The sequence below is a fragment of the Elephas maximus genome, chromosome 17, assembly GCF_024166365.1.
Source record: "Elephas maximus indicus isolate mEleMax1 chromosome 17, mEleMax1 primary haplotype, whole genome shotgun sequence".
Classification (NCBI taxonomy): Eukaryota; Metazoa; Chordata; class Mammalia; order Proboscidea; family Elephantidae; genus Elephas; species Elephas maximus.
The window spans coordinates 77,444,209-77,516,297 of NC_064835.1; the positions used below are offsets into that span (position 1 = coordinate 77,444,209).

Consider the following 72,089-nt stretch of genomic DNA (forward strand, 5'->3'; position numbering starts at 1 on the left):
AGTTCCTGGAGACAGACAGCTTTAGGAGGAGATCATTCCCCCCTGTCTCCATATACCGGTATATATAATAAAGCTCTTGCTACCTGCCTCCCCTGTCCCAAGAATTGGCTGTTTGTGGCAGGTGTCTCTAATTCGTGAAATTGCAGTGACACAGTGAACATGGGTGTGCATATGTCTATTTGTGTGACAGCTCTTATTTCTCTAGGATATATTCATAAGAGTGGGACTGCTGGATCGTATGGTGTCTCTAGCCTTTTAAGTAAGGGTCATATCGTTTTCCAAAATGGCTGTACCCACCAGGAGTGCATAAGAGTTCCAGTCTCCCTGCATGCTCTCCAACATTTGTTATTTTCTGGGTTTTTTTTTTTTTTTTTTGGTTTGTGCCAGTAATGTCAGGCGAGATGGTATCTCATTGTAGCTTTGATTTGCATTTTTCTAATGGCTGGTGATCCGGGCATTTCCTCATGTGTTTGTTAGCCCCCTGAATGGCTTCCTTGGTGAAATGTCTATTCATATCCTTTGCCCATTTTTAAATTGGATTCCTTGTCTTTTTCTTGTAGAGATGTTGGATTTTCCTATAGATTTTAGAGATTAGACCTGTGTCAGATATGTCATAGCCAAATTCTCTTTTTACTCTTTTGGCGAAGGCTTTTCATGAGCATAAACATTTAATTTTTAGAAGATCCCAGTTATCTAGCTTATCTTCTGGTGTTTGTGTATTGTTAGTTATGGTTTGTGTCCTGTTTAAGCTGTATATTAGGGCCTCTAGTGCTGGCTCTATTTTTTCTTCTGTGATCTTTATAGTTTTTGGTTTTATATTTAGGTCTTTGAGCCATTTTGAATTAGTTTTTGCGTATGGTGTTAGGCATGGGTCCTGTATCACTTTTTTTGCAGCTGGACATCCAGTTTTGCCAGCACCATTTGTTAAACAGACTGTCTTTTCACCATTTAATGGACTTTGGGCCTTTGTCGAAGATCAGGTGACCATAGGTGGATGGATTTACATCTGGGTTCTTGATTCTGTTCCATTGGTCAGTGTGTCTGTCATTGTACCAGGAGCAGGCTGTTGTGACTACCTCATCTGTATGGTCGGTTCTGAGGTCAGGTAATGCGAGGCCTTCTACTTCGTTCTTTTTCTTCAATTAGGCTTTACTTATCCAGGCCTCTTTCTTTTCCATATTAAGTTAATGTAAATCTGTTGCTGCTGATTGCTTTCCAATACTCCATAATGTATTAGAAAGCAGTTTACCTGCCTACTCTCCCAGCAATGGGAACCCAGTTAACCTTTCACTCCCAGCCAGCACAAATAGGGCTGCAAGGAACACAGGCATGAATATTGTTATGTCTTTCCCCTTATTTGGGATATATACCCACAAGTGGAGTTTCTGGGTCAAAGAATGCTCACTTATTCTCTGACTAACTATTGCGGGATTGCTCTCTTGAATAGCTGTACTTGTCCATACTTCACCAGCAGTGTATTATCTAGCTGTTTAATTTTTGCTTTTCTAATAGGTTTTAATTTGTACTTACTCTCAGTTACTAATGATTTGGAGCATCTCTTCAAATGTTTGCTAATTTTTTAGGTTTTCTCTTCTAAAAGTTACCTTCTTTTGGGCCCTATTTAACCATTTTTCTACTTGGGTTGTTATCTTTTCCTTACCGATTTGAGAGTTTTTTGTATATTATGAGTATTGGTCCGTTTTGGTTTTAGACAGTGCAAATAACTTTTCCCATTCTGTCCTGTTTGTATTAACCTTTTTATGGTACTTTTTGTTGAACAAAAACTTCAATTTTGGTGTATCAAATTCATTAAATAGTTTTGCGTTACATTGTGTGCTTTTGAAGTTTTCTTTTTAAAAAATCCTTCTTGTGCTTAGGTCACAAAGATAGGTTTATTTTGTAAACCTTGTAATTTTACCTTTCACGTTTAGTCTTTAGTACTCCTTTGTGTAAGTTGTTAGATAGGGATTTAGTTTTATTTTTTGCATATGTTAAGCCATTCTCCCTAATATCTTTTATAAACTACCAGTCCTTTCCCCATTGATTGTAATGTCTCCTTTATAACATACTAAGTTTCCACATTTTCAACTATTACTCTCTGAGCTTTCTGTTCCATCAGCTGTTTGTCCACTCTGGTAGTAATACCATACAATGTTAGAATACAATGCTATTACTTTGACTCTGCGGTTGTCCTACTATCTGGTGGGGCAATTTCCCATTCTACATCTCCTTCTTTCTAGGGTGCCATAGCTATTTGTGAGCCTTTTATTCTTGCATGTACATTTTAGATTAACATTTTTCAAGTTTGACTGTGTCTGTGCTGAGTTTGGAAATCGTAGTGGTGTAGTAGTTAAGCATTGGGCTGCTAACCAAAAGGTCCACTGTTGGAACCCACCGGGTGGTCCTTGGAAACCCTATGAGGCAGTTCAACTCTATCTCATAGGGTTGCTATGAGTCGGACTTGACAGCAAGGGGTTTGGTTTTGGAGTTTGTAAATTAACTTGGGAACTGTACTAGTAGTACAGTTCTTTTTCTACAATACTTAAAGAAATAATTATTTAGAATTTTCTCTTTGGCTTTGTTTTTAAACATCGAGATTTGTCTCCATCTGTGCATTTGTCCATTTCTAGCCTGTTATCACTCTGTGAGCGCTTTCAGTCTGATGCCTTTTTCTTTAATTTTGGTAAAGCTATCTTCATTGTTTTACCGAATAATTCCTCCTTTCCATTTTCACTTTTCTCATTGTCTAGGTGTTAGTCCTTTCTCCTTCTCTCCTTATCTCACTTTTTCTTTTATAATTTCTGTCTCTTTATCATTTCCTGGTATCATCTGGGAAACTTCCACATCGTTAATAATTGTTCTTCAGATACATTTATTCTACTCTTTATTCCATCTATTGTGTTTTGTATTTCAACGAATCTTTTTGAAAACAAAACCTAATTTTGTTTTCCATGGGATTTTTTATTCCATGTGTTTGCATATTTTGGTAAGTGGTGTCCAGTTATCTTTCTTTTGAGGCGGATGTATTGTTCAAGTGTCTGGATATTTTGGACTGTGAGCTCCAGTTCCTTGGGGACCTCAGCTACAGTTGTCTATAACTGGTAACATATGTTGAGTAGGGCTGAAGGCTAGACCTTAGATTGTCAGTCCCCAGCGAGTTTAAGAAGAGGAAGGAGGGAACGAGCCTCAGGTCAGAGGATCCCAGTTACTTCTGAACGGTTGATTCCTACTGTTTACTGATTCTCTTACCAGTGAATTCTATTGATCACAGCTTCCCTTTTATAAAAAATATTTTATTGTGTTTTCGGTGAAGGTTTACACAGCAGTTTATGTTCCCATTTAACAATTTCTACACAAATTGTTTAGTGACATTGGTTACATTCTTCACAATGCGTGAACATTCTCATTATTTCTCTTCTGGTTTTTCTATCCATAGCTTCATCTTTTTAAAAATTCCTCAGAATGCTTTACTTTTATAAAATGGTAATTTATTTCCCTTATCATAAAAATAAAGTACTTTCATTGAGAACAGTTACGAAAATACAAACAAGTAAAAAAGAAAAGCTGAAAATCAGAGTCTCTCTTTTAAACCCCTTGAGAGGGCAGTCTCCCTCTGGTCACTCACCAGCTCTGGAGTTTGGGAAGGGTGAGGTAATGATGTTTGAGGGAGGCTGGTCTGTTTGTACCTGCTCTCCTCAACACCTCATTGCAGCAGCTTTTGGGCCCCCTTAATGTTACTTGAAGTGTAGTGGCATGGGTGCTGTTGTAAAACGAATTGTGTCCCCCAAAAATGTGTGTCGACTTGGCTAGGCCATGGCTCCCAGTACTGTGTGATTGTCCAACATTTTGTCATCTGATGTGATTTTCCTATGTGTTGTAAACCCTACCTGTATGATGTTAATGAGGTGGGATTAGTGGCAGTTTTGTTAATGAGGCAGGACTCAATCTATAAAATTAGGTTATGTTTTAAGTCAGTCTCATTTGAGATATAAAAGAGAGAAGTGAGCAGAGAGACAGGGGGCCTCATACCACCAAGAAAGCAATGCCAGGAGCAGAGTGCATCCTTTGGACCGGAAGCTCCTAGACTAGGGGAAGACTGATGACATGGACCTTCCCCCAGAACTGACAGAGAGAGAAAGCCTTCCTCTGGAACTGGCATGCTGAATTCGGACTTCTGGCCTCCTAGACTGTGAGAGAATGACTTTCTCTTTGTTAAAGCCATCCACTTGCGGTATTTCTGCTATAGCAGCACTAGATGACTGAGACAGGTGGTCTGGTTTGCTGTCACTGATTTTCACCATTTAGGAGCAGGCAATGATGGTCCCTAGGCAAAGCATAAGAAAGGCAAAGCAGAGCATTAGCAGCTTTCATGTATCAATTCTCTCCTGTCATGTTGCCCACAGCTGCCCTATACTTCAGGCTCTCACGCATCCCTAACACTTACTCCAGTTTAAGTCAGGGGTTTTTCATGATTTTGTTGTTGTTTGCCCTGCAATCTACATGGCTCTTTAACTTCTGTTTTCTCCAGAGTTGTCTTTGAGGGAGGTAGTTGAGAGTCTAGGAGGAGCCAAAAGCCTTCGGGAATAATTTTAAAGCTGGTGGCCTAGGGAATTCATGGAAAACCAAGGCTGACATAAGTGCTGTTAGACTTTTATTAAGTAACAAACACTGTACAAGTCTGAAAAATGTGTTCTTAGTAAATGGAGCTGTTGCTGTTAGGTGCCGTCGAGTTGGTTCCGACTCACGGTGACTCTGTGCACAACAGAGCAAAACACTGCCCAGTCCTGTGCCATGCGCACTATCGTTGTTATGCTTGAGTCCATTGCTGCAGCCACTGCATCGGTCCATCTCGTTGAAGGTCTTCCTCTTTTCCTCTGACCCTGTACTTTACCAAGCGTGATGTCCTTCTCCAGGGATTGATCCCTCCTGACAACATGTCCAAAGTATGTGAGATGCAGTCTCACCATTCTTGCTTCTGAGGAGAATTCTGGTTGTATTTATTCCAAGCCAGATTTGTTCTTATAGCTAGGTCTCCATTTTTCTAACAAGGGTTTTCAAATGTGGGCTTGAATGCCAACTCAGCCACTTTGTAGCTATGAGGCCTCGGGAAAAGTGTTTTAACTTCTTCAGCCTCAGATTCCATATCTATGAAACGGAAATAATATTTTAATATGGTCGCGGAAGCCCCAGTGGCGTAGGGGTTAAGTGCTACGGCTGCTAACCAAGGGGTCGGCAGTTCGAATCCACCAGGCACTCCTTGGAAACTCTATGAGCAGTTCTACTCTGTCCTATAGGGTCACTATGAGTCTGAATCGACTCAACAGCACTGGGTTTGTTTTTTTTTGGGATATGGTTGCTGGAGCCCTGGTGGTGCAGTGGTTGAGAGCTCAGGCTGTTAACCAAAAGGTCAGCAGTTCGAAACCACCAGTTGCTCCTTGGAAACCCTATGGGACAGTTCTGTCCTGTCCTAATGGATTGCTATGAGTCAGAAACGACTCGATGGCAGTGGGTTAATATGGTTACTGAAAATTAAAATGCATTTAAATTATCAGTCATTTTTGAAATACTTATCACAGTACCTGACAATACACTCCTTACACCATGATTCCTTTTATTGGTTATGGAGCAGATCCATCTTTCTTCCTTAGCGAGTGGGCACCTACCCTCAGTACTGCTCTCTGTAGATGCTCATCTGAGTAGGTTTGGCTACTCTGAGCTTACTGAGATATTTGGCTTATGCAAGGCAACACGCATGTTCCAACTTTTATCCCCATGACTTTTTAAAACTGCTGTGAGATAAGCTCTTCACTTGACGTTCTGTCATATTATTGAGCTCATCCTCAAGCTGAAGTGAATATTCAGTTGTTAATTTACATCATCTAACTTGGCTTATGTACCAAGCTAGAAAAATGCACATTTAGCCTAGCAGAGACAAAGTATCTGATTTCCCCATGAAGCATCTCATTGGGCTACTGCTGCCTTATCCCTGTCCTTGGGGAAGAGGCTAAATGAGCTAAAAAAGACAGGTCCTATGACATGAGGAGAAGAAAGGTGGGGAGGGGAGAAACTAGAGCATAAAGGATCACTGGGAAATAATAAAATAGTACCATAAGAGAGTCATGGGACAAGATGGAAAAGCATGCCTCAAAGCAGTGTTAAGTAGATACGGGGGGCTGAGGTAGGGAGCTAAGTGTGTATGTGTGTGTTGCGGTGGGACAGGGGCTGGAGAACCAGCAAAGAGCAGCAATGAGCAATGACAGAAATATGAAGAAAGGGAGGTTATCGAGTTAAATGCCAGTACCTCCAGCTGAATTTTCGCCTGCATCTAGCTGGCTGCAGATAGGGATTTAAAAACCAAGGTTTTGGATAAACCTGTGAGAAAGTAAAAAGAAAGCCATCTCTTTTGGACTATTCTTGTTGGGTTTCAAGAACATTCAGGGCTTCCTGTTTCTTGGGGGTGTTGTCTTCACTGCCAAAATGTGTCCCCCAAACATCTCTCCCCTGTACATTACTTACTTTTGGTTGAAGGAAATGTTTCAGAGTATTCATTCCATGATCCTGGATCAGGAAGTACGTTATTCACCCTTTGAGTACAATAAAAGCTATCATCCTTGGCATTTCTTAGCATCTTAATTATCTGCAATACATTTTTAAAAATATGACAGAAGACTATAAAATGGAGAAAGATATACCCAAAACCCAAAATGGCATTATATTCAGTATGCTTTGCATGTTTTTTATTGGGAGCAATAGGATAGAAAGGTGTGCATGTAAATAATTATTTCATTTATGCTTATACTTATTAAGTACATTTTAAGATAATGAGTAAAAAGGAAAAAATAAGTCAGCATTGCTGTCTTTGTGAAGCCCATAATGTACTAGTGGAGGCAGCAATGGAAACGAATAATTCAATGTGTTGTAATAAATCCTGAATATTAAATAATAATGTTATTGAGTGGTGTGATCTTACCCTGTGATGTTGAGTTTGCTGCAAAGCAAAGTTTTCAGTACTCTCACTCTAAATTTCTTGGTAGATATTTTATTAACTCAAAATAAAAGCCACATATTATTTCTGAAAGCACTTTTTAAATTCATGATTCATAAAATATACAATGCCAATTATTACATAAGAAGGGTATGACAAAAAATAACGAGAAACCTGCTGTGGTTTTGCTTCTAGAAATAAATTTCCACTTGGAAATTTAGATTATCTGTATGATAGAGGGTAATATTTTAAGTAATTTATTTTAGATTTCTTCAAAAAGAGTCAAATTCTTAATCTACTTTTTGGTATAATGGATGCCACATGAGTTTTTTACATCAAAAAGGTAGAATATTGATGTGATCTTTCAGGGACTATGCTAGGTTATTGGAACTGGTGTGCCAGATCAACTTCCTGGGAAGGGACATTATTAATTAATGTAAATCATTAAATTGATCATTACTAATTAATGTAAATCATAATTTAAATCATTAAATTAGTATTAACCGTGATCATTGTGATATTTGCTTATGTTCTATTTCTTCCCTTGACCACATTTCACATCTGTGTAGAAAAACATGCTAAGAATAACACTAACAGAAGTTACTGCAGCACGTTAGATCCAGTTTGCCTCCTGGACTCCAACGGACGGAGCAAACGTTGCTCTTATGCTGTTTGATGTATGACACACCATTGCTCTTATAAACGGAGAACAAAAATATTGGGAGTACCAGATAATTCTCAGAGAGGCAAGACCACTGATGATGTAAGTTGACCTCACTCACCTCATCTGTAGGTCCTTTGGAGTAGGTTAGATCAAATATCTATTAAAAGACACTAAATGACTTCAGGGGATATTTTTGGTTTAAGGTTTAAAGATTATCTCAGGGCAGTGGTTTTGGGAGTTCATCCAGCCTCCATGGCTTTAGAAAGTCTGGAGTCTGTGAGAATTTGAAATTCTTTTCTGCATTTCCCCAATTTTGATCAGGGTTATTCTATAGAATCTTTGGTCAGAACGTTCAGTAATAGCGTTTGTGGTCTTTAAAGCTTGTGAGAGGCCACCTAAGATACTCCACTGATCTCAGCCATCTGGAGCAAGGGAGAATAAAGAAAACCAAAAACAAAAGGGAAAGATTAGTCCAAAGGACTAATGGACCACAACTATTATAGCCTCCACCAGACTGAGTTCAGCACAACTAGATGGTACCTGGCTACTACCACTGGCTGTTCTGACAGGGATCACAGTAGAGGGTCCCTGTCAGAGCTGGAGAAAAATGTAGAAAAAAGTTTTAACTCACAAAAACAGACCAGCCTTACTGGCCTGACAGTCTGTAGAAACCTCAAGAATATGGACTTCGGACACCCTGTTAGCTCAGTGATGAAGTCGCTCTTGAGGTTTACCCTTCAGCCAAAGATTAGACAGGCCCATAAAACAAAACGAGACTAAAAAGGCAAGGACTAGAAGGCAGGAGGGGACAGGAAAGCTGGTAATAGGGAACCTGAGTTCGAGGAGGGTGAGTGCTGGCATGTCTTGGGGTTGGTAACTAATAACACAAAACAGTATGTGTACTAATCATTTAATGAGAAGCTAGTTTCTTCTGCCTCCACGTGTCTGTCAGTTTGTCGTACTGTGAGGGCTTGTGTGTTGCTGGGATGCTAGAAGCTGTGCCAGTGTTATTCAGATACCAGCAGTGTCACTCATGGTGGACAGATTTCAGCTGAGCTTCCAGACTAAGACAGACTAGGAAGAAGGACCTGGCAGTCTACTTCTGAAAAGATTTAGCCAGTGAAAACCATATAAATAGCAGTGGAACATTGTTTGATATAGTGCAAGAAGATGACCCCCCCCCCCAAGTTGGAAGGCACTTGAAAGATGACTGGGGAAGGGCCACCTCCTCAAAGTAGAGTCGACCTAATGATGGTGGTGGAGTGAAGCTTTCGAGACCTTCGTTTGATGGTGTGGTATGACTCAAAATGAGAAGAAACAACTGCAAACATCCATTAATAATTGGAACGTGGATGTATGAAGTACGAATCTAGGAAAATTGGAAGTTGTCAAAATGAAATGGACCACATAAACATTGATATCCTAGGCATTAGTGAGCTGAAATGGACTGGTATTGGTCATTTTGAATTGGTTAATCATATGGCCTACTACACCAGTAATGACAACTTGAAGAGGAATGGCATTACAGTCATCGTCAAAAAGAACATTTCAAGATCTATCCTGGAGTACAGTGCTGTCAGTGATAGGATAATATTCATACGTCTACAAGGAAGACCAGTTAATACGACTATTATTCAAATTTACACACCAACCACTAAGGCCAAAGATGAAGAAATTGAAGATTTTTACTAACTTCTGCAGTCTGAAATTGATCGAACATGCAGTCAGGATGTGTTGATAATTACAGGAGATTGGAATGCGAGAGTTGGAAACAAAGAAGAAGGATCAGTGGTTGGAAAATATGGCCTTGGTGATAGAAATGATGCTGGAGATCGCATAATCGAATTTTGTAAGCCCAATGACTTCTTCACTGCAAATACTTTTTTTCACTAACATAAACAGCAACTATACATGTGGATCTCGCCAGATGGAATACACAGGAGTCTGATCGACTGCATCTATGGGAAGAGATGATGGAAAAGCTCAATATCATCAGTCAGAACAAGGCCAGGGGCCGACTGTGGAACAGATCATCAATTGCTCGTATGCAAGTTCAAGCTGAAACGGAAGAAAATTAGAACAAGCCCATGAGAGCCAAAATACAAACTTGAGTAAATTCCACTTGAATTTAGAGACCATCTCAGGAATAGATTTGACACGTCGAACACTAATGACTGAAGACCAGACAAGTTGTGAAATGACATCAAGGACATCATACATGAAGAAAGCAAGAGGTCATTAAAAAGACAGGAAAGAAAGAAAAGACCAAAATGAATGTCAAAAGGGACTCAAACTTACTCTTGAATGTTGAGTAGCTAAAGTGAAAGGATGAAACGATGAATTAAAAGAGTTGAACAGAAGATTTCAAAGCGTGGCTCGAGAAGACAAGTAAAGTATTATAATGACATGTGCAAAGACCTGGAGATGGAAAACCAAAAGGGAAGAACATGTTCTGCATTTCTCAAGCTGAAAGAACTGAAGAAAAAAATTCAAGCCTCAAGTTGCAATGTTGAAGGATTCTATGGGGAAAATATTAAAGAATGAAGGAAGCATCAAAAGAAGATGGAAGGAATAGACAGAGTCACTATACCAAAAAGAATTGGTCAATATTCAGCCATTTCAGGAGGTACTGTAAGATCAGGAACCAATGGTACTGAAGGAAGAAGTCCAAGCCGGACTGAAGGCATTGGCGAAAAACAAAGCTCCAGGAATTGACGGAATACCAATTGAAATGTTTCAACAAACGGTTGCAGTGGTGCAAGTGCTCACTCACCTATGCCAAGAAATTTGGAAGGCAGCTACCTGGTCAGTTGACTGGAAGAGATCTATATTTATGCCTACTCCCAAGAAAGGTGATCCCACTGAATATGGAAATTATCGAATAATATTAATATCACAGGCAAGTAAATTGTTGCTGAAGATCATTCAAAAGCAGCAGTAGCAGTATATTGATAGGGAACTGCCAGAAATTCAAGCTGGATTCAGAAGAGGACATGGAACCAAGGATATCATTGCTCATGTCAGATGGATCCTGGCTGAAAGCAGAGAATACCAGAAAGATGTTTCCCTGTGTTTTATTGACTATGCAAAGGCATTCGACTGCGTGGATCATAACAAATTATGGACAGCATCGAGGAGAATGGGAATTGCAGAACACTTCATTGTGCTCATGCAGAACCTGTATGTAGACCAAGAGACAGTTGTTTGAACAGAACAAGGGCATACTTCTTGGTTTAAAGTCAGGAAAGTTGTGCATCAGAGTTGTATCCTTTCACCATACCTATTCAATCTGTATGCTGAGCAAATAATCTGAGAAGCTGGACTATATGAAGAAGAACGGGGCATCAGGATTGGAGGAAGACTGATTATCAACCTGAGTTATGCAGATGATACAACCTTGCTTGCTGAAAATGAAGAGGACTTGAAGCACTTACTGATGAAGATCAAAGACCACTGCCTTCAATATGGCTTACACCTCAACTTAAAGAAAACAAAAATCCTCACAACTGGACCAATAAGCAATATCATGATAAATGGAAAAAAGGTGAAAGTTGTCAAGGATTTCATTTTACTTGGACCCACAATGAACACCCATGGGAACAGCAGACAAGAAATCAAAAGATGCATTGGATTGGGCAAATCTTCTGCAAAAGACCTCTTCAAAGTGTTGAAAAGCAAAAATGTCACCTTGAAGACGAAGGTGTGCCTGACCCAAGCCATGGCGTTTTCAGTCATCTCCTATGCACGTGAAAGCTGGATGATGAATAATTACCGAAGAAGAGTTGACGCCTTTGAATTGTGGTGTTGGTGAAGTATATTGAACATACCATGGACTGCCAGAAGAAAGAACAAATCTGTCTCGGAAGAAGTACAACCAGAATGCTCCTTAGAAGCAAGGATGATGAGACCACGTTTCACATACTTTGGACATGTTATCAGGAGGGATCAGTCCCTGGAGAAGGAGATTGTGTTTGCTAAAGTAGAGTGCCAGCGAAAAAGAGGAATACCCTCAGCAGGATGGATTGACACAGTGGCTGCAACAATGGGCTTAAGTATAACAGTGATTGTGAACATGACGCAGGACTGGGCAGTGTTTTGTTCTGTTGTGCATAGGGTCTCTAAGAGTTGGAACCTACTCAATGGCACCTAACAACAACAGTTCTGTAAACCTTCATCTAAAGTACAATTAAAAAAAAAAATGTTCAGTAATGGTAGCCAGGCACCATCCGGTTCTTCTGGTCCCATGGCAAAGGAGGTAGTTGTTCACAGATGAAATTAACCACCCATTCCGTAAACCAAAAATATCCCCGAAATCTTCTTAAAACCAGACAATAGCTTGGCTGTACTGGTAAAAATTGTCTGCCTTGAGCATTATGCTCTTTTAAGAATTGTCTATATGGGATCAAAGTTACAACAACAACTGGAAAGATTAGATAGGAACCTTAGAGGGCAATGACTTTATGTTAATGGGGGAGGAACGAGTCAGAAAATGAGGTTGAGAATGGTTGCACAAGAATGTAATCAGTGTCACTGAATTGTACATGTAGAGACGGTTGAATTGGTGCATGTTTTGCTGTGTATATTCTCAACAACAACAGCAAAATAATAAGATATTCCGGATTAAAAGAAGATACTAAATGGACCCCTAGGATTTTCAAACAGTTAATAAAATTTCCTAAATAAAGTAGGAAGTGAGCACAAAAATGAGAACTCTGTTGTGGGAAAAAGAAAAGCTGATAAAGTGTTTGAAACATGAAGTTATACTTTGTTGTTTAAAAAACAAGGAAGCATAAAGTAAACTAAAACTTTGAATTCTAGATCTTCGAATTCTAGAATAAATCTGCATCGCTCACAGTTTGGTGTTGGTAGTTTTAGGGCAACAAATGGAAGTGAAAGGTTTGAATCAGATGGTCTCCAGGATTCTGTCAGCTTTAACATTCTGTTCTTGTGATTCGAGAGAGGCGGTAAAGTTCTAGGACTTATTAATGGATCCACCTAACAGGACGATGATGTTAATTGTCTTAGAGAACATTTATATAACGTATTGTTACTGAATGTAAGGCAGGTTACTTAGGAAAGCTAGGGATGTTTGGAGCCCTGGTAGCGCAATGGCTTAGAGCTGAGCTGCTAACCCAAAGATCGGCAGTTCGAACCCATCAGCCACTCCTTGGAAACACTATGGGACAGTTTTTCTCTTCCCTGTATTTAGTGATGTGGAGGCTGTTACTTGTCCCATGACTGGTTGCTTCAAGCACTTGCAGCTGGACATGGTGCAGAGTGAATAATCAATGAGTCTGATCCAGTACAGTGATTCTGACATTCTTTTGAGGGAAAAGCTGAGTTACTCAATATTTTCTTCTCCAAACTTATCTAACCATTTCTCTCCCAGTAAGATAGAGACAGTAGTTACATGGGGAAATGAATTTTCAGGGTTCTTGGAGAGGGCATTGTATTAATTTGACACCTGCAAAAATAGTTTTGCATCATTACCTCATAATACCTTTCCAAATCTACTGACTGAATGTAGACACTTTAGAATTTAATTGAGTAGTTTCAATCCATTCTCTCACTCCTTGAGTCGTTCCCCTCATATGAGATACCTTATTTGGGAGGCTTTAAGATAAAAAAGAGTATTTTAGAAAGAAAACCTTGCAGATGTGCATATGAAAATATTTAATAAGCTCACTCATAAATCTAAAAAGCCTAATAGTAAGATTTTTTTTATAGCCAAATAAAATATATTCATAAACACTCTGAAGAAAACAAAATCTCTCTCTCTCTACATGTCTACCTGGCTTTTGCTTGAGCAAAGTTCACAAATGGCAGCCCATGGCCAAATATGATCATCAGATGTATCGTTGGTCTTCATTTAAAATTGACACCAATTTGGGTGATTTTACATGAAACCCTGGATTTTCAGCTCCTCATGAAACAATTAGCTGGAATGTATTCTCTGATTTGTTACAGCCCTCATCATCCCCATAGTCATTCATCCAGTCATCTTCATTCGCTTCTGTTATTTACCTGGCCCCTGTAGGTAACATGTATTTGAGTCTGGGGACCCAGCTCTAGGGAATTTGCATCCTCTGTGAACATGCAAATTATACCCTACATTTTTCCTTGGATTATAAAGCTTTTAACGTTTTAAGGCAATCTTCAGTTTATCGAAGCTTGCTTAATTATGTAAGTAAGCTCTTTTTCAAAATAGCATTAAACACAGGAAAACAATATACATAAATAAGTGTGTAACTCATTTTTGACAAAAGCATGTAACCCATTAAAAAATTTATACATTTCTAACCAACATTTCTTTTCATTTTTATAGGAAATTACAACATAGATAATAGGGAAATGAGGCATTTCCCACCCACCTTGAACACCTTTTATTCCTGCTTATTTTTATGAGTGAGGAGATGATATTTATTTGTTTCAATGCAAATAAACTTTCCATTGCTATTGAAGGACACCAGATATAATCTCCTACATGACAACTCTGTGTGCTGTGCTTTGAAATAATGGACAAGTGACATTGGTAAGTGACAAGAAGTCAGAGCTGAAGTTAAACTTTGTCTCCTCACAGCAGTATCACCAGCCTTGGCAAGCTTCCTACCACAACTCCTACTGTTTTCTTCAAGTTCTTCTTTATTGATTTCCTGGTTTTCAACATCATGGTCTTCATGTCTTTGAGCATGGGAAACCGTTGCTGTTTATAGATGGATGATAGCCATGTTGAAGGTTCCAGAAAATTCTCAGGGATAATGTATCTTCATCTTAATTCCCTGACCAATGAAATGCTTTTCCTTGTTCAGTTTTAAGGAGGACAATATTCTCTAAAATTTTTATACACAGGGGAAACCAGGCATTTGCTTTACCTAAAAAAAAAAGGCACCTTTAATGATTCATTTCAAGAGGGCACTAGAAGAAGGAACCATACTTCTAGTGAGGAATTTCACATCCATTTCCTGGCATTACAAATGTGTTAGAAAATAGAAGAGTTATTTCATGAAAATTTTTCGAAGTTTTTTGAAAAGTTCAACACACAGGTGAGTCATTAGTTTGCTTAGAAGCCATTTAAGACACCTTTTCTTGGTGGAATTGACTGTTCAGATGTGTAAGAGTCACAGTTATCATATTAATCATGACTTCATTTCTCACTACATTCCTAAATTAAGCCATTCAGCTGCAGCATACAAGCTGCTGCTCCAATAGCAGTAACTCTACTGGCCTTTATTAAGACAACACCTTGATCCAGTGAGCCAGATGCCACCTGAAGTCATTCAACACTCTTGTAAAGAAAAGTAGCCATATTGCTGTGGATAGCCTCTGGCATCCTCATCCAGCCTTCCTTAGAACAGAGAATTGCTGTACGTGCTTACGGCTATCAGGGCAGTAACAGGTGACTCTTGACAGTCATCCCTACCCTGAGCCTCTCTTGTGTTGATGGCCTTATAATCTATCTACTCTTGTCGCCTTGGGCTCAGTGAGTCTGTGGGTTGGTGGTACCACGGCACACCTAGGACATCTGGTGGAGAGAGTCCCTGTCCCTGCCCCCTAACCCCAATGCTACAACACAGCCTCTGACTCCGTACCAACCCCTACTCAGGCACAAGCCCTAATTCTGCTAACAGAATGGGAGAAGTCTCCTGGCCAACCTTACCCACACTTAGTGCATATTTTGAAATATGATACATAAGGAACATTATTATTATTTCTTAGAGGTGAGGGTTGCTGGGAATAAGTGGCTTGTCAAATATTATACACCTTGTGTGTGGTACAGCTAGGACTCCAACCTAAGTCCCTCATCTTTATGCCTCTGACCTTATTCATTTAAACCATGACTGCCTCCCAAGCAGTAATAATTACTAGTACTCAAAGTGCCACAATTCATGGCACTGTCTCTTTGATAAATGCTTCTATCTTCCAACTTGGGACACTAGCAATAACTATCTCCCCTTGCTTTGTGAAGGGATGAGGCAGATAATTTATTAAAAAGCAGTGAATAGCAGTGGCTTGCTTGGTTGCACACAGCGTCTACAGTGAGAAGGCACTTCCGTACATTTATGAGTTACTCCTTTGCATTTGCTCGAGAGGAGTAACAAATGGTGAACAGTAATCATTTTCCAGGTGTTCTGAGTTGGGGCATGGACTCAGGGCTTGACTACCTTCTTTGCTGGTTGCCTGCGGATGAACTATTTGCAAGTTAGATGATTCTGTATTGAGAACTGCTCACATTAGATACCAAAGTGACTGGTCTTACCCACCTGAAAGACTGAATGCCAAAATTAAATGGGAACTTGTGGCTTTTCTTAGCATTTCTCTTGTTCTATACCATATATGTAATCCTGATTCCTGACAGAAAAGGAGGACAAATTCAAGGTATAGTAATTGATTATCTATAAAAATATTATTTAGAAAAATTTCCTATAGTACAAAATGAATTCTAAAGAGGTAATTTTAGCAAAAGATGAACTGAGTCACTCGATTATAAATGGGAATAATGGGCAGGATAACTCTGGGGACATTTGGAGAGAACTTGTAAGTCTAATTTTAGCAGTTATATTATTAGCAAGTGTTAAAACAGATCTGAGATTCCCCTTGTCTCTCTTCCTCTGCCCTCCCTTTAGAGATACATGTCAGGAAAATCCCATGTACTGGAAAGAAATCTAAAATTTGGAGGGGGGATGAATGTTTCTTATTAAAAGCAATTTAAAAAATAGTAGATGATGAAGGCTAATAGGATCAGGATGTTGAGGCAGCCTCAAAGTGCAAACAACTTTTGCTTGTTCTGGGAGGCTACTTTTTCTCTCTATAATTTCTTTTACCAGGATCACCAAAGAGCTATTTGGTGAAGAAATCTAACAATAATCTCTTATTCTCCTCAGTTTCCCTATAGCTTTTGATATGGTTTATCACAGTTTCCTAAAACCACTTCTACTGTGGTCTCTATGATGTTTGCATTTTTCTGATTTTCAAATCTGGTACTAGCTTCTTTTTCTCTCCTTTCTCCATATAGCTGGTTTCTAAATCTACTTTGCTGGCAGCATTTACTTATCTTTCTGTATTCAGTCAGTCACAAAATCAGTTAGTTTTTCTTGTGATATGTCCCTTGAACCTCTCCTTCCTTTCCAATTCCGTCGTTGGAAGCCTTGTTCAGGCCCTTACTGACTTGTGCCTCAGAACTTGGCCATTCTTTCTTCAAATTTTCTTTCCCCAATTCTCTGTAAAATTATTGCTTTGGGCACTGCTTTGATGCCTTTTTCCTTCTCAGAAATTGTAAATGTTCAGATCCTGAGTCTTGCCTGCAATGCCTTCTACTTTCTGGCATTACTTTTTATGTTTTCATTTTTATATAGGTGATTTATTTTAGTTTATTTTTAATTTAAAGTGTAAAACTTGGTGAATTTTAGTATACTCACAAAGTTCTGTACCGTCACCACTGTGTAATTTCCAAATAAACGCCATACCAATTAGCAGTCACTCCTCAGTTCCAGGCGACCACTAGCCTACCACTAATCTACTTTCTGTTTCTATAGATTTGCCTATTCTGGACATTTCATATAAATGGATTCATATAATCTGTGGCCTTTTGTGTGTCACTTCATTTACTTAACATAATGTTTCTAAGATTCATCGCTGAATAATATTCCATTGTGTTGATAGACCACGTGTGTTTATCCCTTCCTCAGTTGATGAACATTTGATTTGTTTCTTCTTTTTGGTGACTATTGATAAAGCTGCTGTGAACATTCATGTGTAACCATATGTTTTTCAATTCTGTTGGAGTAGAATTGGTGGGTCATATGATAACTTATGGAAACCCTGGTGGCTTAGTGGTTAAGTGCTACAGCTGTTAACTGAAAGGTCGGCAGTTCGAATCCATGAGGTGCTCCTTGGAAACTCTATGGGGTGGTTCTACTCTGCCCTATAGGGTTGCTGTGAGTTGGAATCGACTCAAAGGCAACGGGTTTTTTTTTTTTTTTGGTTATGATAACTTATGTTGAACTTTTTGAGGAACTGTCAACTTGATTTGTAAAGCAGCAGCACTGTGCTCCTATTTGCTTTTACCGAATTACCGTTCATCACTTTCTTTGCATGCCATTTGTCTCTATGTTTCCATCTACCTGCCTGGAATTCCCTTCCCTTTTTTGTGATTTTAAGTCATGTGATTTAACTCTTGTCCCATGAGTGGCTCAGCCTGTGGTGGATGGATGACTTCACACCGTTATTTCTTTCATTCATTCTTTCCTTAACAAATATTTATGGTGCTCTGAAATTGTAACAAGCAGAGTTTTAGGAGATGAGAATACAGTGATAATAAGACAAGTAACCCTCTGTCAAATCACTGTGTGTGTATGATGCTGTGATGCCGTGATGAGTGGTAACTTAGGGGAAGTAGAAACATGAGGAAGGACCCCTAGCCCAACTCTGAGAGGGTGTGGATGGCTTTCCAGAAGGATGCTGAATCTTGATGGAGTGGAAGTTAGCCTGATTAAAGGGAGGGGGCATGCAGAGGAAGGGATAACAGGCTGCTAGTCAGAGGCCTGGAGGCAAGGGACAGAATGAAACCAAGGTGATCTGCCTGTGGTCGCTGTTGGTGGGGAGGGCAGAAGAATAAATTTAAAGAGGTAAGTAGGGCCATGCTGAGGCATTTCAACTTTATCTGGAGGAAAATGGGAAGCTCCTGAAGAAAGTTAAGTGGAAAAGTGAAAAAATCAGATTTGTGATACAGGAAGATTATCCTAACTATAGTGAGAAAAATAAATGAGAATGGGGGAAGATGGGAGGCAGGGCTCAGTTAGAAAACACCACAGTAACTCAGGGGAGAGAAGATGACAGCAGTGATGATGTGGGTGGAGTGAAGAGATATTAAAGAGGTAGAATCCCCAATTCTACCAATACTTCATGTCCTAAACACTATGGATGAAAAACAAATGTTACTGTTAACGATAATGTTCTGGTTTGGAGTCATCTTGAATCTCTAAGAATCTCGGTACCTTAGAGTTGGAAAGGAGATTGAAGATGTTCTAATCCTAATCTTACTTCCCACAGCGGGTAAGAGTCTCCTCTACCATTTAATAATGGAATGCTGCTATGAATGTCCAACTTCATGGCTCTGTGGGTCAGACAACACCCAGTTCATGACGGGCAGCTCAGGCTGCATGGTGACCTGGTGGTGGCTCATGGTAAAGCATTCAGTCTCTACTAAGGTCCAGAAACAAGCCAAAAACTGTTTCTCAAAAGGATAGCAGATATTTGCAGAAGATGGCAGGGCTTTACTCCAAAATCCTAAGAATCTGCATTGCGATTCACCAATACAGGCCTGCCAAAGACTCCAAAAAGCATCTCTATCTGCAGCTGACACTTTGAGCACCATTTGATCAGCTAGATTGTATGGCCCAAGTGGCAGAGCAGCTTACATGGCAGCCTGAACATATTGCAGAGCCTTCTTTTGTTCTGGGCCCCACTTAAAACTAGCAGATTTTTGAGTCACTTGATATATAGGCTGGAGTAGCACACCCAAATGAGGGATATGTTGCTTCCAAAATTCAAAGAGGTCTACCAGGTGTTGTGCCTCCTTTCTAGTCGTGTGAGGGGCCAGATGGTACAACTTATCCTTCACTTTAGAAGAACTGTCTTGACGTGCCCCACATCACTGAACTTGTAGAAATTTCGCTGAAGTGGAAGGTGCCTGAATTTTCATGGAGCTAATTTCCCACCCTCTAGCACACAAATGTTTTACCAGTAAGTCAGAGTCGTTGCCACTTCTTCCTTTCTAGGTCTAGTCAGCATAATGTCATCAATGTAATGGACCAGTGTGATGTCTTATGAAAGGGAAAGGTGATCAAGGTCCCTGTGGACTAAATAATAACTTAGGGCTGGAGAGTTGATTTAACACTGAGGCAGGACAGCTGAAGTCAAACAGCTTCTGGTGTTCCATCGAAGCTGGAATCAAGAAAAAGACATTGGCCAGATCAATATGTGCATACCAGGTACGAGGAGAGTATTAATTTGCTTAAGCAATGAAACCACATCTGGAATAGCAGCTGCAATTAGAGTCACCACCTGGTTAAGTTTACGGTAACTCACTGTCATTTTCCAAGAGCCACCTGTTTTTTGCACAGGCCAAATAGACGAGTTGAATGGAGATGTAGGGGTGGGAATCACTACCTCTGTACCCTTCAAGTTCATGATGATGGCAGTAATCTCTGCAGTTCTTCCAGGAACGTGGTATTGCTTTTGGTTTACTATTTTTCTAGGTAGAGGGACTATTCTGATGTCTTCTACTTGGCTTTTCCTGCCATAATAGCCCTTATTCCACTTGTCAGAGATCCAATATGGGGGTTCTACCGGTTGCTGAGTATATCTATTCCAATTATGCATCCTGGAACTGGGGAAATCACTATGGGATGGGTTCAGGGACCCACCGGGTTTGCTGTGAGACAAACCTGAGCTAAGACTTCATTAATAACCTGACTTCCATATGCCCCCACTATGACTGGTGGGCCACAATAGCATTTTGGGTCTCCTGGAATCAGTTTCAGTTCAAAGCTAGTATCTAGCAAAAAAAAAAAAAAAAAATTTTTTTTTCCAGTCTCCCCAAATTCTGATTATTTCCTTTTCCTCAATGAACAGCTACTGTAGTAAAAGTCCATAGATCCCTGCCAAATTACATAATTGCATAACTGCCAGACTACATTATTACATAACTGCCAAACCACTGAGAATCATGGGCCAGCCATGTTGACTCACAATCACAACCATCAGAGGCTCCGTACTTCCACTGACCATATTTTCTTAGGGCACATAACCTAACACTATAGAAGAAGCCGTGATGCTGTACTTAACATTTCAGTCCTTGGGAGGTTGGTCCCCTTTGGAGCATATAAGCTGTCACTCTAAGGCAAAGGAGAGTCACTTGGGCAGTGCAAAGCTGAAGTGCCACCTAAACCACCTAACTTTATGCTGAGATCCTGGGAATTTCAATTAATTCTCTTAAATAGCTCTTTCCTCATTGAACTCTCACCCCTTCTCTACGCATACTCTAGATTCCAGTCATTCTTGGCAGTGGCAGCATCTGTTTATCATCTGGACAACCATGAACTTCAGTATAGTGACTTGTCAGTCGGACTGGCAGGAGCTGTGGGTTGATTGTGCCATCAGGTGGCTGCTATTCTCCGTGATCGTCTTTGTCATCCCGGTTCTATGGCTACCATCTGCAAACAGCCAGAGGTTTGCCTTTTCACCATAATCTGAGGAAGAGGAGGAGGAGGAGCAAAAGGAACCTACATTGAAAGAAAGCTTTGAGGGAATGAAATTGAGAAGTCCCAAACAAGAACCAAATGGAGATTGTAAAGTGAATAAAGCAGAAGTGTGTGTAGAAGAGGCTGTTCCTTCTTCAGTGACAAAGGTAGCACTTCCGTCCCTTCTGGATTCAGACGAGGAACAAATGATTACGTACTTTGAAAGGTCCAAAATGGGGTAAAGAATATGAAGAATTGCAATTGCAGATGGCTAGTATTGGGAAGAGATCAGCTTCTGTGTCAGTTTTCTACCACTGCTCCATGCGGTTAAAGAAGGCAACGGCTTTCGGAGCTGTTCCTTGCTCTTGGTGCATTGGAGCTGGCGAGAGGTGTCAGAACTGGGAGAATCTTATTGAAAACAACTCCATAGCATGAGAAAAATCTACAAGTTTCTAATTTCTGACCTTGATGTCCTTCCCTTCCCACACCGTGACATGGATGTTTATGCAACTTAAATGTGTTTTTTGGAGCCTTCTATATGTTTCAGTTGTTCAACCTGTCAAACCAAAAAGTTTAGTATCTTCTAAAGGATTATGATATTGAGGTCATATGTAATCTCTAGAAACAACTGCCTGCGATTTTTATTTAGGGAATTACGTAGGTGATGGGGGAAATTGTTAATTATCTGTCAGTTTCTTGGGAAGCCAAGTTTATGTCTTGCAGAGATAGTTTTGAGAGAAAAGAACTCTCCTGAGTTAAGGAGCCATGGCTCTCTCAATGATTAAAAGAACAACAACAAAAAGAGAAACTTACGGTGTGATTCAGATCATTTAAAAAAGCAAGATCAAGTGCAGTTTTGTTTACAAATGGTGTATATTAAAGATTTCCTGTTTTAGATGTAACTTAGAAATACCAGCTTAACTCTTTTGACATCTACTATTGTGATACATCCCGTTGCTGGCAGTGTGGTGCAAGCTCAGGAACTTCTAGCTGCTGTTATGTAAGCCGCCCAGGGCAGCGTTGTTGCTTTGTTTGCCTTCCTGCCCTCTGTCCCGGGTGTCGCCCTCCGTCCCGGGTGTCACACTCCCTGCACGGAGGTGCCTGTGAATGAGCCCCCAGCTAGAGGAACTGTAATGCTTCAGAAACTGAGCTTGCTACAGAGGAAGCAGGTCCTTCTGGCTTAATTTCAACAGTTACTCCTGCGTGACGTGATGTGGAGACCCTGGATTCTGCTCATTCTTTAGGACTGACTCTTTATATCTGGTGTTGGTTTAGAGACTGTTTGTAAGAGGCTCTCAAGGTGATGGGATTCATTGGAAGCACTACATTTCTGTTTTAAGGCTTTTATACAGTTTGCCTCCCTAAGATTTTTGTTCTATACCAAAAGTTCATGCCGCTTTTTAATATAAATTTTAACAAAACTAAAAAAAAAAAAAGAACCACAGGACGGAAATAGAGATTTTGCAAGGACCTTTTGCAATTCTGTGTCCTGTGAGAAGCGATCAAAGCAAAGAAACTTGGTCTTCAGTGCCTCAGGCAGATATCTTAAAATAGATCACTAACATTCCTCTGTCCTTGGAGGAATGTGGACAAGTCAGAGGATGAGAACACAATGGAATGTTTTGTATGGCAGAGGAAACATGGTGGTTTACTTTAAAAAATTATTTGCTTATGTGTAGGGACAGGGTGCCATTGTTGGGAGGAACTCCAGGAATCATCTAGATTCTAGTTGCCAGATTTCTCACAGAGATGATGAAACGAGGACTGCAGATGTTAGGTGGTTGGCCTGAGTCCTTTCAAATCTGGTTCCCGTTCTAGTCCCAACTAGAATCCAGTTGTTTTCCTGCTCTACGAAGCAAGTTCATCAAGTTTTACTGCACTAGATGGAGTATCGTGTTTTTTTTGCTTGTTTCCTTTTTACCCTTTTGATTTCTCTGCATTAAAAAAAAATCAGACAGTTCTTTTTTTGCTCTTGTCTATGTTTTACAGCTGCTGGACGTGTTTCTCTTTTGGTCCCAAACCCCTTATTCTTGTCAGGGGGCAACTTTTGAGAATCTCTACTTTCAGACCGACAACTGAGCAGCCACAGAGGTAGGGCAAATGAAAAACAAGTTACTGTAATGATGGATTTATTTTTCATTGAAATAAACCTTGGATCCTGCTTATGATCCTGGACCGTAGTTCTTAGTGCTGACCTGTCGCCTTCCTGCTCACTCCCTGCCCCCCGCAACCTGTTTTTTTCTGTGGTCTAATGATTCTTCTCTTAGACCAGTTATGGTTTCACAACAGGGACGTCCTCCCCGAGTTTGAGCAGCTGGCATTCCAATTCTTCTTTCTCTGTACATCCGCCTTAGCCTTTCTTCATCTTCTGAGTTGTGAGTATTTTTGACCTTTTCCACAGCTGGAAGAAAACAAATATGAGCATAGAAAGCACCAAGCCTTTTTTTTTTTTTAATTTTTATTGTGCTTTAAGTGAAAGTTTACAAATCAAGTCAGTCTCTCATACAAAAATTTATATACACCTTGCTATATGCTAATTGCTCTCCCCCTAATGAGACAGCCGGCCCCTTCTGTCCATTCTGTCTTTTCGTGTCCATTCCACCAGCTTCTAACCCCCTCTGCCCTCTCATCTCCCCTCCAGGTAGGAGATGCCAACATAGTCTCAAACGTCTACTTGATCCAAGAAGCTCATTCTTCACTAGTATCTTTTTGTATCCCATTGTCCAGTCCAATTCCTGTCTGAAGAGTTGGCTTTGGGAATGGTTCCTGTCTTGGGCTAACAGAAGATCTGGGGGCAATGACCACCAGGGTCCTTCTAGTCTCTGTCAGACCATTAGGTCTAGTCTTTTTATGAGAATTTGGGGTCTGCATCCCACTGCTCTCCTGCTCACTCAGGGTTTCTCTGTTGTGTTCCCTGTCAGGGCAGCCATCGGGTGTAGCCAGGCACCATCTAGTTCTTCTGGTCTCAGGCTGATGTAGTCTCTGTTTTATGTGGTCTTTTCTGTCTCTTGGGCTCATAATTACCTTGTGTCCTTGGTGTTCTTCATTCTCCTTTGATCCAGGTGGGCTGAGACCAATTAGTGCATCCTAGATGGCCGCTTGCTAGTGTTTAAGACCCCAGACAGCACTCTCCAAAGTGGGATGCAGAATGTTTTCTTAATAGATTTTATTATGCCAGTTGACTTAGATATCCCCTGAAACCATGGTCCCCAAACCCCCGCCCCTGCTAGGCTGGCCTTTGAAGCATTCAGTTTATTCAGAAAACTTCTTTGCTTTTGGTTTAGTCCAGTTGTGGGAAGCACCAAGTCTTCATATAAATCCTCCTTTACCCCCTCCCCAACCCTTCCTTTCCCTCCCTAGCTGCCCATCTCTTCTCTCTTGCAACTTCTTAGCAAACCATTTTCTTGGGCACATACCAGTGACGGAGGCTAGAGGCCAGAAGAGGTGGGGCTACTCAACAGTGTTATTTACTGGTTCTAGCCAAGTATTGCTTCATGCCTTGACATCTTTGTTTGTTGCTTTGACGCCTTCCTATATCTTTCTGATTCTCATTGTCTTTCACTGCCCCTCTCTCCTTTTGCGCCCACACATATCTTTTCAATTCCACGTTGTTTTTATTTCTCCAGATTTTGACTTTTTCTTCTTGGGCCTTTTCTGCCTACTGTTGCCCTCATCTCTCTCCATCTTTCCCTGCCTCTCTCTAGAAACCTTTACTGTTTTCCCTGAATTTTTAGTCCATTTCATGGGAGGAAAACCAAAGGCCTGAAATCCAGATGAGTACACCTTGCATCTATTTTGTGCACCTTTTTCTACAGTGATTCTCCCTAAAGCATCTGTTCACATGTACATTGATATTATAGCGCTTACATTCTTGCTTTTTGTCCAAAGGAATGACCGACCCATCACACCATCAGACAGGTGGAGAGGAAGCCAGTATAAAAGGTGCACCTGCATGATAAAATAGGTACACAGTTACTTATTTTAGAAAATCATCTGTGTAATGATTTATATTCTAATAATTATAAAACTAATCTATAGAAAAATGGTATTTTTATTTTTGAACTGAAACTGGTAGTTGCATTGTAAAACGACATCTCCACATGAATATTTTCTTACATTTTTCATGGATTTGTGGTCTGTGGAGGTGATTTTTCTCTCTAGATCTGCTAAACAGAATCTACGGTAAATGAGTTGAAAGACAGCCTCTCCACTGTGTCTGTTCTATAAGGGGGGTGTGTCATGGATTGAATTATGTCCCTCCAAAAATACGTGTATCAACTTGGTTAGGCCATGATTCCCAGTATTGTGTGGTTGTCTTCCATTTTGTGATTACTATTTTATGTTAAGAGGATTAGGGTGGAATTGTAACACCAGCCCCACTCAGGTCACCTCCCTGATCCAGGGTAAAGGGAGTTTCCCTGGGGTGTGGCCTGCACAAACTTTTATCTCTCAAGAGATAAAAGGAAAGGGAAACAAGCAGAGAGGGGGACCTCATCCCACCAAGAAAGCAGTGCCAAGAGCAGAGCGCACACTTTAGACCTGGGGTTCCTGCACAAAGAAGCTGCTAGTCCAGGGGAAGATTGATGAAAAGGCCGACAGTGAAAGCCTTCTCTTGGAGCTGACATCCTGAATTTGGACTTTTACCCTCTTTTACTGTGAAGAAGATAAATTTCTCTTTTTAAAGTCATCTGCTTGTGGTGTTTCTCTTACAGCAGCACTAGATGACTAAGACAGGGTGAAAAGTACATAAGGACAGAGATGACTTTGTCCGGTTGTTCTGCAAACACAGATGCTGCGTTCTGAAGCTTTCTGAAAGGAGAAAGGTAAAGAAGCGTTAGAGCAAATGCTGTTTTATCAACTCTGGCTTCATCGTGAAACTTTAGAAAAATGTAAATACACAGGTCCCATCCCTGACCAGTCGAATCAGAATCTTTGAGGGTGGTGCCCCGACATTCCAGATGATTCTAGGACACGACAAGGTAAGTCTCGCTTCAAAACAGGAGCCCTGCTTCCTCGTGGGATCCTGCTGTCCCCGGCTTTGTCCATCCTCATCCCAATCCTAAATCCATAGATGCACAGAAAACAGGGAAATGGGTTATATACTCTTCAGTTTACATGCCCATTAAGTTGGCCCAATGAGATAAACCAAAAACCAAACTAAACCTGTTGCCTTTGAGTCGATTCCAACTCATAGTGACCCCATAGGACAGAGTAGAATTGCCCCATGGAATTTCCAAGGAGCACTTCTTTTTTTTTTTTTTTTTACCTGATAGATTCAGACTGCTACCAGGGTTTCCTCCAATGAGATGGCACGTGTTAAATTCTTCTTAGTGTTCTATGCCAAAACAACAACAACAACAGCAGCATACAACAAGGCAAAATGAAACAAAGAAAATTATCTCCCTCAAAGGCCTGACGTTCCTATTTGTTCACAAGTCAGTGAGAATTATTATTTCCCCCCCCCTTTTTTTTGCTTGGCTTCCAGGAAACCCAGAACTAGACTAGAGCCAGCCACATGACTCCTCTTAGCTTTTGTTTTGGTTTGAATTATGTCTCCTGCTTCACAATAAAACTTTTGAAATTTTGTTGAAAGACATTTAATAATATTGGACGAACAACCATTCACATGTAGAATTTAGAGATGATATGACGGCACTGGTGTAGGAATATACATTAGGGGAGAGTGCAGATTGCTGACGGGGCAATGTCTCTAAAGGAAACCGGAAGTGACTCTTGCCAAGCAAAGGAAAAGTATTGGTGGGAGCTAGGAGAAAATATGATGATGGTAAGAGAATGGTTTCTTGAGATGCCAGAGAGCATTCTTCCCATAATCCATGGTTATTAAGGCTGTCCAAGGTGGATGAGCCCATATTTGAAAGCTACTTACGACTACTGCATGGCCTACCTTTGAAATCTAGGACTGATACCACTCGAGTCATTTAACTTTAAACCCTCACAGATGCCTCATTCAGGTATCGTCCCCATTTCCCTGAACATGATTTATTGTGTAAACAATTATGGATTCAGGCAACTGTCTCAGCCGTGATTCCCAGCTTTAACCAGGAGAGTCCAATTTCTTTTCCTGGTTACTAGTTTTCCTTCTCTGCTCACACTGTTCCTTCAAAGTAATTTTCTTTGGGGATATGTGGTCACAGCAGAAGTTGGTGCTCTGCCCGGGGATCACGTTTCCTCCCCAGGGTGGTGCACTCAGCCCTGTCTGTTGCAGGTGCTCCAGCTAACGGCCCCTGTTGGCAACCTTCTGCTACTTTGCCTTCAGGTATCTGGGCGTTAAACTGTTCACCCCACCACCACGGGTAGTGCACAAGCCCTGCTCTTGGCTCAAGGTGTACACATTCTGCAGGCTCCCTCCTTGCCCCAGATTCTGCCTTGAATCATACAGTCACATGACTCCTTTTCTCTCTCTGTCGTGCTTGCCTCAAAACGAACAAAATAAAAATCACCAGTTGCCCTCGGGTCCGACGTATGGTGACCTCGTGTGTTTCAGGGTCGAACTGCATTCCATAAGGTTTTCTTTCAGAGGTAGATCACCAGGCCTTTCTTCCGAGGCACTTCTGGGTGAATTTGCACCTCCAACCTTTTGGTTGGTTAGCAGCCGAGTGCATAACCCTTTGCACCACCCAGGAACTCCACTGCCTGTCTCATTTCCCAATAAATCACAGTGCACATGAATCCCTGTCAGGTTCTGCTTCTAGGGAACTTGCCTAAGATACTGGTGTAACCTGCCTCTTGAAGGAAAAATAGATATTTCGGAGTAAGCTGTACTGTTCCTTCTCTCCAAGGCATTAGCCACAGCTTTTGAATCTCATATTTTAAGGATATAAGTAATTAATGTATGACTTCTGTTTTTCCAGAATTAACTAGTATGTGTTGTGGAAAGAGTCCCTAGCATTTTGGTTCTAAGAGTTGGGGGGGGGGGGGCGGGGAAGCAGGGTTTGACAAAGGGGCTCTTCCTTTTCCCACAAATATTATTCCACTTTCTGCTGCCTTTGGGCTTTGTCATTGGAGACTTGTTCCACTGGGCCTTGAAGGATTTCTGAGCCTCAGGAAACCTCAGAAATAGGTGTACCAGGTGCTGTCAGGTTGGTCCTGACCATGGCAAACCTGTGTGTGTCGGAGGAGAACTGTGTTCCGCAGAGTTTCCCATGACTGATTTTTCAGAAGTGGATCTCCAGGTCTTTCTTCTGAGGTGCTTCTGGGTGGAGTCAAACCTTCAGCCTTTCAGTTAGCAGCCAAGCATGTTATTTACACCATCCAGGGATTCCTAGAAAACTCCTAAAACCTGAGGTTTTTAGAAGTGAAATATTAAGTGGGACAATCTTGGACTCTCATGCAATAGGGTAGACAGAGTGCTGAATATGATATGTGCGCTGAATGTGACAGACAGGTGTGCTTTGAGGCCTGGGGGTGAGGGTTTGAAACATCCAAGGCCATGTATCCTTATTTTTCTGGAGCTTCATGCCATATAGTTTTGATTTTTCTTCCTTTATGATTCTGCTGCACTTAGTCTACAAATCGTCTATCACAATTTGCTTAGCAACACAGTGACCTGCACCCATGCCGTTGGCTCCTATGAGGCTGAACCTTTTTGGGGGGGGTGGGAACCTTGTTTTTACCATCTTTTGATACTCTCCATCTCTTAGCATAAGTAAAGTGCTCAATGTATATCTTTTATCAAATGAATGGGATTGGCATTTTTGCTGAGTTAAAGTTTTGTATAAACGGTTTGAAAGAAATGGAAGAGATTTTTTAATTCAAAGAAAATTATAATAGAAAGTGGAAAGAATAAATAGAAGGAACAGAAATGATTAGATATGTACTATATTATCTATTTTACCACTTGTCTGTCAGTTTGTCATACTGTGGTGGCTTGCATGTAGCTGTGATAATGGAAACTGTGCTGCCACTATTTCAAATACCCACAGGGTCACCCATGGTAGACAGATTTCAGTGGAGCATCCAGACTAAGGGTAGGAAAAAGGACCTGGCAGTCTACTTCTGAAAAAATTGGCCAGTGAAAACCTTATAAATAGCAGTGGAATATGTTATTTATTACCTGTGGGTATATTGAAATTTACCTAAACACTAATAATCTGGGGAGAGAGAAGAAAAATTCTGAATATAGTTATTAGATAACTGAAGTCAGATTGGGGTTATTCCAAAAAGTAGGTTAGAATTTCCAGGTCACTGTTTAAAGCCCCCACATTAAGTCACACAAATCATTGGTGATATTTGGACATTTCTTCCACTTTACGGAGGCTGGTGAAAGAATAGATCTTGTTCTCTTTCCGTTTTTCAGAGTTCCATGCAGAATGACAGAGAGGTATCGGCCATGTTCTATTCTTCTCATAGTCTCCATTAAATTTCTTATTCTGAGCTACAGTGAACTGATTTTCCCAATCTCCTATAATTCCTACAAAAAAAAAAAAAAAAGTAATGTACACCCTATTCAATGACATTTTCATGAAATTTGACCATTTTGGATTTAGACAATCCCTTTCCTCTCAATACGTAAATAGCTTATGTAGATATTAGCTCACCGTCCACCTGACACTGCAGGGAGAAAAGAAGCCACAGGTGTTGTTATTCCATTTCACAGGTGAGATACTTGTGAATAGAAAGCTTTGTTCTGAAATACTTGGCAAGGCACAGAAGTCTACAACATGGGTCCCTAACTCTGTACTTTCTACCTATGAGCTTTCTGATCTACCTGCACTTTCAAACATTTTATTTAAGTTAAATTATCTTAAGTCCTATTTTCTTACCCTTTCTTCAGAGGCCAACTGAAGGGGCAGTGTGAGTAGCTGTTCCTTCTACTTTCATTTCTAGTTCAGGCAACATTGCTAGTGCCTCCTGAGGTGTTTAGGAGCTCTGGTGGTCCAGTGGTTAGGAGTTCAGCTGCTAACCAAAAGGTCGGCAGTTCAAATCCACCAAGCTGCTCCTTGGAAACCCCGTAAAGTAGTTCTACTCTGTCCTATAGGGTCGCTATGAGTTGGAATCGACTTGACGGCAATAGATACTGATATGTTTAGTTGAATGCAACTGCAGAATCTCCTTTCCATCTAAATTCTTGTTGCTGTTAACATATAATTAAGTCATGCTTATGCAATAGAATATTCAAGTCCTTTTTTCCCCTCGTAACCCCAGATGGTCAGAGAACCCATAGGAAACTCTGTCTCTTCTGATAGCTGCATGCTATCTGACTTGTTTAGGCTCTTTGAACTGTATAATGTTATTTTCATGTGTGAAATTTAAATTTGCATAATTGTCTAGGGGTAGCATAATCATATCATTTGCCAGATGGTTTAAAAGAAAATTAGGTTAATTATTGATAAAATCAGAAAATTTCTCCCTTGAGCTGTAGGTTTTTGCTTATTTTAACAAACAAAAGGTACTAGAATCTTTTAACTTTTTTTTTCTAAAATATTTACAACTTCACAGTAAAGTTTTGCCTCCATGTAAGGAGTTAGTACTGTGGTAGAGTAAGATTTACGCTGGGATTAATGTCCTAGCTCTGGTCAGGTGCCAGTGACGCACTGGGCCACGTTGGTCATTATCCATGAGATGATGATATTGGACTAAGCGATCTCTAAGTGGTCACTTCTAGCTCTTCAGGCCAATGACCTTAAACCACCGTTCTTCAGGATGTGTTGGTGGGAACACTAGCATTGTGGAGCTTAGCAGGCTTTACTTGAGAAAGGGTTTTGTGGTCAAATACATGTTTGAAGCTTTGGGTTAAACAAGTTAAACAAGCTTCTTTTCAGAAACTTTAATGTGCTTATATGCTTCAAAGAGAGTACAGGGTAACGTATACAGAGTTTCCCAAACATATCTGACCATGAAACCTATGCATCGCGAAGTACCTCTTGGGAATAATGCTTTCAAGAACTCACTTCAGGAAACACTGTAAACAGTGGTTTCACTGACTTTGAAGGTTAGAAAGGCATTTATGAATTGGTTTTGTTATTTCTATTAACACACAAAAAGAATATATGCATCACCTTTTCTCATGAACGGAGAAATGGAGTGATTCATTTTTTCGTCACTTGCGTGATTGGTCATGGGATTCTTTTTCATTTTAACAAATGAAGTATTATAGACAATCTTGTCTAAAACCTCTTCTTTTACATCCTTCTCCAGGAATTCCATCACCTTTCTAATTTCATGTTTTGGATCCTGTGGGGGAGAGTAGAAGAAAAGAAAACTCTCTAGTAAGGAACAAATCCAGCAACAGTCAACTCTCAAAAAACTAAGCATGATAATAATGATTAAAACATTTTTAGCCACTGTTTTAAAAGCCTGTTAGTTTATGATAAAAAGTAATGTAGGAACATTATGTTTAATATTATATGTACATTTGTAAGAGTCAACTCTATAAACATGGCAATTTAAAGTGCAATTATATAAAGAAAATGTTTCATCCTATGTTACTAAGGGGATTTAGTCTGTGAACCTTATTATTTTACTTAATCCTCACTTTAGAAGGTATTTGGGAAAAGGGGTGGTTCTTTTTCAAAATAAACAAGACGCATTTTCCTCTTCTGATTGGAGAAACAGAAAATGGAGTCCATATTGCTCTCACATGGTACAGTAGCACCGTGGTGCTTCCCTATTTGTCTTTCTGTCTTGATGCTCTTGAAGTGGACCATCAGACAAGAAGGACAATGTCTTCCTGATTCTCTAGAGCTGGGCTTATTCCGGACTCTGGCCTGTCAGGGATACCTGTTTGCCGTACCTCATGAGAGCTCTTTTGCCTTCTGCGACTGATTCCTGCCTCATCCAGAAGAGAAAAGATTTCCTGTTTGGGGTAGGAGTTGCCTCCATTTGGAGGCCTCCAGGTTACCCCTTCTAGGCTTTGTCTCTCTTCCTCTGACTTGCTCTGACTTCCCAGTCTGTATGTCCTTCCCACTTTCTAGCTTCTTCTACCCAGCCTTTGCAGTTCCCTGGCTCCCGCAGGCACAGGGCAGTGGAAATGACTCCCAGGGTTGTGGGAAGTGGTTGGAACTCTGACACCTAGGAAAGCCGCCGAGTGCAAGGATGGATGTAAAGCAGAGATTTTCACCCAAAGCCAAATATATGGAAGAAAAGAAGTAACGCATCATCTCTTTGAAGACCCAGAGGAGAAAGGAGAAAGAGGAAGGTGACATGGTAGTACTCAGTTAACGACAGGAAGAGATTAGTGATCCAAGTCATAAACCTAGGCTTGGAGAACCAGGGGCCAGCACCATAGTTAGACTTATTTTAAATATAACCTTGTGTGACAGACTTTGAGCATGCGCAAAAGATGTTACTAATGGGGAACTTTTACTGAAAATGACTAAATGGTAATATTTGAAGAAAGCATACAAATAAAAATAACTGCATTTTTCCTTACTAGCTCTTCTCTGTTAAGTTTCCTAATTCTTTTCGTCAGCAGTCAGAGCAAGTCAGGGGAGGAAATAGTAATCCTGGAAGCAGGAACCTGGAGACCTAGAAAGGGAGAAAACTTCTAGCTCAAACAGGAAACCTCTTCTGTGTTTTCCCACAAGAAGGGAATTGATCTCAGAGTGTAGAAGGACCTGCAGGAAGAAGCAGGCTGCCTCTCGGAGAGGATGGTAACCAGGTTGCTTTGCTTGTTTGGAGTTTCGTATGCTACACAGCAAGATAGTAGGAGAAGTTGAAGTTGGCATGCAAAATGCTTTGCTTAGGTAAACTTTTATATCTTACTTTCCTTCATTTCTATCATAGAGCTGAAATTCTGAGAAAAATTACTGTAAACCCAGAATTTGAATGTATTTCTTACTTTTATCGTTTCTTCATAGAAAAGATAGAGGATCGGGTGACTGTCTTTCTTCCTCCACCAGCCTTTCACATGATCGTACAAGGACCCCCATAACACTGAAATTAGACACATAGGATTTGGGTAATGAAAAGCTGAGAGTAGGAAAATCCAGAATATGAAATGAATTGTTTCCTTGGGATACAAATGGAAGATGTCATGGATTGAATTATATCCCCCCAAAAATGTGTGTATCAGTTTGGCTGGGCCATGATTTCCAGTATTGTGTAGTTATCCTCCATTTTGTGATTGTAGTTTTACATTAAAGAGGATTAGGGTGGAATTGTAACACCCTTACCCAGGTCACATTCCTGATCCAATGTAAAGGTGTTTCCCTGGGGTGTGGCCCACACCACCTTTTATCTTTCAAGAGTTAAAAAGGAAAGGAAAGCAAGCAGAGAGTGTAGGACCTTGTACCACCCAGAAGAAGGCACTGGGAGTAGAGCGTGTCCTTTGGTCCCAGGGTCCCTGTGCAGAGAAGCTCCTGGTCCAGAGGAAGATTGATGAGAATGCCAACAGAGAGGGGAAGCCTTCCCCTGGAGCTGATACCCTGAATTTGGACTTTTAGTCTACTTTATTGTGGAGAAATAAATTTCTGTGTGTTAAAGCCATCCACTTGTGGTATTTCTGTTATAGCAGCACTAGATGACTGAGACAGAAGGTGTGGTAGGTAGTACTATAAAGCTGGAGAACTAGCTTTCATGATTTCTGTCTACCTTTTCAATACTACTTTTCTTTCTTTTGGAAGCTGGCAAGATCACTATCTCAGGCTCTGGAGTCAGACTGCCTGAGTTTAAATCTGGCTCTGATACTTACTAGCTGTGTGACCTTGGGCAATTTATTTAACCTCCCCGAGCCTCAAGTTTTTTATACCTATCTTTGAAAAAGGGTTAATAATAGTATCTATCTCATAAGGTAATATTAATATGTGTTAACTTATTCCATAACCCACCTACTGCTGTTGAGTTGATTCTGACTCATAGTGACCCCATAGGGTTTCCCAGGCTGTAAATCTCCATGGAAGCAGACTGCCACATCTTTCTGCCTCAGAGCAGCTGGTGCTTTCAAACTGCCAGCCTTTTGGTTAGCAGTCGATCACTTTAACCACTGTGCCACCAGGGCTCCTTAATTTATTCCACAGGGCCTACTATATGCTAAAATGTCCTTGGTTTACAGAAATAGCTTATGCTCTGCTACTGACTTAAAGGTTAGTGGTTCAAACCTACCCAGTGGTGCTGCAGAAGAAAGACCTGGCAATCTGCTTCCATAAAGATGACAACCAAGAAAACCCTATGGAGCAGTTCTCTGTGTAACACATGGGGTTACCATGAGTGGAAATTGACTTGATGGCAATGGGTTTGCTTTTTTTTTTTGGTTTTACTATGTGCTATGCCCTGTTCTAGGTCCTTGGAATAGAACAGTGAACAGGACAAAGAAGAAGGCCTGCTCTCATGGAACTTAAGTTTTTGTGGGAGAGACAAACAAGATAAACTAGTAAAATATATAGTATGTTAGGTCATAATCTGTCATGGGAGAAAAAATAAACGAAGGAAGGAAGATGGAAGGTGTTGGGTATATGTAGGAGGTTGAAATTTTATTAGGCTGGCCAGAAAAGGACTCTCTGAGAAGCTGACACTGAATAAAAACCTGACAAAAGAGAAGGAAAGAGCATCCTTGAGTAGAGGGAACCATAAGGAAGGGCCCTGGAGCAGGAATGTGCCAGGTGTGTTTCAAGTACAACCGAGAAGCCGGTGTGACTAGAACAGAGTGAGTGAAGGGGAGAGGAGTAGAATAAGAACGAGAGGTAACGGGAGCCATATTGTGTGGGTCTCGTGGGCTAAAATAAGGACTTTGAAAACCATTGGTAGGTTTTGAGCAGTGACCTGACTTCCCTTTTAACAGAATTCCCCTGGTTTCTACGTTGAGAATAGACTGTAGGCTGTCAAAAGCTGAAGCTGAGAGACAGGGAAGAGGCTGTTTCAGTGATCTAGGGAAAATACAATGGTAGCTTGGACCAGGGAGGTAGGATTAGAAGTGTTGATGATTGGTCAGATTCTGAATATATTTTGAAGGTAGAGTTGACAGATTTACTCGTGGATTGGATGGGGTCACTTCCTTGTGGCTCACTTTTGTCAAAATGCATTCTGACATCGTTATTAGAACACCCACAAAGAAATTTATTGAAGACATTAGACTAGTAAAATACCTTAAGATATAAATGGATTATTCTCAGAATGTAATTTTGAACAGTATTGAGTGCAGCAGATGACAAGTAGCCAGGGCCATGACACATCTCCCAGGGATGTTGCCTTTAGTTCTTCCCTACCAGACAATCTGAACTCCTTCTGTGGAAAATTTTATGAGGAGATTTTATCCTCTACAGAAATAGGTGAAGATTGGTTCCTTTTACTTTGCTCACCTTTGCCTGCTAGGAACGCTTCAAAGTACTCATTCCAGCTTCCTGGGTCAGGGAGTTTTTTGTTCATCCTTTGAAAATGGTAATAGGACACCATGCTGTCCTTGGCATTTCTTGCTATATAGATTATCTAAAGTGTTGAAAGAGATGGGAGAAACAGTTTGTAATGATAAAATAAGCCAAAAACTGGGCATTCAGTGAGCATAGTGTGTATGTTTATAGTAACCATGTCCTAACGAATATGAATATATCTTTGTTTTCTTCCATTCGTTATCCAGCAGCCAATATGATCTTTTAAAAATGCAAATATGATCAGGTGGCTCTCCTGTATAAGAATTTTCAGTGTGTATACATACCTTTTAATTAAGTTGAAATTACTCAACCTGGCCTACAGGGTGCTGCATGAATTGGCCCTTGACCTGCTTTCCCAATTTCTCCTTTGCTTACTTTCCTAGCTACACTTAACGTCCCTCTTTCTATGGTGCTACATTTTGTATGATTCTCTTCTAATCTTTCTGAAGATCCTTTGTCAGTGCGTCCTATTCTGCCACTCCTTTCTTGTATTGGGCGGTCTTAAACTGGTAAGAGGAGCCCTGGTGGTACAGTGGTTAAGAGCTATGGCTGCTAACCAAGAGGTCAGCAGTTCGAATCCACCAGCCGTTCCTGGGAAACTCTATAGGGCAGTTCTTTTCTTCCTATAGGGTCGCTTTGAGTCAGGATCCGCTCGATGGCAATGGGTTTGGTTTTTGGCTTGGTTTACCCCAAGGTTGGGAACAGGCCAACCATATATAAGCTTAGGAAGGCTTTCCTGGTTATAGGAGGCATAGACTAGGCAGCACAGGCAGGACTAGAGAGTAAACAAGACCTACGTTAGCAGCCCATCTCTTCTGCTTATCAGGTGTTTATAATTGGACAAGTTGTGTAACATCTTTGAGCTAGAGCGCTCATGTGTACCTCCACCTCAGCATGATCAAGGCGCAGAGGATGCTCAGAACTGAGCCTATTAGGTACGGTCCTCTTTCTTCCTTCAATGCAGGTGTATAACTGGGCATGTTCTTCTCAATGAAAGAGTAAGAACCTAGAAAATGGCTGTAGGTCTCCTAATCTGTCCCTTTGTGTTCCTGGCAGACAAACATGGCAATAACTGGACAATGGTTCGGACACACTAGCGTTATCCTGACATTTTCATGGGGGATAATCTGTATCACTGAATATTTTCTGCTTCAAACTTACCTTACAGTTTTTCTCCCAGAACGATGGAGGCAGTAGTTGCACAGGAAGATGAGTTTTCATGGTCCTTGGGGAAGGCATTGCATTAGCCTGCTCAATTCCTGCAAAAATTGTTCTAGTTTATTCTTTAATTTTTCTAAAGTGTAAATTTTTATGCAATTGGTTATATTAGCTTTTTTTCACTTATCGCTTCTGGATTTTATGTCATGCTTAGGCCTTCTCCACTAGATGATTAAAAAAAAAATTCTGTTTTCTTTTACTAGTTTATGTTTCATTTTGTACGTTTAAATCTTTGATACCTTGGCCTCCACATTATGCATCATTTATTATTAAGACCCTCTCGTCATTTCTCATCACATTCCAAAAAAAGAAAACCAAATCCATTGCCGTCGAATGGGTTCCAACTCATAGCGCCCCTATACGCCAGAATAGAACTGCCCCATAGAGTTTCAAAGGAGTGCCTGGTGGATTCAAACTGCTGATGTTTTGATTAGCAGCCATAGCTCTTAACCACTACGCCCTCAGGGTTTCCTTTCATCATGACATTAGCTTCCAGTAGTTGAAGTAGTCCCCCACATGTCTTCAGTTTGTCGTACTGTGGGGGCTTGTGTGTTGCTGTGGTGCTGGAAGCTCTGTCACTGGTATTCATATACCAACAGAGCCATACATGGCAGACAGGTTTCAGCTGAGTTTCCAGACTAAGAAGACTAGGAAGAAGGACCTGGCGGTCTACTTCTGAAGGAAATTAGCCAGTGAAAACCTTATGAATAGCAGTGAAACACTGTCTGATATCAGTGCCGGAAGATGAGCCCCCCCGCCCCAGGTTGAAAGGCACTCAAAAGATGACTGGGGAAGAGCTGCCTCCTCAAAGTAGAGTCGACCTTAATGATGTGGATGGAGTCAAGCTTTCGAGACCTTCATTTACTGATGTGGCATGACTCAAAATGAGAAGAAATAGCTGCAAACATCCATTAATAAGCAGAACCTGGAATGTACGAAGTATGAATCTAGGAAAATTGGAAACCATCAAAAATGAAATGGAATGCATAAACATGGATATCCTATGCATTAGGGAGCTGAAATGGACTGATACTGGCCGTTTTGAATCAGACAATCATGGTTTACTGTGCCAGGAATGACAGCTTGAAGAGGCGTGGCCCTGCATTCATCATTAAAAAGAACATTTTAAGATTTATCCTGAAGTACCATGCTGTCAGTGATAGGATAATATTCATATGCACAAGGAAGACTAGTTAATATGACTATTATTCAAATTTATACCCCAACTACTAAGGCCATAGATGAAAAAATTGAAGATTTTTACCAACTTCTGCAGTTCGAAATTGATCGAACATGCAATCAGGATGCATTGATAATTATTGGTGATTGGAATCCGAAAGGTGTAAATGAAGAAGGACTGATAGTTGGAAAATACAGCCTTGGTGAGAGAAATGATGCTGGAGATCGCATGATAGAATTTTGCAAGACCAATGACTTCTTCACTGCGAATACCTTTCTTCAGCAACATAAATGGCAATTATACATGAGCTCACCAGATGGAATACACAGGTATCAAATCAACTGTATCTGTGGAAACAGACAATGGGAAAGCTCAATATCAGTCAGAACAAGGCCAGGGGCCGACTGCGGAACAGACCATCAATTGCTCAATGTAAGCTCAAGTTGATACTGAAGAAAATTAGGACAATTCCATGAGTGCACAAGTATATCCCACCTGAATTTAGAGACCGTCTTGAGAATAGATTTGACATGTTGACCGAAGAGGAGACGAGCTATGGAATGATATGAAGAACATCATACATGAAGAAAGCAAGAGGTCATTAAAAAGATAAGAAAGAAAGAAAAGACGAAAATAGATGTCATAAGAGAGTCTGAAACTTGCTTTTGAATGTTGACTAGCTAAAGCAAAAGGAAGAAATGATGAAGTAAGAGAACTGAACAGATTTCAAAGGGAAGCTTGAGAAGACAAAGTAAAGTGTTATAATGACACGTGCAAAGAGCTGGAGATAGAAAACCAAAATGGAAGAACACGCTTGGCATTTCTCAAGCTGAAAGAACTGAAGAAAAAATTCGAGCCTCGAATTGCAGTAGCAAAGGATTCCATGGGGAAAATATTAAACGACGCAGGAAGCATCAAAAGAAGATGAAAGGAATACACGGAGTCATTATTACCAAAAAGAATTGGTCAACATTCAGACTTTTCAAGAGGTAGCATATGATCGGGAACTGATGGTACTGAAAGAAGTCCAAGCTGCACTGAAGGCATTGATGAAAAACAAGGCTCTAGGTATTGACGGAATATCAATGAGATGTTTCAACAAACAGATGCAGTGCTGGAAGTGCTCACTCGTCTGTGCCAAGAAATTTGGAAGACCGCTTCCTGACCAACTGACTGGAAGAAATCCATATTTATGCCTATTCCCAAGAAAGGTGATCCAACTGAATGCAGAAATTATTGAACAATATCGTTAATGTCACACGCAAGTAAAGTATATCGATAGGGAACTGCCAGCAACTCAGGCCAGTTTCAGAAGAGCATGTTGAACTAGGGACATCATTGCTGATGTCAAATGGATCCTGGCTGAAAGCAGAGAATACCAGAAAGATGTTTTCCTGTGTTTTATTGACTCTACAGAGGCATTCGACTGTGTGGATCATAACAAATTATGGATAACATTGTGAAGAATGGGAATTCCAGGACACTTAATTGTGCTCATGATGAACCTGTACATAGATCTTGGCTTCAAGTCAGGAAAGGTGTATGTCAGGGTTGTATCCTTTCACCACATCTATTCAGTCTGTATGCTGAGCAAATAAACCGAGACGCTGGACTATATGAAGAATAATGGGGCATCTGTGTTATGCAGATGACACAACCTTGCTTGCTGGAAGTGAAGAGGACTTGAAGCACTTACTAATGAAGATCAAAGACCACAGCCTTCAGTGTGGATTACACCTCAACGTAAAACAAAAATCCTCACAACCGAACCCATAAGCAACATCATGATAAACGGAGAAAAGATTGAAGTTGTCAAGGATTTCATTTTACTTGGATCCACAATCAACACCCATGGAAGCAGCAGTCAGGAAATCAAAAGACACATTGCATTGGGCAAATCTGCTGCGAAAGACCTCTTTAAAGTGTTGAAAAGCAAAGAAGTCACCTTGAAGATTAGGTGCGCCTGACTTAAGCCATGGTATTTTCATTTGCCTCATATGCATACGAAAGCTGCACGATGAATAAGGAAGACGGACGAAAAATTAGTGCCTTTGAATTGTGTTGGCAAAGAATATTGAATATACCATGGACTGCCAAAATAACGAACGACTCTATCTTGGAAGAAGTACAAAGAGAATGCTTCTTAGAATCAAGGATGGCGAGACTACGTCTTACATACTTTGGACATGTTTTTAGGAGGAATAAGTCCCTGAAGAAGGACATCTATCATGCTTGGTAAAGTAGAGGGGCAGCGAAGAAGAGGAAGAGCCTCAACCAGATGGACTGACCCAGTGGCTGTAAGAATGGGTTCAAGGATAACGATTGTGAGCATGGGGCAGGACCAGGCGGTGTTTTGTTCTGTAGTACATGGGGTCGCAAGGAGTTAAACTGACTTGATGGCACCTAACAACAGCAACAGTTAAAGTAGTACCCTTTGGCATCAAACCCTGGTGGCGTAGTGGTTAAATGCTATGGCTGCTAATCAAAGGGTCAGCAGTTCAAATCCGCGACTTGACGGCACTGGGTTCTTTGGCATCAAGGGATTGTTAACAAAAATGTAAACGAGGACAGTGAAATAACATGGTATGATTTAGTTATAAACTGATCAGATGATCTGGAATATGCCTATGTTTTTAAAAATTATCCATCCAAATTAAAAAAAAAATTGTCGTAGAGGACTTGAGAACTCCCAAGAATGTGTCTATGGAGGGCTTATAGGACAAAACCCAAATTACTTAGCGTAGCCTAGAATATGCTTCACAATTTGGCTTGAATTATTTCCACATGTTTTGACACTTCCCACAAGCACTCTGGTGTGACACTGACTTTGCAATTTTGAAAATATGGCACATGTGGGACTAATACATCCCCATACCACCTTCCCCCACAAAACAAACAAGCAAACAAAAAACAACAATGAGCAGGATTTCGTTTCAGGCTATGAGTTTTTTCATGCATTCATTTTTCAAAGATGAGATCATAAGTCAGTTGTACGGAACAGATTCCTGGAGAAACAGTGTTATTCAAGATGATCAGGTTCCCATGGCAACCCACCAAAGTATATGTAATTCCGTAATTTACCTCAGATACATTAAAAAAAAAAAAAAATTTTTTTTTTTTTTTTTTTTACATCACATGTACCCAGAGCCTGGGATCCATCCATATAGGATGTATATACACACACACATATAGCTTAGTGGTTAAGAGCATAGACCCTAGAAATAGAAATCCTGGGGTCAAATCTTGGCTTAGCTTCCTATTAGTTATGGGATCTTGGACAAATCATAATCTCTCTGGGCTTCAGTTTCTTCATCTGTAAAGTGGGGATAAAATCAATGTGTTGGGAAGAGTAAATGAGTTAATACATGGAAAGTGTTTAGCTGATGCCCAGCACATGGTAAATGTTATGAAAACCTTAGTTATAATTCTGTCATTTGTTATAATTCCATAGAAAGTGCACAGTAAATTTCACCATTTGACACCAGGAGCCCTTGATACTAAGACTTCCTTGGGTTCCCACATGGGAAAGCAGGGAACCCAGAGGGGGAGGACTATATCAATAATTCTTGACCCTTGTAACTTATTGAACACTTCATTTAATACAGAATTAGTACCTCTCTATTGTTAAGTAAAATTGCTAAATAAATTTTTAAGATCTACCTAGATTTGCATGAGGGAAGATAGTTTTCTTCTGATATTCAGAATTGGGGGTTAAAAGGAATTTTTTCCAGTGTGGGGTAGGCTTTCAGACTCTCAGCTCCTAAACTGTCCATCTTTCTGTGAAGATTATGGTTTTGTAAATTAGGGACTTACCAGAGGTGTTTGCTCTCATCCACTCCAAGAAAGGTTGCCGAAGATGAATGGGAGCCCATCTACTTTTCTCAACATCTCCATCGTTCTGTATCAGATCTACAATTTCCTGTGTCCAAGTGGTTCCTGAAAAAAAGTAGACTCAAAGAACTGAGGAGTTGATGATTAATTTTCTATAAATCATAATTTAGAAAGATCTTATGCTGTAAGAAGAATTACATATCGTGTTGGGCAAATTGGCTGCAAAAGATCTCTTTAAAGTGTTAAAAAGCAAAGATGTCACTCTGAGGACTAAGGTGTGCCTGACCCAAGCCATGGTGTTTTCAGTTGTTTCAAATGCATGTGGAAGCTTGACACTGAAGAAGAATTGATGCATTTGAGTTATGGTGTTGGCAAAGAATATTAAATATACCATGGACTGCCAGAAGAACAAACAAGTCTGTCTTCAAAGAAGTACAGCCAGAATGCTCCTTAAAAGTGAGAATGGCGAGACTTCGTCTCACTGCTTTGGATGTGTTATCAGGAGGGACCAGTGCCTGGAGAAGGACTTCAGGCTTAATAAAGTAGAGGGTCAGTGAAAGAGAGAAAGACCCTCAAAGAGATGGATTGACACAGTGGCTAAAACGATGAGCTCAATATAGCAACGATTGTAAGAATGGTGCAGGACTGGGTAGTGTTTTGTTCTGTTGTACATAGGGTCGCTATGAGTCGGAACCGACTCTCTGACACCTAACAACAACAGCATAAAAAATACCTTATTTGAGTTGCTTACTATATTGAGTTAGAATTAACTATTGTCCTCACCAGAAAGGGTGAGGGCAATAATGTATCTTACTCATTTTTGTACTCTAATGATGTACTTAAAAAATCTGAATATGCATTCACATTTCTAGAAAATGTGAATTTTACTTGGATCCACAATCAACACCCATGGAAGCAGCAGTCAGGAAATCAAAAGACGCATTGCATTGGGCAAATCTGCTGCGAAAGACCTCTTTAAAGTGTTGAAAAGCAAAGAAGTCACCTTGAAGATTAAGGTGCGCCTGACTTAAGCCATGGTATTTTCATTTGCCTCATATGCATACGAGCCCTGGTGGTGCAGTGGTTAAGAGCTCAGCTACTAACCAAAAGGTCAGCAGTTCCAATCCACCAGCTGTTCCTTGGAGATGCCATGGGGCAGTTCTGCTCTGTCCTATAGGGTCACAATGAGTTGGAATTGATTTGACGGCAATGGGTTTGGGTTTTTTTTTTTTTTTTTGATAATAACCGTAGAGAGCTGAATTACACTAGTCCTTCCTCCTAGAGTCATCAGTATCTTCCTGACTTTGAGAACAATCTGATGCCTGCCCTTCCATGGACTCTGTCTGTTAGCTGGCAACTTCTCAGATATGGATGTTGACTTGAGCTCCATTCTGGCAAGCCGTAGCATAGCTTAGGCAAGCTCTGGCAAGAGGAAATGTTGTATAGCTGACTTCTTGTTCTTCTCCTTTTCTGTCTACATATTTCATGCTTCAGGATGTTCCTCAAGATGCTCAATTTAAAATAACTTCATTATTTGTGAGAACTGCTGTTTTTATTTTCTACCCTTCTTTCTCATCTGGATGCAAAGATTCATACTGTAATAGCTGACTTCCCTTCTGTGTCAGGGTGCCCCACTCAAAAGCATCAGGTCATACATATAAATCACCATTTTCGGTAATTTTGGTGTGAGATGTTACAATCAGGGCAGGGGGGAAAGAAAAATTATAGTGGGCATATTAAATTGAAAATTGAATGGCTTTTGTGACTGATGAGATATAAGACTGAAGCAAAGAAATGAATCATAGAAATTATACATTTGGGTACCTAAGAAAATGTTGGAGCCTTGGTGGCATAGTGGTTAAGAGCTTGGCTGCTAACCAAAAACTCAGCAGTTCAAATCTACCAGCCACTCCTTGGAAACCCTATGGGGCAGTTCTACTCTGTCCTATAGAGTTGCTATGAGTTGTAACTGACATAATGGCAGGAAAAAAAAAGAAGGAAAATGTTGGGTCACTGAAAACATAGGGTGGATGATAAAGGGTTCAGGGATGTGTTGCCCAGATTTCCCTTCCGAACTGAAAGATTTCTTCCTCCAGCTGCTGGAAATGCTGCTGGCGGACAGCTCTTAGCTATTTATCCCTACTTGGAATTTTGGCTGGCTGAGAGAGTTGCTTTGTGCAAGGTCATACCCCCTTCCTGGGCAGCTTGCATCCAATGGCTGGTTGACATGGTTATAGAGACTCAACCTCTAACCCCAACTACAATGACATGAACTCTGAATAGCCATCCTAACTTCACCTTCTGCCTCTGCCCAGTCCTGCTTCCTCCCCTTCTCTTCCCAGGTAGTGTTGCCAAGAGCTCTCCCAGTTAAATATCCCATACACTTATTTCCACACTATTTCCACTCAGAGTCAGCCTCTCAGGAAACTTGACCGGAGACATGGACAGAAAAGAAATTGGTTTGGGTGTTAGGATAATGATTTTAGGATTATGACAGATTTAGATTCAGTAGCAGACTGGAGCCTGGACTCTAGCAGCTGGAATGTATTGCTTTCTTTTTTTTTGTTTGTTTTATTGAGTTTTTGGTGAAAATTTACACGTCAAGTTAGGTTCCCATTTGACAATTTCTGCACAAATTGCTCAGTGACATTAGTTACATTTGTCACAATGTGTCAGCATTTTCTTTAGAATCCTTTGTGTTTTGTTGGTGACCCAGAGTAATACTGGTTGATGCCTGTTGTCTCAGCATAATTATTAACCATGCCCCCTTTCCTTATCAAAAGTGTCACACCCTACTATTACCTTGTGTTGTCTCTCACATGTCTCAATATATCTCTCTTTTCCCGGAGCTATAGCCCCAGGAAAAATATTCTTTCCATTTTCCGGGCTTGATCTGGGAAGAGTCTGTCTTCACGAGTCCACAAGAGCTAAGTTACTCACTAGAATAAATTTCTGTTTTTACAATTATTCCCCATTTACAAACATATTATTTCTTTTATACACCTTTCTTCCCCGTGGAAGGAAGCTGGTAGTAGGTTGATCTTGGATAGCTGCACTTGCTGTGTAAAAAAAAAAACAGAACAAATCGTCCATGTTAATTCTGCTATTTTGTTCCTCAGGGAAACCAGACAGAGTCTGGGTTGATAGAACTGGCAACTTGATCAAAGAAAGCCCAAGGATCATCCCAGGCTATGCGGCTAAAGCTGTTTACAAAGCACCAAGTGTAATAGCAATCTGTCATTCATCTGATTAATTTCATCAGAATGGACAGTCAGTTTAGATATTTCTGGCTCTAACATTGGCTTTGTTGGCTGCCAGGATACCGCTCGCTTCTGGCTTCTCTTATTCTGCCCAACTTCTAAGTGATAAATTTCTCAGGACTTGGTCAGGTGCTTTCTTTTTACTCTCCATTTGCTTCTTGCGTGATCTCATTGATTCCCTCCACTTTAAATAATGTCTATAGTAGACATGGTTTGTGGCTTCCCCAGATCCCCTGTACTGGGCCGTTGCCGTCACCCCTCCAGCTGCTGTGAGTGTTGGCTGCTAATATCTCACAGCTCTCCTCTTTGCTGGAGAAGTGTCCTCCTCTGGAGGGAGGCTCCTAACTTGGGAAGTAATGCCCCCCTTCCTCTCCCCACCATGGATCGGGCCAAGGCTAGGCTTTACTTTAGACGACATCTTTGCTTGGACCCTTCCTCTCCCCTATCCGAGCAATACACTTGGAAGTTTTTTTACTGAGAATCCTCTTCTCAATAAATCATGTACACCTGAATCCCTGTCTAAGGTTTTGTTTTAGGGAATATAATCCTAAAATTCCTGTCATGGATTAAATTATGTCCCCCCCCACCCAAAATGTGTGTATCAATTTGGCTGGGCCATGTTTCCCAGTATTGTGTCATTTTCCTATATGTTGTAAATCCTGCCTCTATGATATTAATGAGGGAGGATGGGAGGCAGTTATGGTAGTGAGGCAGGACTCAATCTATAAGACTGCATTGTGTCTTGAGCTAGTCTCTTTTGACATATAGAAGAAAGAAGTGAGTAGAGAGATGGGGAACTCATACCACCAAGAAAGCAGTGCTGGGAGCAGAGCACGTCCTTTGGACTCAGGGTCCCTGCGTGGAGAATTTCCTAGTCTGGGGGAAGATTGATGAGAAGGCCGACAGAGACAAACCTTCTCCTAGAGCTGACACCCTGAATTTGGACTTTTAGCCTACCTTCCTGTGAGAAAATAAATTTCTCTTTGTTAAAGCCATCCACTTGTGGTATTTCTGTTATAGCAGCACTAGATAACTAAGACGATTCCACTGTATATTAGCAATTCTAATGTTATCTTCAGCTACAGTGAGCTTCACGCTGTACTGGACCCCATTACATCTCCACTTGGTGGTCTTAAAGTCATTTCCAACTATATGCCCAAAACTGAACTATAGGCTCACCTTTTTGCCTCCCTTACTTCAAGGCTCTGTAACTTTCCCTCTCCCAGTCTTTCTTAACCCCAGTCCATGGCACCACTCACTTGATCAAGCCAGAAGAGGGTCACCCTTGATTCATCCCTTTCCCTCAGCATTCAAGTAATTTTGTATCTAAAATACATCTCACATTTTTTCCCATCCCTCCATCTTTACTGTCACCTCCCTAGTCCAAGCTACTATCTTTCTCATCTGGGCAGTGGAAACATATACACATCTTGTCTTCCCAATTCCACTGGAGATCCCCTTCAATTGCTAACTGCTTTGTAGACTCTACCTCCCAGCCTCAGACCTAGTCCTCCTCCAGACTTCATAACTCAGCACTTGGCACTGTTATCCACTTAATCATTCCAGCCATCTTGGAGTCATCCTTGTTTCCTTTATTTCCCGTATCACCCACATATTTTCCATCAGCCAGTCCACTTGGTTCCATCTGCAAACACAAACCTTCTTCCCCACATTCATTTTGTAACAATGACATTGGCTCAGAGTTTCTTCACTATAATATCCTTGATCTAAATTAGCATCCCTGGTATTCACTCATTGTACCCTCTACATTTCCTCCCCAGCCCTTACCACGTATTATAATCACAGATGTGTGTAATGACTTGTTTAATGTCTTTCACTCGAGTGGAATGTAAATGCTGGCAGGGCAAAGATAACACCATTTTGCGTATCACTATGGCTGGAGCTAATGTTTGGTACTTTTAGAAGGTTCTTGATAAATCTTTGTTGAGTGAAAGTAAAAATGATTAACGTGGATGATTTTGATCTGAATAATGTGCTTTGGCTAGAATTGGATTTTTAATAAATCAAGCTTTTCTCCCTCATAAAAAATCTGTAGTTTTATGGAAAATTCATTGCTCTTTTGGCAGTTCTATCTGATTTATAGTCAAGGACACTGCTTCCCTCTGCTCTTGAATTTTACAGCATGGCCCTAAAAGGAGCTGATAAATGCCCTTACTTCCGTTTTCCCCTTCTCAGCTCCATTTACATACCGCTTTGGGATAGGATGCAATGATCAGGTCATCAGGCTTGGCTTGGAAGTTCCAAATTCTATCGCAGATGTTGCATAGTTCCTTTTGTAGAATGATCCCATCCAGTATTGAAACTTCGCATGGAGGTAGTAAGCTCCATTTTAACTCCCTCTTCTCCCCTTTATCCTTGGCCATTCTCTCTACCTTAGGGAGCACGAATAGAGGAAAGTGAATAGTAAATGAAAGCTGGGATTCACGTAGGCTTTATATATATCCTTGATTCCTTGTGTACAGAGCTTTATCCATTGGTTACAGGTATGTATGTTTATACAAACAAAGAGATAATTTGCATGGCTCTGACATCCTGAGTGAAACTGGAACAAAACCTTTCCCGTTATGCTAGGATAGGCCTTAACCTTCCTTTCTGGCTAGGCTTTGTTAGGGCCCCACATTGATGCTGCCAGAAGGAAGAATGGGAAGAAGCTGAAGCTAAGGGGCTGCCCCAAGTCCAGGAGATCACTTCCTGGGTTTTATGGATGCCCGGAAGATGGGAAATTGAGAGGCATCACTGAAACATTGCCTGAAGGAAAACTCCAGCGTCTGCTGTCCCTTCTTCCTTCTCACCCTCTGTCACTTTTCTTACAGAATATTGATTCTTTGTTATAGGATTGGTCATCCATAGAGATTTGGAAATAAACCTTCCTCCAAACTGACCTTCTCTTACTCTTGTTAACATGGCACATGTTAGTTGCAAATGTTGAAGTCACCAGCTGGGCAGCTTTGAATTCCATCCTAATTTCTAAGAGTTGTTGTTGAGTTGGTTCAACTCGGCGACCCTACGTACAACAGAATGAAATGGTACTGATGTAGAGAGTTGTTTAAAGACCTCCGTTTATCTTTTGTGAATGGGAGGTTAGACTAATACTTAGGGCTGTTAATATATAGAGATACTTTTTTATATTAAAAAAACCAAAAACCAAACCCACTGCTGTTGAGTCGATTTTGACTCATAGCGACCCTATAGGACAGAGTAGAACTGCCCCGTAGAGTTTCCAAGGAGCGCCTGGCAGATTCGAGCTGCCGACCTTTTGGTTAGCAGCCGTAGCACTTAACCACTACGCCACCAGGGTTTCCGCTTTTTTATATAGAGATGTTTATATACAATAAACTGCACAAACCTTACGTTTACATTTTGATGAAGTTTTACTTATACGTTCACCCAGGCAGCCACCACCCAGATCAAGATATAGAACATTTTCATCACCTTGGGAGGTCCCTTCCCAGCCAATGCCTCATTGCCACCCCATGCCCAAGGCAACCACTCTTCTGACTTTTAACACCATAGATTAGCCTTACCTATTTTTGAACTTCATATTGATGGAATCATACAATATCTATTCCTTTGTGTTTGACTTCATTCTTTCAGCATAATGTTTTTGAAATTTATCAATATTATTGCAAGTATCAGTAGTTCATTTATTTCTATTGCTATATAGTATAATGTTTTACTGTATACAGTTTGTTTATCCATTCTTCTTTTGATGGACGTATGACTTGATTTCAGTTTTTGACTATTATGAATACAGCTTATGTGACTTTTTATATATATATTTTCTTGTGTGTGTGAACATATGTGCACATTTCTCTTGGGTGTACGCCTAGTATTTGAGTTGCTGAACCATAGAGTAGAAAAATGTTTAACTTTAGGAGAAACTGCCAAATAGTTTCCCAATACACAAAGAAGGATACTTAGCTTTATAACATCAAAAAACCCACCTGACCACCTGTCTGAGTGACCTCCAGAAGGCTTCTTCCAATACTGAGATTCTTCATGCCAGGTACTGTGGGAGGAAGGGTAGCCTCTTATTTTTCTCATTTAGTTGTTGGCTCTGGTTGGTGCCTTCTCTGCTCAGGATTGTGTAGCTGACTTTGGATTGTACCCAGTATTGTGCCATGCACAAATGGGCTCTTTGTAACTGTGTTGGAGAATCAGACTTCTACCCAGGTACCCACTTCTACCTGATTTTCTCTTAGCCTTGAAATTGACTGGACCCAGGCAAAGAGATTTTTCTCAGTCACTTTGAAAGGATTTTAGAGCCCAAACTCACTGTTTATTTTCTTCTGGTATGTGTCCTCAGGCATGCTAGGCATTGGCATTTAACCACAAATTCTAAACAGGTCATTGTAAAGGTAAATAGTAGCTCCCTGGTAGTCTGTCAGTAGCCACACCAAAACCCACTGCTATGGAGTCGATTCGGACTCATAGGGGAAGTCTACCGCAGACTGTAGGAGAGGGAAGCTGAAGGACAAGAGGAAAAATAAGGGGCTTTCACCTTTGTGTCTGCTTCTCGCTCTTGTGAGTATGACCCTAGAAACGTTTCTTCACTCCATCAATGGTAGTTCCTTCTTATGGCAGCAATTGATCCAGTTGCAGCTTTTCCAGAATTTTCAGAACCAGCCTTATCATGCCCTTCTTAGAAACACCAGCACCAGTCAAACAGTGCTCCCTCCTCAGAGGTCTGAGTTTCAGCTCTAGGGCCCACTCCTACAAGCTTCCAAGGTTTAGTAATTCCAATTGTCCTGAAGTTGTTATCCCTGTAATCACTGTTTTCTTTTTGCTAAATTAAAACGACTCAACCTATCACTTATTTGCATATCATAAGTTTAACTGCACATCATAAATATGATGGTGACTTTGGCCAAGGGAGAAGAGTTTTTTCCTTTTTAATGTACTGTTTAGGCTACAAAGCATAACTTTTTTAGTTTTGAAGCCAGTTTTATATGACTTACAATTTTTTTGTTACGGGAAGAGAAAGAAACACAACTTGTTTTTACATAATCAAAAGGTGTAAATCTGAAGTTTACATGTCGTTAACTTCCGTTAAGCCAGCCCAAACTCATAGATACTCCATGCACAACGGGGATCAATAGGGTTTTCATTGATTGATTTTTCAGAAGTTGATCGCCTGGACTTTCTTCCTAGTCTGTTTTAGTCTGGAAGCTTCACTGATACTTGTCCAGCATCACAGCAACACATAAGCCTCCATTGACAGATGGGTGGTGGCTATGCTTGAGGTGTGTCTTTGTCACCTAGTGCTGCTATTACAGAAATACCAGAAGTGGATGTCTTTAACAAAGAGAGATTTATTCTCTCACGGTCTAGTAGGCTGAAAGTCCAAATTCAGGGCGACAGCTCCAGGGGAAGACGTTCTCTGTCTGTTGGCCCTGGAGGAAGGTCCTTGTCATCAGTCTTACCCTGGACTAGGAGCTTCTCAGCTCAGGAACCTCGAGTCCAAAGGACATGCTCTGCTCTGGGAGTTGCTTCTTGGTGGTATGGGGTAAAAAAGGGAAGCAAGTTAAAAGAACACTTAGCTTGATTATGAGGGGCTCTCTAGTGGAGATGGAGCCCTGGTGGTGCGGTGGTTAAGCGTTCAGCTGCTAACCAAAACAGCAGTTCGAATCCACTAGCTGCTCCTTGAAAACCCTATGAGACAGCTCTACTCTGTCCTGTAGGGTTACTATGAGTCGGAATCGACTTGTAGGCAGAGGGTTTTTTTCTAGTGGGGATGGCATTGAAGCTGAGACCTAAGTATCTCCAGGCCTGACCCGCATTGCCTGGGCTGATTTGACACTACTGCCTCCCTCCTACTTTTTCTGTATAACCTGGAGGAGAGTTATCCTTTTACCATGATATGGCTCAGGCCACCCTCACACTTTCTGTTTCCTGTAGGCCTAGCATTACAACCTTTTTTTTTTTTTTTAGGTTTTGGTCGTTTTACATCTACCCTACTTGCTCTTCTCTTTTTATTCCCCACCCACCAGTGAAGGCACCAGGAACATGTTTTCTTGGGGCTTGTTTGGAAGGCCTGTGGGGTCTTGCATATAGGATTGCCCACAAAGAGTCCCTTCTGATAGCAGAATCTTAGGACACAGCCCCGACAGGAGTTTCCTGAATGCCCAGGACATACCTGAGTTCTGAGTAGCCAGGGCATTGTCTACTCTCTTTATTCTGAGTCTTAGCCCTGGAGCCCAATCATGGGACTGTGCCTTTTTTTTCCTACAGTAAGTCTCATGCAAATAGAACTCCAGGTGACCAGTACTTATAGCCAAACTTATTTGATAGCTACATAGATTAAGCATTTCCCTACTTTTATAAAGAACCTAGGAATTTCTGTAAAGAATTCTAACTACTTTAACCAGTATTTTTGAACTCTATCTACAAAGAACACTACTGTAAGATACACTCCTGTAATTAAACTTCCCTGATAATCCATTTTACTTGGATCCACAATCAACGCCCATGGAAGCAGCAGCCAAGAGATCAAAGGACCCATTGCTAAGATGTGCCTGACCCACGGCTTGGTGTTTTCAGTTGCCTCATACACATGTGAACAATGAATAAGGAAGACTGAAGAAGAATTAATGCCTTTGAATTGTGGTGTTGGCAAAGAATGTTGAATATACGCTGGACTGCCAGAAGAACAAAAGTCTGCCTTGGATGAAGTACAGCCCAAATGCTCCTTACAAGCAAGGCTGTCAAGACTTCGTCTCATACTTTGGACATGTTATCAGAGGGGACCAGTCCCTGGAGAAGGACATAATGCGTGGTAAAGTATATGGTCAGCAAAAAAGAGGAAGACCCTCGACAAGATGGATTGACATAGTGGCTGCAACAATGGGCTGAAGCATAACAGTGATTGTGAGGATGGCACAGGACCGGGTGGGGTTTTATTCTGTTGTACGTAGGGTTGCTATGAGTCAGAACCGACTGGATGGCACCTAACAACAACCACTAATAAGTAGAGTATAAGAAAGAGAAAAAGTGATCTTGCTTCCCTTTTGCTGTCCTCATCAGTGCTGGCTCACTTCCTACCCTGGCAGAGTGGTCGTGACCCATGACTTTGTACATTATTGTCTTCCCACTCTAGGAACCAGTGTGTCCTTTTTCTAGATTGCTTTAGCCTCCCTGACTGTTACTTCTCTGTACCACTGGTCCCGCTCCAGAGCTGCTGTGTCATTGGCTTCAGCTGCACCCTTCTTGCTTCAGAAGGATTCCCCACTGATCCTTTTTAACCTTTGACTGTCTTCTTGGGGCACTCATGTTTGGTTTCCTGACAGGATGTACATAAGCTAGAAAATATCTCACATGAGACAATTATGTGAAAGTGCTTTAAAAATCGTGAAGAGTGATACATATGGTGGTTTTTTAATCATTGTATCAGGGGAAATGTTGAATAAGTAGGAAATTTCCATGGGACTAGAATAAGGCTCCAAGTCCCTTAGCTTGCTTGGAGGACAGTGAAGGAGACAGGGTATGGCATTTGTTACTCACATGATTGATGAAGGATATTATTAAAGATGTGTTTGCTTATCACAGGGACCCTTTTTAGGAGTCTCTGGAAGATTTCTTTCAGACTTCAGTAATCAAAGAAGCTGTGCTTCCTTGGAGTCATGGGTGGCTCTTTATTTTAAAGTTATCGTGGCTCTCATGTTGCTTGCTTTGGCCACCAGGAAGGTTGTTTTTGTTACCTGCCTTGACCTTAATGTAAAAACAAACAACCAGCTTCTGTGGAGTCGATTCTGACTCATGGTGACCCTACGCGTGCAGAGTACAGCTCTGCTCCACAGGGTTTTCAAGGCTGTGGCTTTTGGAATTGGGTCACCAGGGCTTCCTTCCAGGGAGCCTCTGGGTGAGGTCGAACTGCCAACCTTTTAATTTGTGGCTGAGCGCTTAACCATTTGTGCCACCCAGGGACTCTGGCGGTAATGTAGGAGTCCTCAAAGTGTTAATTTTTCTACAATAGAGGCAGCACTCCAGTGTACAAACTATTTGGTGATTTAGCTGATGTATTACAGGAGTTAAAACATTGAGGCAGGCTGTAATCTATGAGTGATTGATACTGTGCTTTGAACCTGAGCCCTGGCAGCATTTGGAATTCTCCCTCTTCACCCCTGCTGAGACGGTGAATATGTACCCGTTGGCCTGGTCACATTGCGGCTGCTAACCTGGACACGTTCCTGAGAATTGTATCTTGATTGCAATCAGCATATGCTTTAAGGAATCTGACCTTGTGACTTTTGATGTGCGGCTTGTATTTGTGTCACTCTTCCCCGATCACAGGGTATTAATATATGTAGAATATCTTCCCTGCTAAGAAGACAAGAGCCACTAATTGTGCTTAATTTTCATATGCTATGGTGCTTTGAGAATGCCCCAAAGTGACATTTTTGAACATAGATTATTTTTAAGTCAGAAATACATTATCCATCATACTGTTTTTGTGTGGAGGAGTGGTAGACAAATACTTTAGAAACTTCGTGTTATCAATATAAATATAACCTAATATTTATGTAATTATACTCAAGGTGTTATTCTTGTATAGATGAGGAAACGGAGATGAACTTTGTTAGAATAATGGAGGTTAAAAAAAAATCTTTGCAGTGCTCAAGTCTTTTATTTTGCTTAGTTTATTAAGCCATCTTATTTTTTACTTTGGAGACAATAGTTGAGAAAGTAAGCATTAGGCATGTTATTAAAAAAAAGGAAATTGTTACATACTATTAATACAATCACGGACACAGTTTGTAGTATGTATACATTCACAGTATCTGCTCAGAATTTCTTTTGGCTGAGGCTGAAGGATTGAAGGTAGCTTCTACATTTTATTTAGGTTTTGTTCAGAGATCCATGCAGAATTTTATTGAGGTTCCTTCCATCTTTTCCCTATAGATTTGATCAAACCTCTCATTCTGAGACACGGTGAAATGGTTTTTCCAGTCTCCCACAGTTCCTAAGAGAGACCAGAAAGGGGTCATTTAGTCATGCTCCAATGGAAAGACTTGGTGGTCCTTAGTAAATCAGTGGAATGCCCATTCTGGACATGACCTGTCAACATGCCTGCCTTTCCCAACTTCTCTTTCAAGTGGACACCAATCCACCTGCAGCTCTCTGCTTTGAGAAGAAGAATTAGGGTGCCCTTTGCGGGGGTGGGCTTCCAAATCAGGTGAACAAGGGATGACCTCGTCCCACTGGGTACACTCACAGGATGGACTGTTACACAGAAATGAAAAGGAATGAACTACTGACACACAGCCCATGGAGGCATCTTGTAACATTGTGTTGAGCAAAAGACACCAGACCCAAGAGAGTACATACTACATAATTCCATTTATACAAAGTCCAAGAAAAGGCAAAATCAGCCTATAGTGATAGAAATTAGAACAGTGGTTGTTTCTGGGGTTAGAGACTGACTGGAAATGGACATGAGAGGGAAGTTTCGGGGGCTATGAAAATGTTTAATATCGTGACTGGGTGCTGGCAATATGCATATATACACTTATCAAAATTTGTAGAACTGTACACTTAGGATCTGTGTACTTGAAAATATGAATCAGATACAATTTTCCACCAGGCAGTAATTATTAAAATAATAACAAAAGGTGGGGAAGGGATACCCTTTGTCCCACCAATGCTTCTTTTGGAAAACTATTCTAAAAAAAATAAAAGTATCAGGGCATAAGAACATATGTACAAAGATGTTTACTGTAGCATTATTCATAAAGACAAAAAAATTGGAAATGACAATAACAATAGTGTCTATCATTAGGGGAATATTTGACTAAATTATGATACGTGCATACTGTGGTATGAGACCACTAAAAACAGTGAAGATGGAAAGAATACACAGAGTCACTGTACCAAAAAGAATTGGTTGAAGTTCAACATGCATTACATTTTTACTTAAAAAAAAGGGGGTTTCTCCTTAAAAAATTTTAAGGCAGATCCTTCAGAATTCCTCTTTTGGGATTTGGAACTAAGAAATATTAAGTGAATAAGGCAGTTCTCAGCAGTTGTTGTAATTAAAATCATGATATTTAGTGAATTTGGGTCATGGTCAAGACCAAGTTCTGAGCAGAAACTAAGTTAGAAGAGGTTATGAAATAGAGAAAAGGTATATATTGTAGAGAGTCAGAATGTTGGTCAGCTGAGAAAGACAAACATGCCAGACGTGGAGAGTAGCTGAAACATATAAGCGGTGGAAAGCTAGAGCAAAGAGCCACAACCTCCTGCTGCTGAGGTCCTGAGTTTCTTAGACACAGGGGTCCCTGTAAGGTCTGGACCAATAGTGGCTCCTGTTCTTAGCTATCTACAAGATTCCCTTTCCCTTTTTGCCCCATGTGAATCTTCACAAGAAGCCCCTCTTATTTCGGCTAGCTCCAGTGACTCTCATTTTCTTGCAACCACATACCCCAGAGCAGTACTCCAGAGAGCTGCGGTCTACATTAGATCATTAGCAACATATTTTTTTGAATAGTCAAAATGTATTGTCTTAGAATTAATAACAAGCCAATATCTTCTTGCTAAGAGGCAGGGAGCATGTTACTAGGTAAGCTGAGTATTTGATAAATAGGTCCTACCAACCTTTTCTCATGAAGGGGGAAATGGACTGGTCCAGGATAGATTTGGGAACTGTAGAACGATTTGTCAGGGGATTTTCTTTCATTTTCTCAAATGACGTCTCCTGGACGATTTTATCCAGCACAGTTTCATCCAGGTTCTTTCCCATGAAATGCACCACCTTCTGAATTTCATGCTTTAGATTCTGTGGTAACATTGAATTGGAATGGAAAAAGATATCAGAAGGACATACTTAAATTCTTCAGGAATCCCTTCTCGAAGTATAGCCTTGAAACAGTTTTGGATTTTTTTGTATCTGACTCTGAAGTGGTTTCTTCTGAGGGGCCTTTACTTACCCTCTTCATGTCTTCAAAGAAGAGGAAGAGAATCTCGTATCTGTCTCTTATCTCCCACCATCCTTTCACATGGTCAAACCAGGGACCCCAAGGCACTGTAACCAACATAAAGAAAAAGAACAGTCTACATAGAGATTATACAAAATATTTCTATAATTAGGAATTTTCTTTCCCTGAAGTGCATTGTAGAGAGACAAAAGCAAATTTTGAATCAGATAAATCCCTAGAGTCCTGATCTGTTTGATTTTGAGGGAGATATAGATTGGGCCAGACTCTGGGATAATTTGCCCCAACATGCTACCTAAAGTAGCTTCACGTTTAATATGTGCAATCACATATGCCCTAATATTGGGAAAGGAAGTATGCTTTGAAATGGGGGTCAATCTATAGGTTGAGTGACCAGAATAAAGGTTTTCAATTTGAGTTCGAAATGTTTGCTAAGGGCTGTGGGGATACACTATGAGTGCAGCCAGCCTAGTCACAATCTGGTAACCAAACTGGTTGCCATGAAGTTGATTCTGACTCATAGTGATCCAGTGTGTGTCAGAGTAGAGCTGTGCTCCATAGGGTTTTCAGTGGCTGATTTTTGGGAAGTAAACTGCCAGACATCTGAGTGCATTTGAATCTCCAACATTTTGCCTAGCATCTGAGACTGTTAACTCTTTGCAGCACCCAGGAACTTCCCAGTCTATGGTAGGATGTTTCTAATGAGGCATACAATATTCTAAGGAACCAAAATGTTACATGTGATTCCTTAGATTCAGCCTAAGTTAGTGTAGTAACCCAGGGTGTGAAGGATTTCCTTTACCTTTTCCACTGATGAAGGTTTCAAAATATTCTTCCCAGGTACCAGGATCAGGAAGGATTTGATTCATCCTTTGGAAATGGTAGTAGGAAACCATACAGTCTTTGGCATTTCGAGCTACATAAAGGAACTTTGAGGTAAGAAGAAGTGGGTGAAAAATTGTATAAAAAATTATGTTTTTTACAGAATTCACTTAGGTCGATACATCCTACACATTTGGCTCAGTTCCCTGAGTTTGCAATGTGACTTAGCCTTTTTTGACGTCCCTCTCTGCTAAGCCTGCTCTTTATTTCTAACCAGGTCACAGTAGCCATCCTGACTCCTGATTGCCTCCTTGGTGTCAGGAGCACAGTCTTTCCCTAGGAACTATGACCTGCTACCAGACTAAGAAACTTCTGCATGAATGCTGGTGACCTTTCTGCCACTCTCATCTTGGTTTCCTTGAGAAGCAGTGTGGCTTCATTGTTAAGAGTTTGGGCCATGGAGCAAGAAAATAGCTGTTACTGTTTTTCCCTGGCCTCTTAACCTCAATTACTTCAGCTCTGCACCTGCAAAATACCTCTTTACATTTCATTTTGAACATAACCGCATATCCTTCTACCCTCCCAGTCTTTCACTTAAACCAAATATGACCTTTTCTTTTATTGTGACTCTTATTTACTCAACTCATATTCTGTCTAACGCTGTCAATTCCAACATGGCTTCGCTGACTATCTCAGATTCATGGCCAGCCATTTCAATGCACTGCTTTTTATTTTTTTTAACTCTAAAATTATGGTTTTCAATTGCGGGTACTTTTATATACCAGGGGACAGTTAGCAATGTCTGGATGTATTTTTGGCTGTCACAATTGGGGGAGTTGTTATTGGCATCTACTGAGTAGAGGCCAGGTATGAGAATACTGCCAAAATATCCTACGATGCACTGACTGGCCTCATCCCCCCAAATTATTCAGCCCCAAATGTAAATAGTGCCAAGGTTGAGAAGAAACCCTACTCTAAAACCTGATTTTCCCATTCCTGTTTTCCAAGTCCTAATACCCATTTTTTTCTTCTCCAACTTTCCAAAGCATCAATGAAAAAAGGGTAAAAAAATGTTGATTTGGGCAACTTAAAAATGTAAGTTTTTTAATAGCTCTGGCTTTTACTTCATTGCTGCTTCATAATCATTTTTAAAATCTTTTTTGCTCCCTATCATATTTCTCAACACCAGCCACAAGCCTTTCTCCTCTCCTTAAACTTTCATCCCATTTACCTCTCCAAGTTCACTAATTCTCTCTTCAGCTGTGTCTATTCTGCAGTTTAACCTATCCTTGAGTTTTTTTCAGTGATTACATATTTTCTTTCAATTATTGTTGTTATTGTTAGGTGCCATCTTGAGTCAGTTCCGACTCACAGCAACCCTGTGTATACAACGGAACAAAACACTGTCCAGTTCTGTGCCATCTTCACAATTGTTGTCATGCTTGAGCCCATTGTTGCAGCCACTGTGTCAATCAGTTTGTTATAGAAGCTCTATTTATTTAATAATTATATTTAAAAATAGTATTTTACTTCTTTTATTTTTGATTCAGTCCTTCATTTCTTTACACAATTTAAACATTCTTAGGTGTTTTATTTCCTGCATCTGATAATTTATTGTAGGAAATTATCGAAGTCTAATTCTACCATTCTTTTTGCAGACCCTCATTCATGGTGGCTTATTGCTTTGTGCATTTCGTAATTTTGAATGGCAAGCTCATTTGGGAATCTTATGGAACACAAGTTGAAGCCATGTCCTTCCTGAGAAAATTTGTGTATGTTTTTGCCAGGCATCTTGTGGGCAGTGACAACTTGGGACCGACCACTTTATGCTGATTTCTCAGCTTGCAGTTTCTTGGACAATGCAAGAAGTGCAAATTTGAGTTTCAAACTGTTGAGAGAGGAGACCTGTGGTTACATATTCTCAGGAGAGTTGAGAGCCTAGATCAAAACAGAAAGGTTTCATTGGGTATGCCTTTGTTTCCCACCCAGAGGATATCGTCCTTTAGTGGTCCCAGATTTACGTGAGTGTGTGTGATGGTCTGTTTCAGTTTTTCACTTTTCTTGTTTCTTGTGCTCTAGGAATTGACACTTCCCTGTGTAGTCATTAAAGCTTGATTATCGAGGTCATCAAATTCCTCTAGGACAGCTGTCGTCTCAACTTATTTCTCTGAATTTTAGCTCCTCTTCATTTTTGGAACTTAGGAATTTCTCTTACTTTATTTTGATATCAGTTACATAAATGTTATATTTTTTGTGTCATTCCTAGGTGTTTCATAGCAAGAGGGTTTCAGGGTATCTAGTCTGTCATAATCCTGGAGATGGAAGCTCTCTTCCCCTCATACAACTGTACCGAAAGACTCAGATCATTTGATGTAAACCCTCTCAACTTCACTCTTCTCTCCCAGAAATACATCTTTATGAATCCTTTTCCTTTCATTCCCACCTCTGAGGAAGCAGCACAGCTCTTTTTTTTTTTTAACCAAGGCTAACATCTCAGTTTGTACCCTCGATTCCATTCTCTTCCACGGTCTTTCAGTCATTTGTTATTTCAGCAAACATGTTTTTAATGCCCTCTGTATGCCAGGAACTTATTAGTCACTAGAATATAGAAAAAATAAAATAAAATCCCTGCTGTGGAGAGCCCACAGTCTACTAGTTGCTGAGGCTGAGTGTCCCTTTTAAGAACAAGGTTCCATCTGTTGACCGTTTCAAAAAATCTTAAATGTTTTTCTCTCACTAACTCTTTCCTCTCTGCTCTATTTAAGGAGCCTTCCCATTTTTTTTTCCCAACACTTCAGCATTTGAGCCCTATCCTTTCTCTCCTTTTTTACAGAGTAAACTGTTTCTTTGTTACCTTGCAGTTGTTTTCCCAGAAAGATGGTGGCAAGAGTTGAGTGGGAAGGTGAGTCCTTAGTATCCTTGGAGAGGGCATTGCACTGGCTTTTTCCACACCTGTAAAATAAGGCAAGAAGAAACGTCTGCATAGCATAAGTACCGCCTGAGGAACTTATGTTCTAGGCTTTGTCCAGAATATCCTATCACCTACCTATCTTTTGGTTTGTCTTATAATTTTTCTTTGGGATTTCACAATGGGAGTACTTGTATTAACTTCAGTTTTTCGGAGTCACAGAGCTTGAGGGCTGGAGGGGAGCTTAGAGTTAATTTACTCTAACCCTGTCATTTTTAAGAATGGAGACAGAAACTGAGAATGGGCAAGTGACGTTTTGTTTGAGGCAAAGCCAGCCAGGACCAGCAACCATGCCTTTCTTGACAACAAGCCAGTTCAAATTCTGGTATGTTCTATAGCAGATTGCCACATGTACTGGCAAGTATTTTATTCATTTGTTTCATTTTTAAAAATATATGTATTTGATGGCATGTGAGTCGTGATTTGTACTCTCTCATTTAAAATGTTTATTAGGCATTGCTCAGTGCAATCATTGTGTTAAACCGAGGTTAGGGGAAAAGGCAACAAAGATAAAGAAGACACAGTCCTTGTTCTCTAAGTAGCTCATGCAACAGTGTAGGAATCAGAGGTTTATGCAAATAATGCCAGGGAGTGAGCAGAGTAGAGTAGCTGAGAATTAAAATAGCTGCAAGGACCCGGAGTATATTGATGGGTCTTAGATGACACTATTTAATTTGGACCCTGACACGTAGTTGATAGGTACAAAGCCCTTCTGCATAAAGGGTCAGGAAGGCTGGCCAAATGGAAGAGGGTATTTTCATAAAGTATAAAAAAACTGATCATAAAATGGTATTTTATTTTTAATGCGATATCAACAGTTTATACTAGGTAACAGCCTCCTACACTGACCTCCTCCTCACCAGCTCTGGTGTGGCATGAGGGTCTGGAAGGTGACAGTCTCATATCCTAAACAATGTCTACAGATTCTTGAGCACTGGGCTGAGGTGATTGATGGGTGAGGCCCTCTCTTGGCAGTGTCTGGTTTTCCAAAGATGGGTGGGGGTGGAGAGGGGGCGAGAAAGGAATCTACTGAAAAGATTCCTCTCCATACTCCTGCCTCTCATTCTGGGAGTACTCTTGCCGCTTGTTGACTTTTTAATAGCTTGATCCCACTTCCCTCTGCGTTCTTCGTTTATGTCTGAGCATTGCTGAGTAGGTTTATCCTCCTGCACCTAAGAAGGAGTGGGAATCTCTGCAGATTCCAGTGAAGAGAATGAGGACGCACGCTTGCAATTGGTAGGGCCTAGGTCTCTCAGTACCTGACGCCTTGAGATGTAAGCGCTGGTGAGTACCTTCAAATGATTGCTGCTTTTAAGCAGCTTGTGACCATATTACTCTTATACCTGAAAACCTTGAATACTCTCTAGTACTTCCAGTGGCTTTTCAAGTCTGCTTCCTAAGCTGTATGTGTGTGGGGGGAGGGGAGAGGAAGAGTATGGGAGGAGAAGTTGGAGGTGATAGTGAGGGGATCCGCTTCATTCTAATCCCTTTGGTTTTATTTATTTTATTTTTTGGAAAGTTCCCAACATTGGAATACATTTAATCCTTCCTCCTTCTTTGCACTCTGTACACGTGGTTAGTTCTTACTTATTCTTCAAGAGTCTCTCCAGGCTGGCAATATGATGGACTAGATACTATGAGGCACTCTCCTGTTATAAAACACTTGCAAATGCTGATTAAAACACAGTGAATATCCTTTTAAGTGCATTATGAAGCAGAAAAGAAACAACATCCCCAGGGCCAAAAATCAAGAGAGAACCTCAGTGGAGAAGAGGTGAACTAAGGCTGCCATGTCAACTGCCCTGAAGATGTTTGCCAACACGGCAAACTACCAAAAAAAAAAAAAAAGTCGTTGCCGTTGAGTGGATTCTGACTCACAGCAACCCCATAGGACAGAGTAGGACTGCCCCATAGAGCTTCCAAGGAGCACCTGGTAGATTCAAACTGCAGACTTTTTGGTTAGCAGGTGTAGCACTTAACCACTATGCCACCAGGCTCCCCTCCCCTCCACCCGCAACCTACAGTCTTCCTTAAAATGACTGCCTGTGGGTAGGAGACCAGGCCTTGGGGTTTCATAAGGTGAAGAGATGGAACTGAGACCTCTGCTTAAGCTGAAAAACTCAAATGCCTATAACCTCAGTGAATGAATGAGAGAGACAGGGTAGTTTCTTTTTTTTTCTGTCTTGGTTTTGGGAGCAGAAAAAACGGGCTTCCTTGAGAACTCATAACCCAACCCTGTCCTGCATGGTCTTGAAATTACAGTACCTGCTTGGTCCAGAAATTACCTTAAACTACTCCTGACTGGAAAGGCTCCAAGGCAGGTGTGAGATTAAGAGCAGGAGAAACAAAAGCCCTCAATGCAAAATTACAAAATGGATGAGGAAACAAGCCCTAGGAGCAAGAATTAGAAAAACATCCAAGGGGGAAACTGGACCCCCAAGGACCTCAGTAATTGGAATGATTTGATACAGAATATGTAGCTAGGTTTAAAATGTTTAAAGAAATAAAAGAGAGAATTGAAAACATGGGCAAGGAACAAAAGACTATCCAAAAGACTGGGAACATTCATAAAACACCTCCAGGTGAAAGCCCACAATGAAAAGGTTAAATAGGACATAGGTGAAAAGAAAAATAGCAATAGGGTTTAACAAACACAATATACAGTGTCAAAGAGATGGAAAATATGAGAGAAATACGAGTAGGCATAGAGGGTAAAAGGCAAAGGACAGGTGGAATTAGACTGTCAGTTCCAACCTGAGGAACGAGACCCAGATTTTCTGTCAGGAAGTCTGACCTTCAGGTTTGTAAACGTCCCTTCTGGTACTAGTGGTGCTAGTCGCTCTCGTCGTTTTTTAAAATCACAACTGATTTAATGCCTCGTGGGCAGCAGCTAGCCACTGTCTAAAAGGGGCTTAGTCTTCAAATTGGGGAGACTAGTCTACATCCAGCCTTCACAGTCTTTGCAAGGCTCCCAATCATCTTTCCCACTGGTAACAAGCAGGCAACAACACCCCTCCTCTTCCAGCCCTCCTGGAAGGCCTGGTCTAGCCACAGCGCCAGACTTTTCTGCTGAAGAACTGCTACAGGAGAGGCAGAGAGGATGCTGTGTGTTTGGGACTTCACCTAAAACAGTCCACCGGTGTTTCCAAAGTTATGTGAATTATCTGTGTTCTCTCTCTCTCAAATCAATGTTCTGGGAATTTCACTGGCTTTGTCTCTTCTCCCTTGCACATTGCCGTGGCCACTTAGACTCCAGGTTGAGAAGTGCAGGCCTTCCTCAGGGTACAGTTTCATTCCCAAGGCCACGTGGAGGGGAAGACGGGGATGAATGGAGTCACTGTTTGCCTTTATGATCTGTGCAAGGAGCTTCGCCCTGAACTTGAGCCACATGACATATGGCTGTGGGGGGATGAATTAATTCAGCAATTGCCTACTAAACCAATATTTGTGGATATGGCTATGTGGGAGTACAAAGTTAAATAGAACATGATTCTGGCCTTCCAGGGAATTTTTGAGATAGACCTGTACTTAAGAATAGCAATGAGAACTTATCTTTTCAGGTATCACCTTCTCTAGGAATTGTTCTTTGGCCGTATGCTTCCCCCTCCCCTACCCCACTATTGCTCAATGCTAACTTCCAAGTAACATGTTGTTGTTGTTAGCTGCTGTCGAATCCCTGACTCATGGCAAGCCTGTGTACAACAGAATGGGACTGTTGTGATCTGTAGGATTTTTAGTGGCTCATTTTTTAGAAGTAGATCTCCAGGTCTTTCTTCCTAGTCTGTTCTAGTCTGGAAGTGCCTCTGAAAACTGTTCAGCATCATAGCAACACACAAGCCTCCACTGATAGATGTAATTGTATAATCTGCATTTGTCTCTTCCATGGGACCATAAAGTTATTGAGGGCAAGTAGAACTATGGAGTCTTATTTGTAGTGTGAGGCCCAGAATATAAATGTTTGTTGAACTGGTTATTCCTAGATTGTATGTATATACAGTTCACACACACAACCCACAGATATTTGTTCTTTTTGAACATATTCTCATGCAGTTACAGCTGTGATATCTTTATCGTTGAATGACTGTAACTAGTTGTAGATATTAGAGGGGAAGAAGGGCTGAGTGGGAAACTGAATAAGTAGGGCACAGTTCCACACCATGGTGTCCAGTGTTTTATGTTTGCTTTTGATTTTATTGTCATAGTATATATTATATAATATATATTATATAGAGTTTTCAAAGAACACCAGATGGATTTGAACTGCTGACCTTTTGATTTGTAGTTGTAGCTGTTAACCACCACGCCACCAGGGTTTCTATATTTCCAGTCCTCCTTCAATCTCATACCTATAACCAGTTACAGTCATACAATGATAAAGATATCATAGCTGTAACTGTATGAGAATATGTTCAAAAAGAACAAATATATATATTTTCTTTTTGTATGTATATATATTATAAACCCTGGTAGCCTAGTGGTTAAGAGCTCAGCTGCCCACCAAAAGGTCAGCAGTTCGAATCCACCAGCCACTCCTTGGAAACCCTATGGGACAGTTCTATTCTGTCCTATAGGGTCGATATGAATTGGAATTGATTCGACCGAACCTAACAACAACAAGGCGCATATGACATAAGATTTGCCATTTTAACTATTTTTAGATGTGCAATTCAGTGGCGTTAATTACATTATGTTGTGCAACCATGACTACTATCTATTTCCAAAACTTATTCATCATCCCAAAGAGAAACTCTGTACCCATTAAGCAATAATTCCCCACACCCCCATTCCTCAGCCCTAGTAACTATCATCAACTGTCTTTATGAATTTGCCCGTTCCAGATATTCCATATGAAGGGAATTGTACAATTTTGTCCTTTTGTATCTGTCTTATTTCACTCAGCACAGCATTTCCAAGGTGCATCCGCATTGTAGCATCTCTAAGAACTTCCTTCTTTTTATGGCTGAATGATATTCTATCGTATGGATAGACCACATTTTGTTTCTCCATTCTTCACTTGATGGACACTTGGGTTATTTACACCTTTTGGCGAATGTGAATAATGCTTCTATGAATGTTGGTGTACAAGCATCTGTTTGAGTCCCTGTTTTCGTATCTTGTGGGTGTATACCTAAGAGTGAAGTTGCCGGGTCATAGGGGAATTCCATGTTTAACTTTTTAAGGAACCACCAAACTCTTTTCCACGGAGATTACACCATTTTACATTCTCACCAGCAATGCACAAGGGTTCCATTTTTTCAGCAACATCACCAACACTTGTTATTTTCTGTTTTTTCCCCCTTTTTTCTTACAGTCATCCTAGTGAATGTAAAGTGGTATTTCATTGTAGCTTTGATTTGCATTTCCCTAATAGGGTCGCTATGAGTTGGAATCGACTCAGCAGCGGCACTGGGTTTGGTTTTGGTTTAATGACTAATGATGTTGAGCATCTTTTCATGTGCTTATTGTCTATTTGTATTTCATCTGTGGAGAAATGTCTATTCAAGTGCTTTGTCCATTTTTTAATTGTGTCAGCAGTTTTTTTTTTTTTAACTGTACATTAATCATCCAATCCCAGATTCCCTCTTAAGGTGGTTGGTATATATGACTAACACACATCAGTGTATTTTAGAAACTACCCTCCTCTGCTTAATGGTATTTCTTACCTCTGTGGTTTAGGGATTATCTACTCTGAAACTAAACCACTTCGCAGCTGAGTCTCCACCCAGAATTTGTTTGTTTGTGGCTGTAAAGACCCTAAAGCTGTAGCTGTTTGTAATCTCTTACTTCTTTGGCCACAGGGCAACTTGGTCCACCAGGAACCATCTTGGCTTCTATCTGACTTGTTATGCTGGGCTATTGGTCACTCTCATTTCTCATAATGCTGTAGCTGTTGGTGTTGAGTGAAGTTCTGTCCAGTTTCTTGTGCTGACTTAGTGATTGAATTCTGCTCCACACTACCAAGAATACCTCATTAGAAATCTTGCTTAGGCTTTTTCTCTCTCTTTGATCTCTCAAATTGTCAGAGGCAAAACAATGGCGACAGGGACAGAATGTACAAATAAGATCAAAATCTGGGTGTGTATGATTCAAGAACACATGGGGTCCTGGGGTAAGGAACTTATCCTGAAAAAAAAAATTTTTTTTTTTAAAGAGGTGGTTAATTAATAATACCCAGCATTTAGATAGTATCTACTATGTGCCAGAAGCAGTTCTAAAGTTTTACATATATTAACTGATTTAATCTTCACAAAAATCCTTTGAGGTAGTCACTAATTCAACCCATATTTTGTAGATGAGGAAACTAAAAGGTTAAATAACTTGGTAAAGGCCATGGAGTGAGTGGTAGGGTCATAATTTAAACCCTGGTAGTCCTATAGGGTTGCTGTGAGTCAGAATTGACTCAATGGCAATGAGTTATGAGTTAGTCCTTAGCCATGATGCCATCTTGCTACTCGAGGGTCAGAAGACCAGACACAAACAAAAATTGAAGGCCCTAGTTACACATGGAGTGAGATCATAATTAAGCAAGCAGAGGTTAGACTGTACATGGGATCGGAATCACAGAGATAGTGAAGAGCAGGGTCGGGGCCAGGTACTGGATTGCAAAGCTATTGGCCAATTAGTTAAGGACTGACTTGGGAGACAGTCAGGAACTAAGAGAGCCAGAGGAGTCAGATAGGCTGGCAGGTAAGTCTCAAGTTTATTCTAAGTTGGAGACACAGCTTTGCCCAGGTTACAAGTTTCTTATATGCATCCTCTCAGGAACTTTTCTATCTCAGGACATTTGTCAGAGCTTTGTAAGACCCGTCAACCAATTACCCCAGTCTTTAATGCTAGAGTTGCACTGACTATGTTTTCACAGCTCGTAGCTACAAGATGACCAGTTTTCTATCACACTGGTCTGTGCAGTGCTGAAACACAGGGAAGTAAGCCTTTCTCCAATGTTTGTTCTGCAAAATACTTCCTGTAGCGTCCAGTCACCTGGAATGGCTTCTTTCACCTTCTGGATTGTCATTCTGAGCTTAGTTTTTTGGTAAACATCCAAGATGAGCATTACCTAAAAAAGGCCACTTTACTGAACAGAAATAATTGTCTCCAAATGCATATTTTGCGGATTATCAGACACTTGCTTGGTTGTATCAGGCTTTTATGGGATGGGGTAAGGAGAAAAGTGGGGTGTAAATTGCTCATAAACAATTTTGTGCTTTGTGTATTCTACAATTGCACGTGACCAGGGGAAGTGTTTGAGAAGAAAATAAGGAAGAATCTGACTCTAATCTATATCCTTATTTGGTGATTCATTTTTGCCAAAAAATCTTTGATAATGTGTTGAAAGAGAAGAAAAGAAAGAAAAAAAGAAGAAACATATGGTAATAGAAGGAAAGAATAGAAGAGAGAAGAAAAGGAGAAAGAACAAGAGAAATTGAAAAAGGAAAGACAGAAAGAAAAGAGACAGAGAATCAGAAGAAAGGAGAGAACAGAGACAAGACAGAGAAAGAGAGAGAGAAGTGAGAGAAAGAAGGGAGACAGGTCAGTGTGATAGGAGCTTTTACCAGAGGGCTGGGGTGGACGTGCCCACTCAATGAAAGGGTGGCGGTGTTGAATTATCACTTGCTGACATTTCTCCACGTCCCCATTGTGTTCAATCATGTCCACAATTTCCTGAATCCATGTTGTCCCTGAGGTCCAGATGGAAAGGATGAAAAGCAAAAACTTGTTAAACCATCTGCCGCTGAAGTGTCCTGAGTAATCAGAGGAAACTTGGAGAATGACTGGTGTTTGCTTCTACAGCCTCCCCTAAGTCAGGATCCTGTGAGCCATGACAGATGGACATCTGTCCAGGAAAAGCTCATCCTTTTGGAGATGGATTTTGGATCTCCATCAAACCAAAACCAAACCCAGTGCCGTCAAGTCGATTCCGACTCATAGTGACCCTATAGGACAGAGTAGAACTGCCCCATAAAGTTTCCAAGGAGTGCCTGGTGGATTTGAACTGCTGACCCTTTGGTTCGCAGCCGTAGCACTTAACCACTACGCCACCAGGGTTTCCTTGGGTCTCCATAGGGACTGGGATTCCTTTTTCTCCTTTTTTACCTTGGAGACAGCTGTTAGAAGAAGTGGCAGAAGCAAAGCCTCACCGTGCATCCACCCAAGGGCAGTCCAGGCCAGAGCATAGCCTGGCTGGGTCCTGGGAAGCCCTTAGGTTTGTCCCTGGCTAACCTCGGGGTTACTCGGTATCTTGAGAGCAAACACCCTCCTCGAACAAGAGGAAGGAGCACACTTTCTTGAATAAATGCAAACATCCCATCAAGGGGAATTCTAAGTTAATGTGAGAAGCCCGTGCTGACTCAGCAGGTCAGAGGTCTTCGCTGCTGCTCCCCACAGTCACCTGATTTAGGGTAGGTACAGATGAGAAGATCATCAGGCTTGGCCTCAAATTTCTGGATCTGGCTCCAGTTGTCCACAGTTGTAGCCTGCAGAGGGATCCCTGCCACTTCTTTCAGCTGCTTCTGTTCCCCCAACTCTGTGGTCATGGCCATACTGTCTCGGGGAGGAGGGTGTCCACGGGGCTAAGAATAGAGAGGAATTTTTAAATGCACGAAATAAGGAAAGCAGGAAGAATGGGCCACTATTACTTCAGAATAGCTGTCTACTCAGATTCTAGAAGACATTTACTGCTACTACTAATTATGATAATGCTAATAGTTTAACGTTTATTGAACACTTTAATTTACCATGCGCTGGGCTTAGGGCCTTAAATACTTTAACTGATTTTAACTCTTGCATAAAAAGAGTGATGGAACTTTAGAGCTGAAAGGGGCCTGATAGAATATGTAACAGTAAATGGTGGTTGGAAATTGACTAAAAGGATCTTCCCCAGCCTCTCTGTGGAATGAGTGACAGAAGTAGGTGTCCCTGCTTAGCAAGGCCCGTTTTCATGCTGGCTTTTGCTCACAAAGTGAGTTGAGCCCTTTAGGATGGAGACTCACTATGTTTTCAGAAAATGAAAGACAAATTGTTCCTGAAACATTTCTAATATAAGAAGCAGTTGTATTTATAATGCATCAGAAAAGTCTCTGGCTGTTGTTATGTGCTCTTGAATCGGCCTCCAACTCATAGCTACCTCATGCACAACGGGATGGAATGTTGAGCAGTTCTGCACCATCTCCATGACTGGTTATGGATGGGACCATTGTGATCCGTAGGGTTTTCATTGGCTGATTTTTGGCAGTAGATTGCCAGGTTTTCTTCCCTGTCTGTCTTACCCTGGAAGTTCTGCTAAAACCTGTTCAACATCATAACAACACGTAAGCCTTCACTAACAAATGGGTGGTGGTAGGATTTGAACCATATTCCTGAGATCATGGTATGATCAGGAGTTCCTGGGTGGTGTAAATGGTTAAGAACTGGACTACTAACTGAAAGGTTGGTCGTTCAGACCCACCCAGAGGTGCCTTGGAAGTAAGGTTTGATGGCAACTATCAGGAGCAACATGATGTGATCAACTTTAGGAAGGAGGTGGGAAGAGAACTAATGTTTCTTACAAGTCTTCTATGTTAGATCCTTTACAAACTTTTCTCTTTAATTCATATCAGAATTTTATTAAGAAGGAATAATTATTATGCTTATAAATGTGAGGAAACTGAGGCTTACTTGATGAATAATTTGCCCAAGATTGCCCAGCTAATCAGTGGCAGAGCCTTGATTCCAACCAACATATGTCTGTCTGCCAATCCCATGCTCTTTCTTCACAACTTTAGGAGGTTTTATGAGTATAATTATGAGTATAATGCATATACAGTATTGCAGAAAATTTGGAATAAGGTCAAGTGTATAAAGAAAAAGCCCATCACACAGGAATTGTATTATTTTGATGTATTTCTGTCTTTTTCAAATGTGTATTTAAGTAGGCAGAATAACGGTCCTCCAGAGGTGTCCATGCCCAAATCCCTAGAACCAGTGAATATGCTTTATTACATGGCAAAGGATCTTTGCAGATGGAATTAAGGATATGAAACTTAAGATGAGAGATTGTCCTGAATTATCCAAGTGGGCCCAATGTAGTCAAAAAGGTATGAAAAGTGGGAGAGAAGATTAGAAGAGCCGGTCAGCGAGATGTGGCAGAAGAGGGAGGAGAGATTCCAAATATAAGGAGGATATCATTGTCATTGAAGCTTATCCTCTTCTGCCTGAAACCTCAGCACAGAAAGCAGAGTTAATTGCTCTCACTAGAGACCTCCAAATAGCTGCCCGTAAAGCAACCAATGTTTATATGGATTCCAGGTCTGCCTTCTTAGTCCTGCGTCCTCATGCCATTTGAAAAGAATGAGGCCTTTTAACATCAACTTGGAAAGACATTAAGTATGCCATAGAAATTTTAGCCCTACTTGAAGCTGTGAAAATACCCCCAGAAGTTTTGGTCATGCATTGCCCAGGACATCAAAAGGGAACTTCTGATACTGTCTCAGGCAATGCTAAAGCCAGCAAAGCCACCAGAGGGCTGCCGAGTAAACTGTGAATTCAAAGGTTAGTAGACAGCTAACTTTAATCCCTTCTCTACAACTTCCAGAAACAACTCCAAGTTACATTAAGAGATCTCAAACAAGCTGCTTAATGAGGAGCAACAGTAGATTTTCATGGATGGAATCATACCCATGATTATGATTCCAGGACATTTGATGGATCCCCTTCTCTGTGAAGCACATCGTTCAACCCTTTATGGGCATGAAACCTTTTACAGCCTGGTCTCTGAATACATTATTGGAGAAAACCTTCATTGAGCCATCCAGCATTCCTGCCAAATATGTGCCCAAAACAACCCAAAACAAATGGGCCCCTACCACGGGAATCCAATATCAAGGACAAAGTTAAAGAGAAGACTGGAAAGTCAACTTCACCGACATACCAAGACCCCTGGCAATTATAAATTTATAATTATAAAAGTGTTCGTTGACACTTTTTCTGGTTGGGTAGAAGCTTTCCCTTATAAAACAGATAAGCATTAGAAGTTACAAAACTTAATAAAATCATTCCCAGATTCAGCCTACCTGCAATGATTGAAAGTGACAATGGATCTCACTTCACCTCACAAACTACACAAGAAGTCTCTAGACTTTTAGGAATCAGCTGGAACTTACACTCAGCCTGGAGACCACAGTCAAGTGGAAAAGTTGGAAAGATGAATCACATACTGGAAAACTAAATTGCCAAAATCTGTCAAGAAACAAAGATAGCCTAGCCCCAAGGTTTGCCCTTAGCCCTCTTGTGGGTACGGGTTGCCCCCCGAGTGGGCTCAAATTGAGCCTTTTCAAAATTACGTATAGAAAATAATTTCTTAAAAATAACTTGCCCTTGACCAATACTCAGGTTTCTGTCACCTGGGGGCTCACTCTCTGAAAATATTTGTTGTCTTTGTCTGGTGTCCTATCTTCTATGTACAGGTATGTTCTCAGCCATCTGAAATATCCTGTTGATGCCTGCTTCACCCGTTCCAGTCTGGTGACCAAGTTCTGAAAAAGTGGAAAGCAGAGCCCCTTGAACCCTAGTGAACTGGACTGCACACTGTTCTTTTAACTACCAACTCAACAGCTAAACTTGAAAACATCAAAGTGCATCACACTTGCCTCAAACCTGTACCGCCCCCAGAAGAACCTCTGCAACAAGAACAACCTCATCAAAACAAGTGGACTTGTGAGCCTGTGTAGGACTTACAATATCTGTTTAAAACAAAACAAAAACAAAGCTAATGCCTAACCCATGACCCTCCAACCCAGAGACCCTCCATCATGATTGTGCTCTTAATGTTTATGCTGACTTAACTGTCTGGCAATCATTGTGTTCTTCCTTCTCTTTTTACAGCAGCTACAGATCATTCCTCACTTTCTATATTTTGACTGTGAAAAAATAAATTTCTGTTGTTTTACGATTCTCAGTTTGTGGGACTTTGCTATGGTAACCCTAGGAAGACAATATTGTGAAGTACTTGAAGTTAAGAATGGAGTCTTTATAGACAGCAACATTCAAGGGATGGTTAGAGAAAGAGGAGCTGTCAGAATTTGCTACATCTAAGGACCTGTAAAAAAAAGAAAGAAAGAAAAAACCTCATTGCCTTTGAGTCAATTCCGACTCATAGCAACCCTACAGTACAGAGTAGAACTGCACCATAGGGTTTCCAAGGAGTGGCTGGTGGATTTGAACTGCCGACCTTTTGGTTAACAGCCAAGCTCTTAACCACTGTACCACCAGGACTCCATGTGTCTGAGGACAGCAAAGTTAAATAATTTAGATGTCTAGTCTAATATGCCTTCCACTATATTGTCTGTTCCCCACGTGTCTGTCACTTTGTCGTACTCAAAATTTGACTGGGGAAGAGCTGCCTCCTCAGAGTAGAGTTGACCTTAATGACGTGGTTGGAGTCAGGCTTTCAGGACCTTCATTTGCTGATGTGGCATGACTCAAAATGAGAAGAAACAGCTGAAAACATCCATTAATAATTGGATTTGGAGCGTATGAAGTATGAATATAGGAAAATTGGAAATCCTGAAAAATGAGATGGTATTGGCCATTTTGAATCAGACAGTCATATGGTCTACTGTGCTGGGAATGACAACTTGAAGAGGAATGGCATTGCATTCATTGTCAAAAAG

The 72,089-nt window shown here is 40.8% G+C and overlaps 1 protein-coding gene, 1 long non-coding RNA gene and 1 pseudogene across 4 annotated transcripts in view; 1 reads left to right on the plus strand and 2 right to left on the minus strand.

The window, feature by feature from the left end:
• Nucleotides 1–7,572: 7,572 nt before the first annotated feature.
• On the plus strand, nucleotides 7,573–20,821 carry LOC126060140 (uncharacterized). Its single transcript, XR_007513549.1, has 3 exons — nucleotides 7,573–7,748; nucleotides 13,975–14,181; nucleotides 20,696–20,821. It is a non-coding gene; the product is annotated as an uncharacterized LOC126060140 (long non-coding RNA).
• Nucleotides 20,822–29,203: 8,382 nt separating this feature from the next.
• On the minus strand, nucleotides 29,204–47,087 carry LOC126060139 (sulfotransferase 1C4-like; annotated as a pseudogene).
• Nucleotides 47,088–53,342: 6,255 nt separating this feature from the next.
• The window catches only part of LOC126060137 (sulfotransferase 1C2), a 23,247-nt gene continuing 4,500 nt past the window's right edge, over nucleotides 53,343–72,089 (minus strand). The window contains exons 2-9 of one of the 3 annotated variants that reach the window (XM_049856213.1): nucleotides 70,821–70,952; nucleotides 67,832–68,012; nucleotides 66,996–67,121; nucleotides 59,329–59,426; nucleotides 56,455–56,581; nucleotides 55,647–55,741; nucleotides 55,315–55,495; nucleotides 53,343–53,683 (exon numbers count right to left, since the gene is read on the minus strand). In XM_049856213.1, coding sequence (XP_049712170.1) covers nucleotides 53,571–53,683; nucleotides 55,315–55,495; nucleotides 55,647–55,741; nucleotides 56,455–56,581; nucleotides 59,329–59,426; nucleotides 66,996–67,121; nucleotides 67,832–67,982 — 891 coding nt within the window. In that variant the 5' untranslated portion in view covers nucleotides 67,983–68,012; nucleotides 70,821–70,952 and the 3' untranslated portion in view covers nucleotides 53,343–53,570. The remainder of the gene's footprint in view (nucleotides 53,684–55,314; nucleotides 55,496–55,646; nucleotides 55,742–56,454; nucleotides 56,582–59,328; nucleotides 59,427–66,995; nucleotides 67,122–67,831; nucleotides 68,013–70,820; nucleotides 70,953–72,089) is intronic. The other 2 variants (XM_049856212.1, XM_049856214.1) reach the window with 2 other exon arrangements.